Here is a 72,089-nt window from a genome sequence, read left to right as displayed (position 1 = left end):
CCACTATTTTAGTGCTCATCACTGCATTCTCTACCAGAATGTTGGTTGGCTGCTATGTTTTCATTTCTAAAGCCCTTTTGCAAAAAGTTCCACTGTACCTAACATCTTTTGCAAACTTAGGACATACGAGTCACCGTCCCCCGGTCTTAGGGATGATTAACTCTGGAAATTCCGTTGGTCTCTACCCAGTTAGGTAAATCAGCTTTAAGTTTTTTTGCACCTTCTTTGTGGAACAAATTTCAAAATGTTCTTAAATGTGATGTTCTGGTGCCTCTAGGGCAATTCAGAAAACTGATTGAGGACCGTATTACTGATGAATATGTTTGTTCTGGTGCCTCTAGGACAATTCAGAAAACTGATTGAGGACCGTATTACTGATGAATATGTTTGTTCTGGTGCCTCTAGGACAATTCAGAAAACTGATTGAGGACTGTATTACTGATGAATATGTTTGTTCGGGTGCCTCTAGGACAATTCAGAAAACTGATTGAGGACCGTATTACTGATGAATATGTTTGTTCTGGTGCCTCTAGGACAATTCAGAAAACTGATTGAGGACCGTATTACTGATGAATATGTTTGTTCTGGTGCCTCTAGGACAATTCAGAAAACTGATTGAGGACCGTATTACTGATGAATATGTTTGTTCGGGTGCCTCTAGGACAATTCAGAAAACTGATTGAGGACCGTATTACTGATGAATATGTTTGTTCGGGTGCCTCTAGGACAATTCAGAAAACTGATTGAGGACCGTATTACTGATGAATATGTTTGTTCTGGTGCCTCTAGGACAATTCAGAAAACTGATTGAGGACCGTATTACTGATGAATATGTTTGTTCTGGTGCCTCTAGGACAATTCAGAAAACTGATTGAGGACTTTATTACTGATGAATATGTTTGTTCTGGTGCCTCTAGGACAATTCAGAAAACTGATTGAGGACCGTATTACTGATGAATATGTTTGTTCTGGTGCCTCTAGGACAATTCAGAAAACTGATTGAGGACTTTATTACTGATGAATATGTTTGTTTTTTATGAACGTGTTTTTCTTTCTTCTTGCATTTTGTGTTGATATTGATGTGTGTATTTTCTGTAATTAATATAAATCAGGGCTCATCTGTAAATCAAATAAAAATATGATGTACGTGTATGAGTAGTGTACTGTAACGTAGCATAGCAAGTGTAACCTAATGTAGTGTAACCTAATGTAGTGTAACCTAATGTAGTGTAGCGTAATGTAGTGTAACCTAATTTAGTGAAGCCTAATGTAGTGAAGCCTAATGTAGTGTTGCGTAATGTAGTGTATCCTAATGTAGTGTTGCGTAATGTAGTGTAACCTAATGTAGTGTAACCTAATGTAGTGTTGCGTAATGTAGTGTAACCTAATGTAGTGTAACCTCATGTAGTATAGCGTAATGTAGTGTAATCTAATGTAGTGTAGCATAATGTAGTGTAATCTATTGTAGTGTAAACTAATGTAGTGTAGCGTAATGTAGTGTAGCCTAATGTAGTGTACTGTAGTGTAATATAGTGTAATGTAGTGTAGTGGAACATAATGTCGGGGAACATAATGTAGTGAAGCCTAATGTTGTGTAGCGTAATGTAGTGTAACCTAATGTAGTGTAGCCTAATGTAGTGTAGCCTAATGTAGTGTAGCCTAATGTAGTGTAACATAATGTAGTCAAGCGTAATGTAGTGTAACCTAATGTAGTGTAGCCTAATGTAGTGTAACATAATGTAGTCGAGCGTAATGTAGTGTAACCTAATGTAATGTAGCTTAATGTAGTGTAATCTAATCTAGTGCAGTGCAGCGTAATGTAGTGTAGCCTAATGTAGTGTACTGTAGTGTAATATAGTGTAGTGTAATGTAGTGTAGCATAATGTAGTGTAATGTAGCCAAATGTAGTGTACTGTAGTGTAATATAGTGTAGTGTAATGTAGTGTAGTGTAATGTTGTGTAGTGTAATGTAGTGTAACATAATGTAGTCAAGCGTAATGTAGTGTAACCTAATGTAATGTAGCCTAATGTAGTGTAATCTAATCTAGTGCAGTGCAGCGTAATGTAGTGTAGCCTAATGTAGTGTACTGTAGTGTAATATAGTGTAATGTAGTGTAGCATAATGTAATATAGTGTAGTGTAATGTAGCCAAATGTAGTGTACTGTAGTGTAATATAGTGTAGTGTAATGTGGCATAATGTAGTGTAGTGTAGTGTAATATAGTGTAGTGTAATGTAGCATAATGTAGTGTAGTGTAATATAGTGTAGTGTAATGTAGCATAATGTAGTGTAGTATAGTGTAGTGTAGTGTAGTGTAGTGTAATGTAATGTAGCCAAATGTAGTGTACTGTAACGTAACGCAGCAAAGTGTAGACTAATGCAGTGTAGCGTAATGTAGTGTAGCGCAATGTAGTGTAGCCTAATGTAGTGTAATGTAGCCTTATGTAGTGTAGCGTAATGTAGTGTAGTGCAATGTAGTGCAGCGAATGTAGCATAGCATTGAGTAGTTGAGTGTAGGTTGTAAAGAAGAAGCAGGGCTCATCATTAGGGTGGCAGCTGCTCAGGCCAGATTCTCCACCGTGCATCTCACCCACAGGGAGCGAGAGAGAGAGAGACAGCATCTGTCTGCCTTTCCCCACAGACACAACCCTCCTGCTGCTGTATGAGCCCTACCAGCCAGGCCAATTCAGCCTGAAATGGTAACAAGGTCACCTCTACCATCACCCCGGCCACCGCCCCCTCACCCATGTACTCCCCCTCTCCAACCCCTTCAAGTCTATTGCTGTTACCTGAATCTGGTATTGCTATGTAGAGCAGCAAGAGTTAAGGAGGAAATAAGTCAAATGTTGAGTGATTTCATTTATCATGAGCAGTTTGTATTTTGGAACTAGTCTACAGTAAGAATAGGCCTATTGTTGCGTATCTCAAAGTATTGAAGACGTTGGTGACAAACAAACATACATTTTTTACAGGTGCATATCAAATTATTTTTACTTGACACAAATCTTTAAAAAAATATTTTAATAAAGTATTTTTATTTTTTTATTCTGCACATTACATTATGTCACTTCCTCGCTCTGACTCTAACAGATTGATGGGGTGTTTTGTCTTTGATACTCAGCTCTTCACTGTGTCTGTGTTCCGTGTTCTGTGCAGTTCTGTTACTCTGAAGCAGACAGCATCAGAGATGAGAAGCGCATCTCTCTCTCTCCTCTGAGTCTCTTCTGAGTCCCCATCTGTGAATGTCACAGTGGCACCAGCCACCAGCCTGCATGGCATTCAGACAGAGGAGATAGAGAGACAGCTGGACTCAGGAACCAAACTCTTTCATGTTAGCTGCTGCTCAAGTAGGGATAGAGTCATACACGTCTAAAACATTTCCCATTTTCAACAGTGAAGAATTGCTTTGTAAATAAATGAAAAGAGCCATCATGTTTTTTGAAGGAAAATCCCAGTGAATAGTGTGGTGGATGTGAAATATTTACACAATATTCAACGGTCAAGAATAAGTATTAGTTGGGGGCCATACTGTAGCCAGTGTGCACAGAAGCATACAGTGTGGGCTGGAAGGCACGGTGCAGCACAAATAGGCCCGCGGTGGGCAGAGGGGATGACGGAAAGAGGGAAAAAAGAGATAAGGAGGGGAGGATGGCGGATGAAGGGACCAGTGAGGCTGCATGGCTCCATCTGGAGCCTGGCTGGTAATTACGGTTAAGAGAAGCACCCTCAGCCTGGTACCATCTGCCAGGGGGGCGGCTGGCAGAGGCTGGGTGAAGCTAGGGGCAGGCAGGTAGAGACTGTGGGAGACTGGGGGAGGCTGGGGAAGCTGGGGGCAGGCAGGTAGAGACTGGGGGAGACTGGGGGAGGCTGGCGAAAACTAGGGGGAGAATGGGGGAGACTGGGGAGGATGGGAGAGACTGGGGGAGATTAGAGGAGACTGGGAGAGACTAGAGGGAGAGTAGGAGAGATTAGGGGCAGACTGTGAGAGACAAGGGGTAGACTAGGGAGACTAGGGGAAGACTAGGGGGAGGCTAGGAGAGTCTAGGGGGAGACTGGGAGAGACTAGGGGGAGGTGAGTGGAGACTAGGAGAGTCTAGTGGAGACTAGGGGGACTAGAAGAGACTAGGGGAGACTAGGAGAGACTATGGGAGACTGGGGGATACAAAGGGGAGATTAGGGGTGGAATAGGGGAGACTAGGGGGGGACTGGGGGGAATAGGGGAGACTGGGGGAGAATGGGGGAGTCTGGTGTAAAATAGGGGGAGACTAGGGGGAGACTAGGGGGACTGGGGGAGAATAGGGGGAGTCTGGGGGAGAATAGGGGGAGTCTAGGGGAGAATAGGGCGAGACTGGGGGACTGGGGGGATAGGGGGAGACTGGGGGAGACTAGGGGGGGGACTGGGGGGGATAGGGGGAGACTGGAGGAGAATAGGGGGAGTCTGGGGGAGAATAGGGGGAGACTAGGGGGGACTGGGGGGGATAGGGGGAGACTAGAGGGGGACTGGGGGGGATAGGGGAGACTGGGGGAGAATAGGGGGAGTCTGGGGGAGAATAGAGGGAGTCTAGGGGGAGACTGGGGGAGAATAGGGGGAGACTGGGAGAGACTGGGGGAGGCTGTATCGTGTCACTAGGGCTCTGAGGAGAGCGAAGCCATGGCTCTGACAGAATGACCAGCACCTGCCTCCATCAGCAGTCTGAATGGTGGCTGCCACACAGTGAGGAGGTAAGAGTGGTTGACTGCAACACTGAACACTATACACTGAGTCATTCAAAATAACAAAATGTATGAATAAAGAAGAGACCTGCTTCCCAGAGAGCTTTTCAACACAGGTTAGACTGCCTATCTGTTTGGTTATACATGATTGACAAAAAGGACAATAAGGATACAGGCTAGCTTTACATGCATTTGTTAAGCCTAATTGACATCTTATGTATGTATACAACGCAAGAATACAATTAGCTACGCAAAACCTCAATCCAGCGTGCTTGCACCAAATATATAATTGCGGCGCTGCACGTTGCAGGATCGCCATTTTGCATAGGTTATTTTTGTTACTACGTTGCAAAAGTCATTGGATAATTTAAGGTCATTTAATTGACAAAATATCATTTAATCAGTATTACATAACTACATCTAAAGGCTGACATGGTACTAAAGAACCACTTCCACATCAGTTATCAAAGTCTTTACTTATGTATTGTTTTGTATGTGTTTAGTGTTGTTTAGTGTGGTTTACTGTTGTTTAGTGTTGTTTACTGTTGTTTAGTATGTGTTTAGTGTGGTTTAGTGTTGTTTAGTGTTGTTTACTGTTGTTTAGTATGTGTTTAGTGTGGTTTAGTGTTGTTTAGTATGTGTTTAGTGTTGTTTTGTATGTGTTTAGTGTGGTTTAGTGTTGTTTAGTGTTGTTTAGTGTTGTTTAGTATGTGTTTAGTGTTGTTTAGTGTTGTTTACTGTTGTTTTTAGTTTGTGTGTTTAGTGTTGTTTAGTGTTGTTTACTGTTGTTTAGTATGTGTTTAGTGTTGTTTAGTGTTGTTTGTGTTGTTTAGTGTTGTTTAGTATGTGTTTAGTGTGGTTTAGTGTTGTTTAGTGTTGTTTAGTATTGTGTGTTTAGTGTTGTTTACTGTTGTTTAGTATGTGTTTAGTGTGGTTTAGTGTTGTTTAGTGTTGTGTTGTTTTATGTGTTTAGTGTGGTTTAGTGTTGTTTAGTGTTGTTTTTTGTGTTTAGTGTGGTTTAGTGTTGTTTAGTGTTGTTTATGTGTTTGTGTTGTTTACTGTTGTTTAGTATGTGTTTAGTGTTGTTTAGTTTATGTGTGTTTAGTGTGGTTTAGTGTTGTTTAGTATGTGTTTAGTGTTGTTTAGTGTGGTTTAGTGTTGTTTAGTGTTGTTTAGTATGTGTTTAGTGTTGTTTAGTGTTGTTTACTGTTGTTTAGTATGTGTTTAGTGTGGTTTAGTGTTGTTTAGTGTTGTTTACTGTTGTTTAGTATGTGTTTAGTGTGGTTTAGTGTTGTTTAGTATGTGTTTAGTGTTGTTTTGTATGTGTTTAGTGTGGTTTAGTGTTGTTTAGTGTTGTTTAGTATGTGTTTAGTGTTGTTTAGTGTTGTTTACTGTTGTTTAGTATGTGTTTAGTGTGTTGTTTAGTGTTGTTTACTGTTGTTTAGTATGTGTTTAGTGTGGTTTAGTGTTGTTTGTTGTTTAGTGTTGTTTTTAGTTTATGTGTTTAGTGTTGTTTAGTGTTGTTTAGTATGTGTTTAGTATGTGTGTTGTTTTGTATGTGTTTAGTGTGGTAGTGTTTAGTTTGTTGTTTAGTTTGTTGTTTAGTGTTGTTTAGTGTTGTTTACTGTTGTTTTTGTTTATGTGTTTAGTGTTGTTTAGTGTTGTTTTACTGTGTTTTGTATGTGTTTAGTTTATGTTGTTTAGTGTTGTTTAGTATGTGTTTAGTGTTGTTTAGTGTTGTTTACTGTTGTTTTGTATGTGTTTAGTGTTGTTTTGTATGTGTTTAGTGTGGTTTAGTGTTGTTTAGTATGTGTTTAGTGTTGTTTAGTGTTGTTTAGTATGTGTTTAGTGTTGTTTTGTATGTGTTTAGTGTGGTTTAGTGTTGTTTAGTGTTGTTTAGTATGTGTTTAGTGTTGTTTATGTGTTGTTTACTGTTGTTTAGTATGTGTTTAGTGTGTTTAGTGTTGTGTTGTTTAGTTTAGTGTTGTTTACTGTTGTTTTGTATGTGTTTAGTGTGGTTTAGTGTTGTTTAGTGTTGTTTAGTATGTGTTTAGTGTTGTTTAGTGTTGTTTACTGTTGTTTAGTATGTGTTTAGTGTTGTTTAGTGTTGTTTACTGTTGTTTTGTATGTGTTTAGTGTTGTTTAGTGTTGTTTAGTATGTGTTTAGTGTTGTTTTGTATGTGTTTAGTGTGGTTTAGTGTTGTTTAGTGTTGTTTAGTATGTGTTTAGTGTTGTTTAGTGTTGTTTACTGTTGTTTAGTATGTGTTTAGTGTTGTTTAGTGTTGTTTACTGTTGTTTTGTATGTGTTTAGTGTGGTTTAGTGTTGTTTAGTGTTGTTTAGTATGTGTTTAGTGTTGTTTAGTGTTGTTTACTGTTGTTTTGTATGTGTTTAGTGTTGTTTTGTATGTGTTTAGTGTGGTTTAGTGTTGTTTAGTATGTGTTTAGTGTTGTTTAGTGTTGTTTAGTATGTGTTTAGTGTTGTTTTGTATGTGTTTAGTGTGGTTTAGTGTTGTTTAGTGTTGTTTAGTATGTGTTTAGTGTGTTGTTTACTGTTGTTTAGTATGTGTTTAGTGTTGTTTAGTTTGTTTACTGTTGTTTTGTATGTGTTTAGTGTGGTTTAGTGTTGTTTAGTGTTGTTTAGTATGTGTTTAGTGTTGTTTAGTGTTGTTTACTGTTGTTTTGTATGTGTTTAGTGTTGTTTTGTATGTGTTTAGTGTGGTTTAGTGTTGTTTAGTATGTGTTTAGTGTTGTTTAGTGTTGTTTAGTATGTGTTTAGTGTTGTTTAGTGTTGTTTAGTATGTGTTTAGTGTTGTTTAGTGTTGTTTACTGTTGTTTAGTATGTGTTTAGTGTTGTTTAGTGTTTTTTAGTATGTGATTAGTGTTGTTTAGTGTTTTTTAGTATGTGATTAGTGTGGTTTAGTGTTGTTTAGTATGTGTTTAGTGTTGTTTAGTATGTGTTTAATATACATTTACATTTACATTTAAGTCATTTAGCAGACGCTCTTATCCAGAGCTACTTACAAATTGGTGCATTCACCTTATGACATCCAGTGGAACAGTCACTTTACAATAGTGCATCTAAAACTTAAGGGGGTGAGAGGGATTACTTATCCTATCCTAAGTATTCCTTAAAGAGGTGGGGTTTCAGGTGTCTCCGGAAGGTGGTGATTGACTCCGCTGTCCTGGCGTCGTGTGTTGTTTAGTGTTGTTTAGTATGTGTTTAGTGTTGTTTAATATGGTTTATTATGTGTTTAGTGTTGTTTAGTATGTGTTTAGTGTTGTGTAGTATGTATTTAGTGTTGTTTAGTATGTGTTAAGTATGTGTTTAGTGTTGTTTAGTATGTGTTTAGTATGTGTTTAGTGTTGTGTAGTATGCATTTACTGTTGTTTAGTATGTGTTAAGTGTGTGTTTAGTATGTGTTTAGTATGTGTTAAGTATGTGTTTAGTGTTGTTTAGTATGTGTTTAGTATGTGTTTAGTGCTTTTTAGTATGTGTTTAGTGTTGTTTAGTATGTATTTAGTGTTGTTTAGTATGTGTTAAGTATGTGTTTAGTATATCTTTAGTGTTGTTTAGTATGTGTTTAGTGTTGTTTAGTATGTGTTAAGTATGTGTTTAGTGTTGTTTAGTGTTGTTTAGTATGCATTTAGTGTTGTTTAGTATGTGTTAAGTATGTGTTTAGTATATCTTTAGTGCTGTTTAGTATGTGTTATGTATGTGTTTAGTATGTGTTTAGTGTTGTTTAGTATGTGTTAAGTATGTGTTTAGTATGTGTTTAGTGTTGTTTAGGGTTGTTTAGTATGTGTGTAGTATGTGTTTAGTGTTGTTAGTATGTGTTCAGTGTTGTTTAGTATGTGTGTAGTATGTGTTTAGTGTTGTTTAGTGTTGTTTAGTATGTGTTTAGTATCGTGTAGTATGCATTTGGTGTTGTTAAGTATGTGTTTAGTATGTGTTTAGTGTTGTTTAGCATGTGTTTAGTGTTGTTTAGTATTGTTTAGTATGTCTTTAGTGTTGTTTAGTATGTGTGTAGTATGTGTTTAGTGTTGTTAGTATGTGTTTAGTATTGTGTAGTATGCATTTAGTGTTGTTAAGTATGTGTTTAGTATGTGTTTAGTGTTGTTTAGTATTGTTTAGTATTGTTTAGTATGTCTTTAGTGTTGTTTAGCCTGTGTTTAGTGTTGTTTAGTGTTAAAAATGTGTTTAGTGTTGTTTAGTATGTGTTTAATATGTGTTTAGTGTTGTTTAGTATGTGTTTGGTGTTGTTTAATATTGTTTATTATGTGTTTAGTGTTGTTTAGTATGTGTTTAGTGTTGTGTAGTATGTATTTAGTGTTGTTTAGTATGTGTTAAGTATGTGTTTAGTATGTGTTTAGTATGTGTTAAGTATGTGTTTAGTGTTGTTTAGTATGTCTTTAGTATGTGTTTAGTGCTTTTTAGTATGTGTTTAGTGTTGTTTAGTATGTGTTTAGTGTTGTTTAGTATGTGTTAAGTATGTGTTTAGTATATGTTTAGTGTTGTTTAGTTTGTGATGTTTAGTATGTGTTGTATTTAGTTGTTGTATTTAGTGTTGTTTAGTATGTATTTAGTGTTGTTTAGTATGTGTTAAGTATGTGTTTAGTATATCTTTAGTGTTGTTTAGTATGTGTTTAGTGTTGTTTAGTGTTGTTTAGTATGTGTTTAGTGTTGTTTAGTATGTGTTAAGTATGTGTTTAGTGTTGTTTAGTGTTGTTTAGTATGTATTTAGTGTTGTTTAGTATGTGTTAAGTATGTGTTTAGTATATCTTTAGTGTTGTTTAGTATGTGTTTAGTGTTGTTTAGTGTTGTTTAGTATGCATTTAGTGTTGTTTAGTATGTGTTAAGTATGTGTTTAGTATATCTTTAGTGTTGTTTAGTATGTGTTATGTATGTGTTTAGTATGTGTTTAGTGTTGTTTAGTATGTGTTAAGTATGTGTTTAGTATGTGTTTAGTGTCGTTTAGGGTTGTTTAGTATGTGTTTAGTGTTGTTTAGTGTTGTTTAGTATGTGTGTAGTATGTGTTTAGTGTTGTTAGTATGTGTTCAGTGTTGTTTAGTATGTGTTTAGTATGTGTGTAGTATGTGTTTAGTGTTGTTAGTATGTGTTCAGTGTTGTTTAGTATGTGTTTAGTATGTGTGTAGTATGTGTTTAGTGTTGTTTAGTGTTGTTTAGCATGTGTTAGTGTTGTTTAGTATTGTTTAGTATTGTTTAGTATGTCTTTAGTGTTGTTTAGTATGTGTGTAGTATGTGTTTAGTGTTGTTAGTATGTGTTTAGTGTTGTTTAGTATGTGTTTAGTGTTGTTTAGTGTTGTTTAGTATTGTTTAGTATGTCTTTAGTGTTGTTTAGTATGTGTGTAGTATGTGTTTAGTGTTGTTAGTATGTGTTTAGTATTGTGTAGTATGCATTTAGTGTTGTTAAGTATGTGTTTAGTATGTGTTTAGTATTGTTTAGTGTGTCTTTAGTGTTGTTTAGTATGTGTTTAGTGTTGTTTAGTATGTTTTTATTATAGTTTAGTGTGTGTTTAGTATTGTTTAGTATGTGTTTAGTATTGTGTAGTATGCATTTAGTGTTGTTTAGTATGTGTTTAGTGTTGTTTAGTATGTGTTTAGTATTGTTTAGTATGTGTTTAGTGTTGTTTAGTATGTGTTTAGTATTGTTTAGTATGTGTTTAGTGTTGTTTAGTATTGTTTAGTATGTGTTTAGTATTGTTTAGTATGTGTTTAGTGTTGTTTAGTATGTGTTTAGTATTGTTTAGTATGTGTTTAGTATTGTGTAGTATGCATTTAGTGTTGTTTAGTATGTGTTTAGTATGTGTTTAGTATTGTTTAGTGTGTCTTTAGTGTTGTTTAGTATGTGTTTAGTATTGTGTAGTATGCATTTAGTGTTGTTTAGTATGTGTTTAGTATGTGTTTAGTATTGTTTAGTGTGTCTTTAGTGTTGTTTAGTATGTGTTTAGTATTGTGTAGTATGCATTTAGTGTTGTTTAGTATGTGTTTAGTATGTGTTTAGTATTGTTTTAGTGTGTTTAGTGTGTCTTTAGTGTTGTTTAGTATGTGTTTAGTATTGTGTAGTATGCATTTAGTGTTGTTTAGTATGTGTTTAGTATGTGTTTAGTATTGTTTAGTGTGTCTTTAGTGTTGTTTAGTATGTGTTTAGTGTTGTTTAGTGTGTGTTTAGTATTGTTTAGTATGTTTTTATTATAGTTTAGTGTGTGTTTAGTATTGTTTAGTATGTTTTTATTATAGTTTAGTGTGTGTTTAGTATTGTTTAGTATGTTTTTATTATAGTTTAGTGTGTGTTTAGTATTGTTTAGTATGTTTTTATTATAGTTTAGTGTGTGTTTAGTGTTGTTTAGTATGTTTTTATTATAGTTTAGTGTGTGTTTAGTGTTGTTTAGTATGTTTTTATTATAGTTTAGTGTGTGTTTAGTGTTGTTTAGTATGTTTTTATTATAGTTTAGTGTGTGTTTAGTGTTGTTTAGTATGTTTTTATTATAGTTTAGTGTGTGTTTAGTGTTGTTTAGTATGTTTTTATTATAGTTTAGTATGTGTTTAGTGTTGTTTAGTATGTTTTTATTACAGTTTAGTGTGTGTTTAGTGTGTTTAGTATAGTTTAGTATAGTTTAGTGTGTGTTTAGTGTTGTTTATTGTTATAGTATGCATTTAGTGTTGTTTAGTATGTTTTTATTACAGTTTAGTATGTGTTTAGTATTGTTTAGTAGTGTGTGTTTTTAGTTTGTTAGTTTAGTATGTGTTTAGTATTGTTTAGTATGTGTTTAGTGTTGTTTAGTAGGTATCATTCTGTCACAGCTATTTATTCCTTAAGACCAAACACTGCCTCCATCTCTGCCCACCCAGGTTTTCTAATCCGTCTGGTTCAACAGATTGGCAGAATACAAAATGTAGTGAGGGGCTCCGTAATGGAGATAAAATGCTCTGCTTTGATCCATGTTCACTTTGTAACCCCCCCTTCCCCTCTCGCACATGTGCTTGTCAGAGTCTATGACAGTCAATGGCCAAATTGTACCTCTGGCTGCTTGAACTCAGGCCAAGCCAGGGAGGGTTGTAATGGTAGGCTGACCAGAGGCTCCCGCAGCTCACCTGGGGATATGATGTCCCTCAGTTCCAGCTCTCTGCTCTCTGCTCACTCCTGCTGTTCTGCTGTGAATGGTGTGAAGGTTTTGGTTGGAGGATATTCTGCACATGGATGAAAGAATAAAAGGGAGATATATTCTCTGAGTGGGATTTTAGTGAAAAACAGAAAGTAAACAAGAAACGTTATACAGTCACAAAGTTAATGTACCATGTGAGCAATTGGGCACATTGTTAGATGCAGTGGTTACATAACGGAATCCAAACTAAGGATGCCCTCTTGTGGCTGTAAAACAGTATTTCAGCTCCCTACTCCCAACTTCCACCCTCAATATTTCACTCAGTAGATTGAAACCAAGAGGCAGTAAACACACCACTCCTTTGTACCAGCATTGTCTTCAACATCTCTAGTTAGATAAAACATGGGATCTAGCCTCTGATCGTGAGTTCTGTCGTTCTGTGTGCACCGGAGTGAACATCGTAGCGCTGCTGTGTTCCTGTGTGGTGTGTAGTTCAGTTCCGGACAGATGGCCGAGGTAGTTGGTGGAGAAGCACATGAATTGATTAGGTTTGGTGTTGAACTGTTGCCGTGGGAGGCAGCTGCCCACCTGCCCCTGCGGGTCCCCGTGCCAGACCATGCGTGGTCCAGGGACACAGAACTAGATGCTCGGATTAGACCACACACAGCAGATGTTGAGGTCCCGCCACCCCGTCTTGGGCTGGGGGAGCCTGTTCGTGTCAAGAGGTCCAGAGTGTGTTAGGTCTGCTCTTCAAATGATTCACTGTAGAGGGGCAGAGGATGGCGGTATGTCTGTGTACTGAGTTTTCAATGTGGTTATTTCTCAGGGATAAACAGTAATAGTTTACTTATTAGAGTGGTGACATTGTGGTTTTCATAAAGCAGGTATTAAAACATCTATGTTACCATAACGTTTGAATAATATAGTCTAACTGTACATTACTTGTAGTCCCACTGTATATTGTGCTACTCCACTGTATTGGTGATAGTACAGAGTACTGCATTGAAACATCTGATCTTCCTTTCCCTCTGCAGTTCTTTCTTTTCATTTCAACAACTTTCTACTAGTGATGTGCAAGACGCCTTGCACAAGATTGATGTATAACAAATTGATTGATGATGTGCTTGATTCTTTATTGCTGCATTTTTCTGTTCCTCTGACTGGAGAATCTTTAACACATATTTGTTACTTTACAATTATCTCTGGTACCATCCCCAGGGTCCGAAAGGAGGCCCATATACTCCCCCTGCTATTCTGTTTATATTCTATCCTGATTGACTAGTCACTTTCACCCCTACCTACATATTATACCTGGTACCCCTGCACATTGACTCATTACCGGTACTCCTTTTATATAACCTTGTTAATGTTATTTTATTACTATTTACCTTTTTTATTTAGCAATTTAATATTATTTTTAAAAAACTCTGCATTGTTGGAAAATGGCTCGTAAATAAGCATTTCACAGTAAAGTCAACACCTGATGCATTCAGCAAGTGACAGGTAAAATTGGATTTAATTTGATTCCATTTACTCAAAGCACATAACCAAGAATACCTGCTACCAGAACAAGCTAAATGTGCTTTTTATTTAAAGTATGTGGTGTTACAAACAAATGCACAGTACGTAAACATCTGAACAAGAACTTAAATGGATATTTGGGGATTTTGGCAATGCTAACTAGCGTTAGCGCAATGACTAGAAGTCTATGGTATCTGCTAGCATGCATGGTGTTAAGGCTAGTTAGCAATTGCGCTAGCGCTAGATAGCAACATCTTTCAAACTGCACACATAGACATAAAAATACTATTCCCGAGTTTATCTGACTCTGGGGAAGTAGATGAAGGGCCTCATTGCCAAAATCCCAAAGTATCCATTTAACATAATAGAACTCATGTGCAGAAATGCTACAGTAAAAAACATGTTCTTCATACAGTTTAAATATAATTAGTTGAGTGCAATGCAATATTCTTTAAACATAAAACCCCCTAAATACAACAAAATGAAGAAGTTAAAATGTAAGTGAACACACATTACAAGTGGTCCTGACCTAGACATCTTAAAGGATAATTTTGGCTACATTCGACTCCAAAAACTTGATCACCAATTATAAATAAGCCTATTAGCCTGATCCCGCCCCCTAACACACACACCTCCTCATTTCTTAGATAAGTCTCCTGCTGTATTGACCCAATTGCTGCTATAAAACTGGACCAGGATGTGTTGAGCCCATATTTGGAGTCTGACTCAATTGGTCAGGTTTTGTGACAGAATACAGTGAAATGATCAATTAAGCAATACATTTAAAAATTCTAAATCATATCATGGAAATACATCCATATTAATCTAGTCCACTTGCTGGCTCTCGCTCTGTCATAGCACTTGAACCTGGGGGTGAGATTATATCTGTATACAAAAAACTATGTGATAGAATACTTGAACACTTTTAAAACCCAGAATGTACACCATTGTCATTGTGTCACAGAATTATTTTAAGTAAATCTACTATTCTGATATTTTTCTATCCACAAAAATACAACACGCAAGCAAAGAAGTCTTTCTCAACATAATTTGTGTGGAGCGTAACAGGAGAATGCTAGTAGTACATGTGACAAATTGTAGGATAAATAACAGTAGTGTTCAGAATTGTACAATATCAAATGAGAGCATTTTGGTGAAAAGGGAGTGTGAATCAATCACACTCATATCAAAGTAGATTTGAAAGACATTTTGTGGCACCTTGGCTACCTCAACACAAGTGCTAATTTAAGATGGTTAGTTTAACTCATTAAAGGGTAAAGGGGTTTCATGGCTAGTAAATATAACAGAAGTAGGTTGAGCTGCTACAGAATGGGTTATTCAGTGGACATTAGCACTTGCGACCAGGGTTAGGGTCAATTTCTTTTCATTCAGTAAATTGAAATTCCAATTCCAAATATTTCTCATAAAGAAGCAATGAGGAAAATTGAAATTGGAATTTCATTTATCTTCCTGAATTGATTTAACTGAAATGAAATCGACTCCAACCCTGCTTGCTACATCTGGGCGGCCTGTATGCTGTTTATTCCACTGTGTCGATAGAAATACTGAAAGATCAATGTTACACCATTCACTCTCGATTCTAGCAAATTATTCTATGGTAAATAAGTTGCAAAGGAAGTTTGCACATTTACACATATTTTTCTTCGGGAGAACGGGCAGTAAATTCAAGATGGTGGTAAAATTGACTCCTTATAATCTGAGGAGATTATATAACATCCTCAAGCATATAGTAGACATGCATCCTGTAGGTTATGTTGAACAATAGTCTCATATTTTATCTGACAAATCTTTCCCAGCAAGTCTATAATAGAAAACAAAACGTTCAAAATATATTTGAGGGACGTTGTGAATCCTCAGAGATTTACATGATACAAACGGATAATCTGAAATGGTTTTCTCTGATGAGATCCTTGATATTGTTTGTGTTCTTATACAAAGCTCAAGAGCTGAAGGGGGAGAACCGGTTGGTAAGTAAATATTCCCTAAATAGTGCAATACTTTTAACCAGAGCCTTATGGGTCCTGGTACAGAAATAATGCACTATATAGGGAATACGTTGTCACTTGGGACACAGTATCTACCCTTCTAGGAGACACTTCCACATTCCGTGGCTGATGGCCAAGGCTGCTCCCTCCAAATATACCTACATTATATTTGCAGTCCCCCAAACAAGCACCAAGACAGTTGTACAAATAACCTTAACCTTGAACCTGACACACATAGACAGAGCTATAACCACCAATCCCAGATTGACCTCTGAAGCAACAACCAACCCAGCCCAACACTGACTGGTGGTTCTGTCCTCCTCGCCTCTGCAGGCCCAGTCCTTCTTAACACATCACATCAAAACTACACTGTTTAGAGTGTCCCCACAACCCAATTTGCTGGCTCCGCCCAAAGTCAATGTTCCTCTTCCACTTGCACTGTGCTGCCCCAGCGACAAACCCATCAATCCCTAAGAGTCCTCTGGGCTGGTGTGCCGGATTAAAACGCTGTAAGGAGTGGATGACTAACCAAACACCAAACACCCTGTCCATCAACAGGCCTGGTGCCCCTGTCTGTCAGGTGAGCTGACCTGACCCTGTGTCCAGGGCAGGGTTGGTTAGGTAGGCAGAGGATCGTCATCTCCTTTACTGCATTTACATTTGCAGCACAGAACAAAGGGTGTGGCTAGGAGGAGGAAGGGAGAAGCCACCAGTAGGAGCAGACCGAAGCCAGCAAATATCCCCACCACCTGGAGAGAGAAAGAGAGGGAGAGTGATAGAGAGCCAGTAGCGAGAGAGAGAGAGAGAGAGAGAGAGAGAGAGAGAGAGAGAGAGAGAGAGAGAGCCAGTAGCGAGAGAGAGAGAGAGAGTAGCGAGAGAGAGAGAGAGCCAGTAGCGAGAGAGCGAGAGAGCGAGAGAGAGAGTGAGAGAGAGAGAGAGAGAGAGAGAGAGAGAGAGAGAGAGAGAGAGAGAGAGAGAGAGAGAGAGAGAGAGAGAGAGAGAGAGAGAGAGAGAGAGAGAGAGAGAGAGCCAGTAGCGAGAGAGCGAGAGAGAGAGAGAGAGAGAGAGAGAGAGCGAGAGCCAGAGCGAGAGAGCGAGAGAGAGAGAGAGAGAGAGTAGAGAGAGAGAGAGAGAGCCAGTAGAGAGAGAGTGAGAGAGAGAGCCAGTAGCGAGAGAGCGAGAGAGAGAGAGAGAGAGAGAGAGAGTGAGAGAGAGAGCCAGTAGCGAGAGAGCGAGCGAGAGAGAGAGAGTGATAGAGAGCCACCAGCGAGAGAGAGAGAGAGCGAGAAAGAGAGCGAGAGTGAGAGAGAGAGCCAGTAGCGAGAGCACGAGAGAGAGAGAGAGAGAGAGAGAGAGAGAGAGAGAGCCAGTAGCGAGAGAGCGAGCGAGAGAGAGAGAGTGATAGAGAGCCACCAGCGAGAGAGTGAGAAAGAGAGAAAGAGAGCGAAAGAGAGCGAGAGAGAGAGAGCCAGTAGCGAGAGCGAGCGAGAGAGAGAGAGTGATAGAGAGCCACTAGCGAGAGAGAGAGAGAGCGAGAAAGAGAGCGAGAGTGAGAGAGAGAGCCAGTAGCGAGAGCACGAGAGAGAGAGAGAGAGAGAGAGAGAGAGAGAGAGAGAGAGAGAGAGAGAGAGAGAGAGAGAGAGAGAGAGAGAGAGAGAGAGAGAGTGATAGAGAGCCAGTAGCGAGAGAGCGAGAGAGAGAGAGAGAGAGAGAGAGAGAGAGAGAGAGAGAGAGAGAGAGAGAGAGAGAGAGAGAGAGACAGAGAGCGAGAGAGAGAGAGAGAGAGTGAGAGAGAGAGCCAGTAGCGAGAGAGCGAGAGAGAGAGAGAGAGAGAGAGAGAGAGTGAGACAGTAGCGAGAGAGCGAGAGAGAGAGAGAGAGAGAGTGATAGAGAGCCACTAGCGAGAGAGCGAGAGAGCGAGAGAGAGAGTGAGACAGTAGCGAGAGAGCGAGAGAGAGAGTGAGACAGTAGCGAGAGAGCGAGAGAGAGAGAGAGAGAGAGAGTGATAGAGAGCCACTAGCGAGAGAGCGAGAGAGAGAAAGAGAGCGAGAGTGAGAGAGAGAGCCAGTAGCGAGAGAGCAAGAGAGAGAGAGAGAGAGAGAGAGAGAGAGAGAGAGTGATAGAGAGCCACTAGCGAGAGAAAGAGAGCGAGAAAGAGAGCGAGAGTGAGAGAGAGAGCCAGTAGCGAGAGAGCGAGAGAGAGAAAGAGAGCGAGAGTGAGAGCCAGTAGCGAGAGAGCGAGAGAGAGAAAGAGAGCGAGAGTGAGAGCCAGTAGCGAGAGAGCGAGAGAGAGAGAGTGATAGAGAGCCACTAGCAAGAGAGAGAGCGAGAAAGAGAGCGAAAGAGAGAGAGAGAGCGATAGAGAGACACTAGCGAGAGAGAGAGTGAGAGAGAGCGAGAGAGAGAGCGAGAGAGAAAGAGCAAGAGCGAGAAAGAGAGAGAGCGCAAGTGGAAGTGAATGATTTTACAACATACACACATTAACAATCAACCAAATGTATCTAAGCCCTTTTAACGTCACCAGTTGTAATTCATGAGGTGCTTGTTTTAACCCAGACATCACATAGACACTGGAGGGATGTAATGTACAGTAAGTAGTACAATGATGCATCAACACAACATTATTAAATCTTTCACTTGCCCATGAAGTAGTACACTGAATATCCACAAGGTGGCAGTAGTTCCTCAAATATAAATCTACATTGTTACAGACAGGATTGGCAAACATACAGTGTTTCTGATAGTGGAGGCTTCTTAGGAGAGGACGGCTCATAATAATGGCTGGAACGGAGTGAATGGAATGACATCAAACACATGGACACCATGTGTTGAATGTATTTTATATCATTCCACCGATTCCGCTACAGCCAATACCACAAGCCCCCCAACTAAGGTGCCACCAACCTCCTGTGGTTTCTGACAGTGAATATACAGATATATACATCACTTATAGTGTCCTTGATGATAAACAGGCAACATGCTGTTATAAAAATCATTGTGTTCGTAGTGTTAAGTGTTGGGTCTAATGGGATAAGAGCTTTCAACAACACCTTTTAAATATTAATGAAGCAGTTAGGTGTTAAACCTACATAAGACCTACAGAGGAACTAGTGTGGCCAGACACATTCAAACACATTTTTTAATTTTTTTTTTTACAATTGTTGTCCAAATGTTGTCTTAGACCTCCTCCAAGACCTCCTTCCACAGTGACAGGTGGATAGTATGAAAACAAGGACCAGTAACTGGACAGGCAGGTGGGGGAATGGTCTACATACAGTTGAAGTCGGAAGCTTACATTCACCTTAGCCAAATACACTTAAAATTGTCTTAGGTCAGTTAGGATCATCAATTTGTTTTAAGAATGTGAAATGTCAGAATATTAGTAGTAGCATTTCCTTTAAATTGTTTAACGTGGGTCTAACATTTCGGGTAGTCTTCCACAAGCTTCCCACAATAAGTTGGGTGAATTTTGGCCCATTCCTCCTGTCAGGGCTGGTGTAACTGAGTCAGGTTTGTAGGCCTCCTTGCTCGCACACACTTTTTCAGTTCTGCCCACAAATTTTCTATAGGATTGAGGTCAGGGCTTTGTGATGGCCACTCCAATACCTTGACTTTGTTGTTAAGCCATTTTGCTGTTAAGCCATTTTGCCACAACTTTGGAAGTATGCTTGGGGTCATTGTCCATTTGGAAGAGACATTTGCTACCAAGTTTTAACTTCCTGACTGATGTCTTGAGATGTTGCTTCAATATATCCACATAATGTTCCATCCTCATGATGCCATCTATTTTGTGAAGTACACCAGTCCCTCCTGCAGCAAAGCACCCCCACAAAATGATGCAGTCACCCCCTCAGTTAGCCTATCAGAAGCTTCTAAAGCCATGACATAATTTTCTGGAAGTTTCCAAGCTGTTTAAAAGGACAGTCAACTTAGTGTATGTACATTTCTGACCCACTGGAATTGTGATACAGTGATATTAAGTGAAATAATCTGTCTGTAAACAATTGTTGGAAGAATGTATGTAAACCTCTGACTTCAACTGTAGATACTGCTGTCACAGCTAACCTGTGTGACTGACTGGGTTCGAACCCGGAACTCCAGCATGCCAGACGATTGTTAGCTCGCTGAGCTAAATCCAACTAATGCCTCGTTTTTACAATACAGTACCTGTGTCCGGTGCCAGATCACTGAAGCTCTGGAGTGGCCCAGTTTGTTTCTGCATGGCCCTTTATCGTAGTGGATCAGGAGGAAGTCGTCCTGGAGAGAGAGAAAGAATCACTATCAGGGTTAAAGCCTGGATGAAATGTTTTAAAAGGCAGGGTTAAATGTGGGGGCAGGCCCACTAGAATGATGGACACTGGCCCAGATCATATGTACGTTTTGATAAGACACACTAAGATTAGACTAGTTTTGATATTTTCTGTTCAAATTGTTATCTATTGAATTATACATTCAGAATTCACCGATAAATTGACCCACATGGAAATCTAAAATCAAAGAAACCGTAAATGACATGGTAATTGCCTAAATATAATTATTTCCATGACAGAATGAGAAAATGAAGCTGAAAGCGTTTGGACATCAGAGCAATGTTGATGGAATCCTATTTGAGTCAGAAACAGATACTCGTGATAAAAAAACTTAACTATAATATTGGCACAAGATGAAGGGAGTGTTAGAAAATAATGAACAGAATTACAATTAATTACAATTTTTGTTTAATCCAGTATAAACTGAAAGAGACAAAATTCACAAATTCTACAGCACAATGGCTTAGGTGTAAAACTAACAATGACTGAATTGTCACGACTTCCGCCGAAGTTGGCTCCCCTGCCTGTTCGGGCGGTGCTCGGCGGTCGGTCCTCGTCACCGGCCTACTAGCCACCGTTCTCCATCGGATCGGAACGGCTATGGATCAGGTGATGGAGAGAATGGACCGATGGAAGAGAAGTGGTCTCCTCTCTCCACCTTCGGCTCCCCCAGCTCAGGACTCCCCATCTCCCGACTCCAGCACCCTCCGTCTTACGCTCCCGAGGGTCTATGATGGAGCGGCGGCAGGGTGCCAGGGGTTCTTACTCCAGCTGGAACTGTACCTGGCCACCGTCAGACCCACTCCCTCGGGAGCGGAGAGGGTGAATGTCCTCATCTCCTGCATCACGGGTCGTGCTCTGGAGTGAGCGAACGCAGTCTGGAATGGCCCAGACTCAGCGCGGGAGCACTACCCAGAGTTTTCCCGCCGTTTCCGCGCCATGTTTGACCACCCTCCAGAAGGCCGAGCGGTGGGAGAACGACTATTCCATCTCAGGCAGGAGAGGAGGCGCGCCCAGGATTACGTGTTGGAGTTCCAGACCTTGGCAGCAGGATCTGGGTGGAACGACAGGGCCCTTATCGACCACTACAGGTGTAGTCTCCGGGAGGACGTTTGCAGGGAGCTAGCATGTCGGACACCGCTCTTTCCCTGGATGAGCTGATTGACATGTCCATCCGACTGGACAATCTGCTGGCTGCCCGCGGGCGTTCGGAGAGGGTCCTGTGTGTTCCACCACCCAGCACCTCCACTCCGGCTTCGATGGAGTTGGGAGGGGCTGCGCAGAGGGGTACCGGTGGAGGAGGCTCCTCCTGCACCAGCTGTGGTCGGAGAGGACACACGGCCGATCGGTGCTGGGGGGGTCCGTCTGGGAGTCGAGATGGCAGGCGGAACACTTCTCGATCACCCCAGGTGAGTCAGCACCAAACTCACCCAGAACCCCCTGTTGGTCACATGTTTGTCTTGATTTTTTCTTCCTTAAAATTTTCCCCTCTTCCCAGCATAGGGCGCTAGTCGATTCAGGCGCAGCTGGGAACTTTATGGATCGCGGACTCGTTATTAAATAAGGTGTTCCGCTTGTGCCGATAGATTCTCCCTTTCCCGTGCACTCCCTAGATAGCCGGCCATTAGGGTCAGGGGTGGTTAGGGAGACCACGGTTCCACTGGACATGGTAACGCAGGGGAATCATAGGGAGCGTATCAGTCTCTATATTATTGATTCGCCTGCGTTTCCAGTGGTTCTAGGGATTCCCTGGCTGGCCCGGCACAATCCTAACAGGCAGGGGGTTCTCCAGGAGTTTCCATCGGTGCCACGTTGGTGGAGAGTCCAGACCAGGGTCCCACGGTGTGCATTCCCCCCGAGTATGCCGATTTGGCAATCGCTTTCAGTAAAAACGAAATTACCCCCACATCGACCGGGAAGGGATTGTGCGATAGATCTCCAGGTAAACGCTGCGCTTCCCAAGAGTCACGTGTACCCATTGTCCCAAGAGGAGACGTTGGCTATGGAGACATATGTCACGGAGTTTCTGGGACAGGGGTACATTCGGTCCTCCATCTCACCCGTCTCCCCGAGTTTCTTTTTTGTGAAGAAAAAGGAGGGAGGTTTGCGTACGTGTATTGATTATAGAGGTCTAAATGGCATCACAGTGGGGTTCAGCTACCCACTACCTCTCATTGCTATGGCAGTGGAATCATTTCAGGGAGCGCAGTTCTTCACAAAATTGGATCTCAGGAGCGCGTATAGTCTGGTGCGTATTCGGAATGGAGACGAGTTGAAAACCTTATTTAGTACCACATCGGGCCACTATGAGTACTGCGTCATGCCGTATGGGTTAAAGAATGCTCCAGCCGTTTTCCAATCCTTTGTAGACGAGATTCTCAAGGACCTGCACAGGCAGGGAGTGGTTGTTTATATCGATGACATTCTGATCTACTCAGCCACTCACGCCGCGCATGTGTCTCTGGTACGCAAGGTGCTTGGTAGACTGCTGGAGCATGACCTATACGTCAAGGCTAAGAAGTGTGTGTTCTCCAAACGATCCGTCTCCTTTCTGGGTTATCGCACTTCCATCTCGGGGGTGGAGATGGAGGGTGACCGCAGTAAGGCCATGCGTAATTGGCCGACTCCGACCACGGTAAAAGAGGTGCAGCGGTTTTTTGGGTTTTGCCAACTACTACCGGAGGTTTTGGCCAGATAGCGGCTCCAATTACCTCACTGCTGAAGGGGGGCCCGGTGCGGTTGCGGTGGTCAGCAGAGAGGCGGACGGAGCTTTCAACAGGTTGAAGGCGCTGTTGACGGATGCATCCGTGTTGGCGCATCCGGACCCCTCTCTAACATTCATAGTGGAGGTGGACGCGTCCGAGGCTGGGGTGGGTGCCGTGCTATCACAGCGCTCGGGTACGCCACCAAAACTCCGCCCCTGCGCTTTCTTCTCGAGGAAGCTCAGCCCAGCGGAGCGTAACTATGATGTGGGGGACCGGGAGTTGCTAGCGGTGGTCAGGGCTCTGAAGGTGTGGAGACACTGGCTTGAGGGGGCTAAGCACCCTTTTCTCATCTGGACCGACCACCAGAATCTGGAGTATATTCGGGCAGCTAGGAGACTTAACCCACGTCAGGGAAGGTGGGCCATATTTTTCACCCGATTCCGGTTCACGTTATCGTATAGACCGGGCTCCCAGAACCTGAAGGTGGACGCAATGTCCCACCTTTACGACACGGAGGATAGGTCCACTGAACCTACTCCCATCCTTCCCGCCTCAAGGCTGATAGCACCAGTGGTATGGGAGGTGGACTCGGACATCGAACGGGCGTTACGGACTGAACCCGCGCCTCCTCAGTGTCCGGTGATTCGGTGGGCTCACGTCCTACCCTCCTCGGGTCACCCTGGGGTGGGGAGGACAATGGGGAGCCTTCGGGGGAGGTATTGGTGGCCTACCTTGGTTAGGGACGTTAAGGTTTATGTCTCCTCCTGTTCGGTATGCACCCAGAGTAAGGCTCCTAGGCACCTTCCTAGAGGGAAGTTACAACCCCTCCCCCTTTCACAACGGCCATGGTCACATCTATCGGTACATTTCCTGACCGATCTTCCCCCGTCTCAGGGGAACACCACGGTTCTGGTGATTGTGGATCGGTTCTCTAAGTCCTGCCGTCTCCTCCCGTTGCCCGGTATCGCTACAGCCCTACATCTGCATTCCCAGATGCCGTTCTGCACACCACTGTTATAATGCACTGTTTATATGCCTGTTTGTGGCCCGCCTGTTAGCTTGCGGGATTCTTGCCATTCTCTTTCAACCTCTCTCATCAATAAGCTGTTTTTGCCCACAGGACTGCTGCTGACTGGATGTTTTTTGTTTGTTGCACTATTCTCTGTAAACCTTAGACAGTGTTGTGTGTGAAAAGCCCAGGAGGCCGTCCGTTTCTGAGATACTGGAAGCGGCGCACCGGGCACCGACAGTCATACCACGCTCAAAGTCCTTTTTGCCTCGATGCCTATCTGCCAGCTTTATATAGCAAGCCAAGGTCACGTGACTCACTGTAGGAGCAAACTATTTTTGTGAATGGGTTGGTGTGTACCTAATAAACTGTGGCAGTGGCATCACGAGTTTTACAAGCTCTGGTCACTGTGTGCAGGTTCCACACAATCCAATAGAACACTACTAAGTATTAGAGTATTAGACTGTATCTCTATGGCAGGCCCAGGCAGTAGCAGCAGAAGGTTGTGTATGTGTTCAGTGTTTATGGCTTCTACTCACGTCCAGAGACTCCAGACAGTACCAGCAGAAGGCGTGCTTACAGTTCTTGCACATCATCTGAGCACAGCCCTCGTCCCTCTCGATGTACACCTTACACTTGGGACAGCACTTGATGGGTGCATCTTCATCGTCGCTCTTGTAGAAGGAACTGGAAGACAATAATCATCAGGGGACCGGACATATATAGACCTGTACATACCTGTACATACTGCACTGTCAGGGATAATACGAGTGATACTAACAGCTAAACATCAGTCCATCATTGACTCTGTGTTGGGCCTTGTTGTGTTCATATTGTCTGTGAACTCATTGGACACGTTGAAATAGAACCTTGCCATTTTACAATGTTTCAAACTGGTTCCTTCCTACTGAACCCTACCCTGGTTCAGGGTACAGTAGGCAAGTAGTAGTAGTAGTAGTAGTAGTAGCAGTAGCAGTAGTAGTACATGTGTTGCAGTAGTAGTGGAAGGTGTGTCATAGTAGTAGAAGTACGTAGGTGTTTTGTAGTAGTAGTGGTAGGTGTGTTGTAGTAGTAGTAGTGGTAGTAGTAGGTGTTTTGTAGTAGTAATGGTAGTAGTAGTAAATGTGTAGTAGTAGTAGTAGTAGTAGTAGTAGTAGTAGTACTAGTGGTAAAAAAATGTGTAGTAATAGAAGTAGTAGTAGTAGTACTAAATGTGTAGTAGTAGTAGTAGTAGTAGTAAATGTGTTGCAGTAGTGGTATTAGTAGTAGTAATAGTAGTAGTAAATGTGTTGTAGTAGTAGTAGTAGCAGTAATAGTAATAGTAGTAGTAAATGTGTTGTGGTAGTAGTAGTGGTAGTAGTAGTAGTAGAAGTAGTAATAGTAGTAGTAAATGTGTTGTAGTAGAGGTAGTAGTAGTAGTAGTAGTAGTAAATGTGTTGCAGTAGTGGTATTAGTAGTAGTAATAGTAGGAGTAAATATGTTGTACTAGTAGTAGTGGTAGTAATAGTCATAGTAGTAGTAGTAATAGTAGTAGTAGTAGTAATCGTAGTAATAGTAGTAGTAAATGTGTTGTAGTAGTAGTAGTAGCAGAAATAGTAATAGTAGTAATAGTAGTAGTAAATGTGTTGTGATAGTAGTAGTGGTAGTAGTAGTAGTAGAAGTAGTAATAGTAGTAGTAAATGTGTTGTAGTAGAGGTAGTAGTAGTAGTAGTAGTAGTAGTAGTAATAGTAGGAGTAAATATGTTGTACTAGTAGTAGTGGTAGTAATAGTCATAGTAGTAGTAGTAATAGTAGTAGTAGAAGCAGTAATAGTAATAGTAGTAATGATAGTAGTAAATGTGTTGTAGTAGTAGTAGTAGCAGTAATAGTAATAGTAGTAATAGTAGTAATGATAGTAGTAAATGTGTTGTAGTAGTAGTAGTAGCAGTAATAGTAATAGTAGTAATAGTAGTAGTAAATGTGTTGTAGTAGAGGTAGTAGTAGTAGTAGTAGTAGTAGTAGTAGTAGTAGTAGTAGTAGTAGTACTAGTAGTAATAAATGTGTAGTAATAGAAGTAGTAGTAGTAGTACTAAATGTGTAGTAGTAGTAGTAGTAGTAAATGTGTTGCAGTAGTGGTATTAGTAGTAGTAATAGTAGGAGTAAATATGTTGTACTAGTAGTAGTGGTAGTAATAGTCGTAGTAGTAATAGTAGTGGTAGTAGTAGTAGTAATCGTAGTAATAACAGTAGTAAATGTGTTGTAGTAGTAGTAGTAGCAGTAATAGTAATAGTAGTAATAGTAGTAGTAAATGTGTTGTGGTAGTAGTAGTGGTAGTAGTAGTAGTAGTAGAAGTAGTAATAGTAGTAGTAAATGTGTTGTAGTAGAGGTAGTAGTAGTAGTAGTAGTAGTAGTAGTAGTAGTAATAGTAGGAGTAAATATGTTGTACTAGTAGTAGTGGTAGTAATAGTCTTAGTAGTAGTAGTAATAGAAGTGGTAGTAGTAGTAGTATTAATCGTAGTAATAATAGTAGTAAATGTGTTGTAGTAGTAGTAGTAGCAGTAATAGTAATAGTACTAATAGTAGTAGTAAATGTGTTGTAGTAGTAGTAGTAGCAGTAATAGTAATAGTAGTAATAATAGTAGTAAATGTGTTGTAGTAGTAGTAGTAGCAGTAATAGTAATAGTAGTAATAGTAGTAGTAGTCGTAGTAGTAGTAGTAATAGTAGTGGTAGTAGTAGTAGTAATCGTAGTAATAATAGTAGTAAATGTGTTGTAGTAGTAGTAGTAGCAGTAATAGTAATACTAGTAATAGTAGTAATAGTCGTAGTAGTAGTAGTAATAGTAGTGGTAGTAGTAGTAGTAATCGTAGTAATAATAGTAGTAAATGTGTTGTAGTAGTAGTAGTAGCAGTAATAGTAATAGTAGTAATAATAGTAGTAAATGTGTTGTAGTAGTAGCAGTAATAGTAATAGTAGTAATAGTAGTAGTAAATGTGTTGTGATAGTAGTAGTAGTAGTAATAGTAGTAGTAAATGTGTTGTAGTAGAGGTAGTAGTAGTAGTAGTAGTAGTAGTAGTAGTAGTAGTAGTAGTAGTAAATGTGTTGTAGTAGAGGTAGTAGTAGTAGTAGTAGTAGTAGTAAATGTGTTGTGGTAGTAGTAGTGGTAATAGTAGTAGTAGAAGTAGTAATAGTAGCAGTAATAGTAATAGTAATAATAGTAGTAGTAAATGTGTTGTGGTAGTAGTAGTGGTAGTAGTAGAAGTAGTAATAGTAGTAGTAAATGTGTTGTAGTAGAGGTAGTAGTAGTAGTAGTAGTAGTAGTAGTAGTAGTAGTAGTAGTAGTAGCAGTAATAGTAATAATAGTAGTAGTAAATGTGTTGTGGTAGTAGTAGTGGTAGTAGTAGAAGTAGTAATAGTAGTAGTAAATGTGTTGTAGTAGAGGTAGTAGTAGTAGTAGTAGTAGTAGTAGTAGTAATAGTAGGAGTAAATATGTTGTACTAGTAGTAGTGGTAGTAATAGTCATAGTAGTAGTAGTAATAGTAGTAAATGTGTTGTAGTAGTAGTAGTAGCAGTAATAGTAATAGTAGTAATAGTAGTAGTAAATGTGTTGTGGTAGTAGTAGTGGTAGTAGTAGTAGTAGAAGTAGTAATAGTAGTAGTAAATGTGTTGTAGTAGAGGTAGTAGTAGTAGTAGTAATAGTAGTAATAGTAGGAGTAAATATGTTGTACTAGTAGTAGTGGTAGTAATAGTCGTGGTAGTAGTAGTAATAGTAGTGGTAGTAGAAGTAGTAGTAATCGTAGTAATAATAGTAGTAAATGTGTTGTAGTAGTAGTAGTAGCAGTAATAGTAATAGTAGTAATAGTAGTAGTAAATGTGTTGTGGTAGTAGTAGTGGTAGTAGTAGTAGTAGAAGTAGTAATAGTAGTAGTAAATGTGTTGTAGTAGAGGTAGTAGTAGTAGTAGTAGTAGTAGTAGTAGTAGTAGTAGTAGTAGTAGTAGTAGTAGTAGTAGTACTAGTAGTAGTAAATGTGTTGTCGTAGTAGTAGTAGCAGTAATAGTAATAGTAGTAATAGTAGTAGTAAATGTGTTGTAGTAGTAGTAGTGGTAGTAGTAGTAGTAGAAGTAGTAATAGTAGTAGTAAATGTGTTGTAGTAGAGGTAGTAGTAGTAGTAGTAGTAGTAAATGTGTTATAGTAGAGGTAGTAGTAGTAGAAGTAGTAATAGTAGTAGTACATGTGTTGTAGTAGAGGTAGTAGTAGTAGTAGTAGTAGTAAATGTGTTGCAGTAGTGGTATTAGTAGTAGTAATAGTAGTAGTAAATGTGTTGTTGTAGTAGTAGTAGTAAATGTGTTGTAGTATAAGTAGTGGTAGTAGTAGTAGTCGTAGTAGTGGTAGCAGTAGTATGTGTTTTGTAGTAGTAGTTGTAGTAGTACATGCGTTGTAGTACTAGGTGTGTTGTTGTAGTAGTAGTAGTAGTATTAGCTGTATTGTAGTGTATTGCAATGATAGTAGTAGTTAGTAGTAGTATGTGTGTAATAGTAGATGTGTTGTTGTAGTAGTAGTGGTACTAGTAGTAGGTGTGTAGTAGTAGCAGCAGTAGTTGTAGTAAATGTGTTGTAGTAGTAGCGGTAGTAGTAGTAGTAGTAATAGTAGATGTGTTGTAGTAGTAGGTGTATTGTAGTATTAGTGGTAGTAGTAGTAGTAGGTGTATTGTATTAGAAGTTGTAGTAGTAGCTGTATTGTTGTAGTAGTGACAGTAGTAGTAGTACTAGTAGTATATGTGTAGTAGTAGTACCTGCGTTGTTGTAGTAGTAGTATTAGTATTAGTAGTAGTATGTGTGTAGTAGGTGTGTTGTAGTAGTAGTAGGTGTATTGTATTAGTAGTGGTAGTAGTAGCTGTTTTGTTGTAGTAGTGATAGTTGTAGTATGTGTGTAGTAGTACTAGGCATGTTGTAGTATTAGCTGTATTGTAGTAGCTGTAGTAGTAGAGTAGTAGTTGTAGTAGTAGCTGTGTTGTAGTGTTGTAGTTGTGTTTGTAATGGCAGTAGTAGTAATGTTGTAGCCTACCTGGTCTCCCCGGGTAGGAAGGTAATGATGGGCATGTTGTCCTGGCAGGCCTGTCCTTTATGCCAGCTGGCCTGGCAGGCTGAGCAGAACTCCAACCTGCACACCGAGCACTGGACCAGCTGTGGTAGTGCCACTTCCCCCTCCTTCAGTTGGCACACTGCCTGGCATGACGAGGACGGGCACCAGGTTCGACACGGGTCCAGCAGCACCTCTGTGGAAGACACACATGGCCAGGGTCCTATTCATTAAGGACATTGTAACAAAACGTTTTGCAGTGGAAAACTAACATTGTATTGGATGAGTTCAGGTAGTCCTTCCCTGTTTCAGCCCATTTTCCACTGTTATCCTCCTATCACAAATGGACAGATACCACAGAAACAGACTTCATGGTACAGTCAATATGGCCGCCGGTCTACCCATCACGGAACGCATCACGGAACGTTTACTTAAAATGGGGAATCACGTACTATTCATTGTATTTCTATGCCTGGGACCTCATACCTCCACAGGAAACATGTGGGAACGGCACACCCAATAGAGAAACATGTAGAACAAGGCTACCAGCACAGCTTCTGAGGCCATTTCCACTTCTCTATCTTTGGCATCTCAATAGAAGCTATTCTGAAATACAGTATGATTTGATGTCCTGGCTTGATCTCCCTCTCATCACAATTATGCTAATCTTCTTGAACTCTTCTGTGGACAGGAGTAAAAAATAAAAGCCTAACACATCCAGTACAGAACATTTAACAACAACTGCTGTGTGTGTGTGTGTGTGTGTGTGTGTGTGTGTGTGTGTGTGTGTGTGTGTGTGTGTGTGTGTGTGTGTGTGTGTGTGTGTGTGTGTGTGTGTGTGTGTGTGTGTGTGTGTGTGTGTGTGTGTGTGTGTGTGTGTGTGTGTGTGTGTGCATCCACTAAAAAGTTCTCATCTACCATTATCCATGAGCCAGATGTCTTGGGATTGTTTATCTGAAGGGGTTTCCAATTAAATCCTACGCAAATCCAATGAAACTGAATTTGATTAGTTAAGATGGAGAGAAAAAGCTCCCAGCCTTCGGCTCTGTCGGAGAGCCTTATGTCATCTGAACAGAGGCTAAGATAGGTCTAAAAGTAGAGGAGAAAGAAGACACATTACTGAATAAACAGTCCAGTGTCTCCCTTTTCTCCACTCCTACAGCCTGTATGGTCAGTGTCTCCCTTTTCTCTACTCCTGCAGCCTGTATGGTCAGTGTCAGGGTTAAAGGGTCAGTGATCAGGGCTGTGACCTGTCCTGTGTCCACTCTCAGTCTCTTCTCTCTGTGAGTCTTAGATAATGTTTTGAGAGGTTAAGATAGGTCTACAGTGGAGGAGAGCGGGAGGGAGTCACATTGATAACTAGCTCTCTCTACTACCACAGCTTGTGAATGGTCATGAGTCACCTGTCAGGGGTTAGAGGTCAAGGAAGTTGCCTGTACGTACCTCTCTCAAACTGCAGCCTCCTGTACCTCTGCATGCTCCCTGCTGCCACCATGCATTCAATCTGCAAGACAGAGACATACACAGATATGGGTCTCACATCACCCTGCTTGTTGCACTCTTAACCTGTTGAAGACGCATCCAGGTTCAATGGGAATAGAGACAAATAGCTACAGTACTTGGAGATCTCAGTGACAGTGTCTCAAATGGCACCCTATTCCCTACTTATAGGCCCTGATCAACACTAGTGCACTACATAGGGAATAGGGTGCCATTTGGGACGGGCTCAGTGAGTTCAATTGGAAGCCTGGTAGAACTACTTTACTATACCTCATTCTCTAGCAGGTGACCTTGGTTTGGGCAGGCAGAGTCTGGACAGCTAATAGTGGTTTCGAGGCCCTCTTTGATCAGAAGTTCAACATACTGCTGCAGGCACTGCAAGGGAGAAGCAGAGGAATTAAACTTTATTACAAAAATACAATGGATAGTGTGTGTGTCCCAAATTGCACCTCATCTCCAATAAAGTGCACTACTTTTGAGCAGAGCAAGACAGAACAGTACAGGACAGAACAGTACAGGACAGAACAGTACAGGAAAGAACAGGACAGGACAGTACAGGACAGGACAGAACAGAATGGGACAGGGCAGGACAGAACAGAACAGTACAGGAAAGAACAGGACAGGACAGTGTATAATAGGATAGTGCAGAACAGGACAGTACAGAACAGGACAGTGTAGAACAGGATAGTGTAGAACAGGATAGTGCAGAACAGGACAGAACAGAACAGGACAGTGTATAACAGGATAGTACAGAACAGGACAGTGTAGAACAGGATAGTGCAGAACAGGACAGTACAGAACATGACAGTGTATAACAGGATAGTACAGAACAGGACAGTGTATAACAGGATAGTACAGAACAGGACAGTACAGAACAGGACAGTGTATAATAGGATAGTGCAGAACAGGACAGTACAGAACAGGACAGTGTATAATAGGATAGTGCAGAACAGGACAGTACAGAACAGGACAGTGTATAATAGGATAGTACAGAACAGGACAGTACAGAACAGGACAGTGTATAATAGGATAGTGCAGAACAGGACAGTACAGAACAGGACAGTGTATAATAGGATAGTGCAGAACAGGACAGTACAGAACAGGACAGTACAGAACAGGACAGTGTATAATAGGATAGTGCAGAACAGGACAGTACAGAACAGGACAGTGTAGAACAGGATAGTGTAGAACAGGATAGTGCAGAACAGGACAGTACAGAACAGGACAGTGTAGAACAGGATAGTGTAGAACAGGATAGTGCAGAACAGGACAGTACAGAACAGGACAGAACAGAACAGGATAGTGTAGAACAGGATAGTACAGAACAGGACAGTACAGAACAGGACAGTGTATAATAGGATAGTGCAGAACAGGACAGTACAGAACAGGACAGTGTATAATAGGATAGTGCAGAACAGGACAGTACAGAACAGGACAGTGTATAATAGGATAGTGCAGAACAGGATAGTGCAGAACAGGACAGTACAGAACAGGACAGTGTATAATAGGATAGTGCAGAACAGGACAGTACAGAACAGGACAGTGTATAATAGGATAGTGCAGAACAGGATAGTGCAGAACAGGACAGTACAGAACAGGACAGTGTATAATAGGATAGTGCAGAACAGGATAGTACAGAACAGGACAGTACAGAACAGGACAGTGTATAATAGGATAGTGCAGAACAGGACAGTACAGAACAGGACAGTGTATAATAGGATAGTGCAGAACAGGACAGTACAGAACAGGACAGTGTATAATAGGATAGTGCAGAACAGGATAGTGCAGAACAGGACAGTACAGAACAGGACAGTGTAGAACAGGATAGTGTAGAACAGGATAGTGCAGAACAGGACAGAACAGAACAGGACAGTGTAGAACAGGATAGTGCAGAACAGGACAGTACAGAACAGGACAGTGTAGAACAGGATAGTGTAGAACAGGATAGTGCAGAACAGGACAGAACAGAACAGGACAGTGTATAATAGGATAGTGCAGAACAGGACAGGACAGTGTATAATAGGATAGTGCAGAACAGGACAGGACAGTGTATAATAGGATAGTGCAGAACAGGACAGTACAGAACAGGACAGTGTAGAACAGGATAGTGTAGAACAGGATAGTGCAGAACAGGACAGAACAGAACAGGACAGTGTATAATAGGATAGTACAGAACAGAACAGTGTAGAACAGGATAGTGTAGAACAGGATAGTGCAGAACAGGACAGTGTAGAACAGGATAGTGTAGAACAGGATAGTGCAGAACAGGACAGAACAGAACAGGACAGTGTATAATAGGATAGTACAGAACAGGACAGTGTATAACAGGATAGTGCAGAACAGGACAGTACAGAACATGACAGTGTATAATAGGATAGTACAGAACAGGACAGTGTATAACAGGATAGTACAGAACAGGACAGTGTAGAACAGGACAGTGTATAATAGGATAGTGCAGAACAGGACAGTACAGAACAGGACAGTGTATAATAGGATAGTACAGAACAGGACAGTGTATAACAGGATAGTACAGAACAGGACAGTGTATAATAGGATAGTACAGAACAGGACAGTGTATAACAGGATAGTACAGAACAGGACAGTGTAGAACAGGACAGTGTATAATAGGATAGTGCAGAACAGGACAGTACAGAACAGGACAGTGTATAATAGGATAGTACAGAACAGGACAGTGTATAACAGGATAGTACAGAACAGGACAGTGTATAATAGGATAGTACAGAACAGGACAGTGTAGAACAGGACAGTGTATAATAGGATAGTGCAGAACAGGACAGTACAGAACAGGACAGTGTATAATAGGATAGTGCAGAACAGGACAGTACAGAACAGGACAGTGTATAACATGACAGTGTATAATAGGATAGTACAGAACATGACAGTGTATAATAGGATAGTACAGCACAGGACAGTGTATAACAGGATAGTACAGAACAGGACAGTACAGAACAGGACAGTGTATAATAGGATAGTGCAGAACAGGACAGTACAGAACAGGACAGTGTATAATAGGATAGTACAGAACAGGACAGTGTAGAACAGGACAGTGTATAATAGGATAGTGCAAAACAGGACAGTACAGAACAGGACAGTGTATAATAGGATAGTGCAGAACAGGACAGTACAGAACAGGACAGTGTATAATAGGATAGTGCAGAACAGGACAGTACAGAACAGGACAGTGTATAACAGGATAGTACAGAACAGGACAGTACAGAACAGGACAGTGTATAACATGACAGTGTATAATAGGATAGTGCAGAACAGGACAGTTCAGAACAGGACAGTGTATAACAGGACAGTACAGAACAGGACAGTACAGAACAGGACAGTGTATAACAGGATAGTGCAGAACAGGACAGTACAGAACAGAACAGGACAGAACAGAACAGGACAGAACAGAACAGAACAGGACAGGAAAGAACAGAACAGGACAGAACAGGACAGAACAGGACAGAACAGAACAGGACAGAACAGAACAGAACAGAACAGAACAGAACAGGACAGAACAGAACAGGACAGGACAGAACAGAACAGGACAGAACAGGACAGAACAGAACAGAACAGAACAGAACAGGACAGAACAGAACAGAACAGGACAGAACAGAACAGGACAGAACAGTGTAGAACAGAACAGGACAGAACAGAACAGTGTAGAACAGAACAGGACAGAACAGAACAGTGTAGAACAGAACAGGACAGAACAGAACAGAACAGTGTAGAACAGAACAGGACAGAACAGAACAGTGTAGAACAGAACAGGACAGAACAGAACAGAACAGTGTAGAACAGAACAGGACAGAACAGAACAGTGTAGAACAGAACAGGACAGAACAGATCAGTGTAGAACAGAACAGAACAGGACAGAACAGAACAGGACAGAACAGAACAGAACAGGACAGGACAGAACAGGACAGGACAGAACAGTGTAGAACAGAACAGGACAGAACAGAACAGTGTAGAACAGAACAGAACAGAACAGGACAGAACAGAACAGGACAGAACAGAACAGAACAGGACAGAACAGAACAGGACAGAACAGAACAGGACAGAACAGAACAGGACAGAACAGAACAGGACAGAACAGGACAGAACAGGACAGAACAGAACAGTGTAGAACAGGACAGAACAGGACAGAACAGAACAGGACAGAACAGAACAGTGTAGAACAGAACAGGACAGAACAGAACAGGACAGAACAGAACAGTGTAGAACAGAACAGGACAGAACAGGACAGAACAGAACAGGACAGAACAGAACAGTGTAGAACAGAACAGGACAGAACAGAACAGGACAGAACAGAACAGTGTAGAACAGAACAGGACAGGACAGAACAGGACAGGACAGAACAGTGTAGAACAGAACAGGACAGAACAGAACAGGACAGTACAGAACAGAACAGGACAGAACAGAACAGAACAGGACAGTACAGAACAGGACAGAACAGAACAGAACAGGACAGAACAGGACAGAACAGAACAGGACAGAACAGAACAGTGTAGAACAGAACAGGACAGAACAGAACAGGACAGAACAGAACAGTGTAGAACAGAACAGGACAGGACAGAACAGGACAGGACAGAACAGTGTAGAACAGAACAGGACAGAACAGAACAGTGTAGAACAGAACAGGACAGAACAGAACAGTGTAGAACAGAACAGAACAGAACAGGACAGAACAGAACAGGACAGAACAGAACAGTGTAGAACAGGACAGTACAGAACAGGACAGAACAGAACAGGACAGAACAGAACAGTGTAGAACAGGACAGTACAGAACAGGACAGAACAGAACAGGACAGTACAGGACAGGACAGAACAGAACAGGACAGAACAGAACAGGACAGAACAGTGTAGAACAGGACAGTACAGAACAGTGTAGAACAGGACAGTACAGAACAGGACAGAACAGTGTAGAACAAGACAGTACAGAACAGGACAGAACAGAACAGGACAGTGTAGAACAGGACAGTACAGAACAGGACAGAACAGAACAGAACAGGACAGAACAGAACAGGACAGAACAGGACAGAACAGAACAGAACAGGACAGAACAGAACAGAACAGGACAGAACAGAACAGGACAGTACAGAACAGGACAGAACAGAACAGGACAGTACAGAACAGGACAGAACAGAACAGGACAGGACAGGACAGAACAGGACAGAACAGAACAGGACAGTACAGAACAGGACAGAACAGAACAGGACAGAACAGGACAGAACAGGGCAGGACAGTAAAGGACAGGACATGAAAGCACTGTCATGTTTGTCATTTATTGTCATGTCTTGTCCCTGTGCTCCCCATGCTATTCGTTTCCCTCTGCTGGTCTTGTTTGGTTCTTTCCCTCCTTCTATCCCTCTCTCTCCCCCTCCCTCTCTCACTCTCTCGCTCTCTCTTCTCTCTGTCGTTCCGTTCCTGCTCCCAGCTGTTCCTATTCCCCTAATCATCATTTAGTCTTCCCACACCTGTTCCCGATCCTTTCCCCTGATTAGAGTCCCTATTTATTCCTTTGTGATCCGTTCCTGTTCCTTCGGTTCCTTGTATTGTATTCACCATGCCGTGATTGCGTTTCGCCCTGTCCTGTCGTGTTTTTGCCGTGATTGTGTATCACCCTGTCCTGTCGTGTTTTGTGCCTTCATCAGATGCTGCGTGTGAGCAGGTGTCTCAGTCGACTACGGCCTGCGCCTACCCGAAGCGACCTGCAGTCTGTGGCCGCTTCTCCAGTTGTTTCTCCTCTACAAGTCTAGAGGAATTCTGTTATTCCGTTTTGGACTTTAATAAACTCTGTTTCTGTTAAGTCGCTTTTGGGTCCTCTTTTACCTGCATGACAGAAGGAACCGACCAAGGAATGGACCCAGCGACTTCAGACGCTCGTTACACTGCCGTCGAGATCCAAGGAGCCATGCTCGGCAGACACGAGCAGGAATTGTCTGCTGCTCGCCATGCCGTGGAAAACCTGGCTGCTCAGGTTTCCGACCTCTCTGGACAGTTCCAGAGTCTACGTCTCGTGCCACCTGTTACTTCCTGGCCTGCCGAGCCTCCAGAACCTAGGGTTAATAACCCACCTTGCTACTCCGGGCAGCCCACTGAGTGCCGCTCCTTTCTCACGCAGTGTGAGATTGTGTTCTCTCTCCAACCCAACACATACTCTAGAGAGAGAGCTCGGGTTGCTTACGTCATTTCACTCCTTACTGGCCGGGCTCGAGAATGGGGCACAGCTATCTGGGAGGCAAGGGCTGTTTGCTCTAACGATTTCCAGAACTTTAAAGAGGAGATGATTCGGGTTTTTGACCGTTCAGTTTTGGTGGGGAGGCTTCTAGGGCCCTGGCTTCCTTATGCCAAGGTGAACGGTCCATAACGGATTATTCCATTGAGTTTCGCACTCTTGCTGCCTCTAGTGAGTGGAACGAGCCGGCGCTGCTCGCTCGTTTTCTGGAGGGACTCCACGCAGTGGTTAAGGATGAGATTCTCTCCCGGGAGGTTCCTTCAGATGTGGACTCTTTGATTGCTCTCGCCATCCGCATAGAACGACGGGTAGATCTTCGTCACCGGGCTCGTGGAAGAGAGCTCGCATCAACGGTGTTTCCCTGCTCCGCATCGCAACCATCTCCCCCTCTGGCTTTGAGACTGAGCCCATGCAGCTGGGAGGGATTCGCATCTCGAATAAGGAGAGGGAACGGAGGATTACCAACCGCCTGTGCCTCTATTGTGGAGTTGCTGGACATTTTGTTAATTCATGTCCAGTAAAAGCCAGAGCTCATCTGTAAGCGGAGGGCTACAGGTGAGCGCAACTACTCAAGTCTCTCCATCAAAGTCCTGTACTACTTTGTCGGTCCACCTACGCTGGACCGGTTCGGGTGCTACATGTAGTGCCTTGATAGACTCTGGGGCTGAGGGTTGTTTCATGGACGAAGCATGGGTTCGGAAACATGACATTCCTTTCAGAGAGTTAGATAAGCCTACGCCCATGTTCGCCTTAGATGGTAGTCATCTTCCCAGTATCAGATTTGAGACACTACCTTTAACCCTCACAGTATCTGGTAACCACAGTGAGACTATTTCTTTTTTGATTTTCCGTTCACCGTTTACACCTGTTGTTTTGGGTCATCCCTGGCTAGTATGTCATAATCCTTCTATTAATTGGTCTAGTAATTCTATCCTATCCTGGAACGTTTCTTGTCATGTGAAGTGTTTAATGTCTGCCATCCCTCCCGTTTCTTCTGTCCCTACTTCTCAGGAGGAACCTGGCGATTTGACAGGAGTGCCGGAGGAATATCATGATCTGCGCACGGTCTTCAGTCGGTCCCGAGCCAACTCCCTTCCTCCTCACCGGTCGTATGATTGTAGTATTGATCTCCTTCCGGGGACCACTCCTCCTCGAGGTAGACTATACTCTCTGTCGGCTCCCGAACGTAAGGCTCTCGAGGATTATTTGTCTGTGTCTCTTGACGCCGGTACCATAGTGCCTTCTTCCTCTCCGGCCGGGGCGGGGTTCTTTTTGTTAAGAAGAAGGACGGTACTCTGCGCCCCTGCGTGGATTATCGAGGGCTGAATGACATAACGGTTAAGAATCGTTATCCGCTTCCCCTTATGTCATCAGCCTTCGAGATTCTGCAGGGAGCCAGGTGCTTTACTAAGTTGGACCTTCGTAACGCTTACCATCTCGTGCGCATCAGAGAGGGGACAGTGGAAAACGGCGTTTAATACTCCGTTAGGGCATTTTGAGTACCGGGTTCTGCCGTTCGGTCTCGCCAATGCGCCAGCTGTTTTTCAGGCATTAGTTAATGATGTTCTGAGAGACATGCTGAACATTTTTGTTTTTGTCTATCTTGACGATATCCTGATTTTTCTCCGTCACTCGAGATTCATGTTCAGCACGTTCGACGTGTTCTACAGCGCCTTTTAGAGAATTGTCTCTACGTAAAGGCTGAGAAGTGCTCTTTTCATGTCTCCTCCGTTACTTTTCTCGGTTCCGTTATTTCCGCTGAAGGCATTCAGATGGATTCCGCTAAGGTCCAAGCTGTCAGTGATTGGCCCGTTCCAAGGTCACGTGTCGAGTTGCAGCGCTTTTAGGTTTCGCTAATTTCTATCGGCGTTTCATTCGTAATTTCGGTCAAGTTGCTGCCCCTCTCACAGCTCTTACTTCTGTCAAGACGTGTTTTAAGTGGTCCGGTTCCGCCCAGGGAGCTTTTGATCTTCTAAAAGAACGTTTTACGTCCGCTCCTATCCTCGTTACTCCTGACGTCACTAGACAATTCATTGTCGAGGTTGACGCTTCAGAGGTAGGCGTGGGAGCCATTCTATCCCAGCGCTTCCAGTCTGACGATAAGGTTCATCCTTGCGCTTATTTTTCTCATCGCCTGTCGCCATCTGAGCGCAACTATGATGTGGGTAACCGTGAACTGCTCGCCATCCGCTTAGCCCTAGGCGAATGGCGACAGTGGTTGGAGGGGGCGACCGTTCCTTTTGTCGTTTGGACAGACCATAAGAACCTTGAGTACATCCGTTCTGCCAAACGACTTAATGCCCGTCAAGCTCGTTGGGCGTTGTTTTTCGCTCGTTTCGAGTTTGTGATTTCTTACCGTCCGGGTAGCAAGAACACCAAGCCTGATGCCTTATCCCGTCTGTTTAGTTCTTCTGTGGCTTCTACTGATCCCGAGGGGATTCTTCCTTATGGGCGTGTTGTCGGGTTAACAGTCTGGGGAATTGAAAGACAGGTTAAGCAAGCACTCACGCACACTGCGTCGCCGCGCGCTTGTCCTAGTAACCTCCTTTTCGTTCCTGTTTCCACTCGTCTGGCTGTTCTTCAGTGGGCTCACTCTGCCAAGTTAGCGGGTCATCCCGGTGTTCGAGGCACTCTTGCGTCTATTCGCCAGCGCTTTTGGTGGCCGACTCAGGAGCGTGACACGCGCCGTTTCGTGGCTGCTTGTTCGGACTGCGCGCAGACTAAGTCGGGTAACTCTCCCCCTGCCGGTCGTCTCAGACCGCTCCCCATTCCTTCTCGACCATGGTCTCACATTGCCTTAGACTTCATTACCGGTCTGCCTTTGTCTGCGGGGAAGACTGTGATTCTGACGGTTGTCGATAGGTTCTCTAAGGCGGCACATTTCATTCCCCTCGCTAAACTTCCTTCCGCTAAGGAGACGGCACAAATCATTATTGAGAATGTATTCAGAATTCATGGCCTCCCGTTAGACGCCGTTTCAGACAGAGGCCCGCAATTCACGTCACAGTTTTGGAGGGAGTTCTGTCGTTTGATTGGTGCGTCCGTCAGTCTCTCTTCCGGGTTTCATCCCCAGTCTAACGGTCAAGCAGAGAGGGCCAATCAGACGATTGGTCGCATACTACGCAGCCTTTCTTTCAGAAACCCTGCGTCTTGGGCAGAACAGCTCCCCTGGGCAGAATACGCTCATAATTCGCTTCCTTCGTCTGCTACCGGGTTATCTCCGTTTCAGAGTAGTCTGGGTTACCAGCCTCCTCTGTTCTCATCCCAGCTTGCCGAGTCCAGCGTTCCCTCCGCTCAAGCGTTTGTCCAACGTTGTGAGCGCACCTGGAGGAGGGTGAGGTCTGCACTTTGCCGTTACAGGGCACAGACGGTGAGAGCCGCCAATAAACGCAGGATTAAGAGTCCAAGGTATTGTTGCGGCCAGAGAGTGTGGCTTTCCACTCGCAACCTTCCTCTTACGACAGCTTCTCGTAAGTTGACTCCGCGGTTCATTGGTCCGTTCCGTGTCTCCCAGGTCGTCAATCCTGTCGCTGTGCGACTGCTTCTTCCGCGACATCTTCGTCGCGTCCATCCTGTCTTCCATGTCTCCTGTGTTAAGCCCTTTCTTCGCACCCCGTTCGTCTTCCCTCCCCCCTCCCGTCCTTGTCGAGCGCACCTATTTACAAGGTACATAAGATTATGGACATGCGTTCTCGGGGACGGGGTCCCAATACCTAGTGGATTGGGAGGGTTACGGTCCTGAGGAGAGGAGTTGGGTTCCGTCTCGGGACGTGCTGGACCGTTCGCTCATCGATGATTTCCTCCGTTGCCGCCAGGATTCCTCCTCGAGTGCGCCAGGAGGCGCTCGGTGAGTGGGGGTACTGTCATGTTTGTCATTTATTGTCATGTCTTGTCCCTGTGCTCCCCATGCTATTCGTTTCCCTCTGCTGGTCTTGTTTGGTTCTTTCCCTCCTTCTATCCCTCTCTCTCCCCCTCCCTCTCTCACTCTCTCGCTCTCTCTTCTCTCTGTCGTTCCGTTCCTGCTCCCAGCTGTTCCTATTCCCCTAATCATCATTTAGTCTTCCCACACCTGTTCCCGATCCTTTCCCCTGATTAGAGTCCCTATTTATTCCTTTGTGATCCGTTCCTGTTCCTTCGGTTCCTTGTATTGTATTCACCATGCCGTGATTGCGTTTCGCCCTGTCCTGTCGTGTTTTTGCCGTGATTGTGTATCACCCTGTCCTGTCGTGTTTTGTGCCTTCATCAGATGCTGCGTGTGAGCAGGTGTCTCAGTCGACTACGGCCTGCGCCTGAGCGACCTGCAGTCTGTGGCCGCTTCTCCAGTTGTTTCTCCTCTACAAGTCTAGAGGAATTCTGTTATTCCGTTTTGGACTTTAATAAACTCTGTTTCTGTTAAGTCGCTTTTGGGTCCTCTTTTACCTGCATGACAGCACAGGACAGAACAGGTCGGAAAAGGACAGGACAGAACAGGACTAGACTTATCCCAGTTCTCTAGTATCCTCTAGTCTTCCTACATGATGATACAGGCAGGCAGACATTACATAATGTTGACATCGACTCTTAACAAGTTACACTCTCCCTTAGGAGGAACAAGAACAGTTACATCAACACAGTCCAAGCTGCTCCTCCTCATCAGAATAGGTCCTGTGTTTCAAATGGTACCCTATTCATTTTATACTGTACGACTTTTGACCAGAGCTCTGAAGTACGGTACGTTCTGCACTGCTGAGTGCTGTCCTGTTCTCAATCACACTCTTCACTAACTGCAGCTCTACTTAAGTCAGCACACTTGTAGGGGTACTAGGAGAAAGTGCACAATCAGAGTACATGGCTATATCAGGATCCATTAAGACTGGATAGATTTCATCAGGCACCAAGTGGAAGAAAACAGACTTAAACAGGGAGGGAATACCTAGAAGTATCCAATAAAAAAACATTCATTTTCACTTTCCGTCTTATCATTAAGGCACACGGTAACAAAATGTTTTGCAACAGAACACGAAAACGTGTGTTTCCTATTAGACAAGTTCAGGTAGTTCCTCACTGTTTCACTCCGTTTTCTTCTGTTTGATACTTAATTAACACAGCCCAGTCTTAATACAGCCATGGCCTCTATCTGATTCATAATGTAAAAATGCTCTTTCCTCCACACCTCAAAAGAGGTGTGCTACTGACTTAAATAGATATGTGCTTAGTGAAGTGTGTGATTCCATCTGTTTTCTTCTGTTTGGTGCCTAATGAACAGGACCTATTCAGGTGTGTTGGCTGTACCTACTGACCAGGCTGCAGAAGACACATTGGCACTGGCTGATGGTGGTCATCTGCTCACGGGGGGAAGTCCCCAAGGCACAGCTTGCAGGACATCAGGGGGTCCAGGGCCAGGTCCCAGGTGGGACGGTACCGTGCAGACGGGCCCGTCGTCATGACGTCTGACACAGGTGACCTGGAACACAGATGGTTATAAGATCAGTAATACTGTAATAATTATTGCTTCCGGCGCCGACAGAGATGGCCGCCTCGCTTCGCGTTCCTAGGAAACTATGCAGTTTCTTTTTTTTTTACGTGTTATTTCTTATATTAGTACCCCAGGTCATCTTAGGTTTCATTACATACAGTCGAGAAGAATACTGAATATAAGATCAGCGTCAACTCACCATCAGTACGACCAAGAATATGTTTTTCGCGACGCGGATCCTGTGTTCTGCCTTTCAAACTGGACAACGGAATGGATCCCATGCAGCGACCCAAAAAAAACGACTCCGAAAAAGAGGGAAACGAGGCGGTCTTCTGGTCAGACTCCGGAGACGGGCACGTCGTGCACCACTCCCTAGCATTCTTCTCGCCAATGTCCAGTCTCTTGACAACAAGGTTGATGAAATCCGAGCAAGAGTAGCATTCCAGAGGGACATCAGAGACTGTAACGTTCTTTGCTTCACGGAAACATGGCTCACTGGAGAGACGCTATCGGAGGCGGTGCAGCCAGCGGGTTTCTCCATGCATCGTGCCGACAGAAACAAACATCTTTCTGGTAAGAAGAGGGGTGGGGGCGTATGCCTTATGGCTAACGAGACATGGTGTGATGAAAGAAACATACAGGAACTCAAATCCTTCTGTTCACCTGATTTAGAATTCCTCACAATCAAATGTCGACCACATTATCTACCAAGAGAATTCTCTTCGATTATAATCACAGCCGTATATATCCCATATGTCCATATATCCCCCCCCAAGCAGACACATCGATGGCTCTGAACAAACTTTATTTGACTCTTTGCAAACTGGAATCCATTTATCCGGAGGCTGCATTCATTGTAGCTGGGGATTTTAACAAGGCAAATCTGAAAACAAGACTCCCTAAATTTTATCAGCATATCGATTGCGTAACCAGGGGTGGAAAAACCTTGGATCATTGTTACTCTAACTTCCGCGACGCATATAAGGCCCTGCCCCGCCCCCCTTTCGGAAAAGCTGACCACGACTCCATTTTGTTGATCCCTGCCTACAGACAGAAACTAAAACAAGAGGCTCCCACGCTGAGGTCTGTCCAACGCTGGTCCGACCAAGCTGACTCCACACTCCAGAACTGCTTCCATCACGTGGACTGGGATATGTTTCGTATTGCGTCAGATAACAATATTGACGAATACGCTGATTCGGTGTGCGAGTTCATTAGAACGTGCGTTGAAGATGTCGTTCCCATAGCAACGATTAAAACATTCCCTAACCAGAAACCGTGGATTGATGGCAGCATTCGCGTGAAACTGAAAGCGCGAACCACTGCTTTTAATCAGGGCAAGGTGACTGGAAACATGACCGAATACAAACAGTGTAGCTATTCCCTCCGCAAGGCTATCAAACAAGCTAAGCGTCAGTACAGAGACAAAGTATAATCTCAATTCAACAGCTCAGACACAAGAGGCATCTGGCAGGGTCTACAGGCAATCACGGACTACAAGAAGAAATCCAGCCCAGTCACGGACCAGGATGTCTTGCTCCCAGGCAGACTAAATAACTTTTTTGCCCGCTTTAAGGACAATACAGTGCCACTGACACGGCCTACAACGAAAACATGCGGACTCTCCTTCACTGCAGCCGAGGTGAGTAAGAGATTTAAACGTGTTAACCCTCGCAAGGCTGCAGGCCCAGACGGCATCCCCAGCCGCGCCCTTAGAGCATGCGCAGACTAGCTGGCCGGTGTGTTTACGGACATATTCAATCAATCCCTATACCAGTCTGCTGTTCCCACATGCTTCAAGAGGGCCACCATTGTTCCTGTTCCCAAGAAAGCTAAGGTAACTGAGCTAAACGACTACCGCCCCGTAGCACTCACTTCCGTCATCATGAAGTGATTTGAGAGACTAGTCAAGACCATATCACCTCCACCCTACCTGACACCCTAGACCCACTCCAATTTGCTTACCGCCCAAATAGGTCCACAGACGATGCAATCTCAACCACACTGCACACTGCCCTAACCCATCTGGACAAGAGGAATACCTATGTGAGAATGCTGTTCATCGACTACAGCTCGGCATTCAACACCATAGTACCCTCCAAGCTCGTCATCAAGCTCGAAAACCCTGGGTCTCGACCCCGCCCTGTGCAACTGGACCTCCTGACGGGACGCCCCCAGGTGGTGAGGGTAGGCAACAACATCTCCACCCCGCTGATCCTCAACACTGGGGCCCGCACAAGGGTGCGTTCTGAGCCCTCTCCTGTACTCCCTGTTCACCCACGACTGCGTGGCCACGCACGCCTCCAACTCAATCATTAAGTTTGCGGACGACACAACAGTGGTAGGCTTGATTACCGACGGCCTACAGGGAGGATGTGAGGGCCCTCGGAGTGTGGTGTCAGGAAAATAACCTCACACTCAACGTCAACAAAACTAAGGAAACAGCAGAGGGAACACCCCCCCTATTCACATCGATGGAACATTAGTGGAGAGGGTAGCAAGTTTTAAGTTCCTCGGCATACACATCACAGACAAACTGAATTGGTCCACTCACACAGACAGCATTGTGAAGAAGGCGCAGCAGCGCCTCTTCAACCTCAGGAGGCTGAAGAAATTTGGCTTGTCACCAAAAGCACTCAAAAGCACTCACTCATGGTAGAACATCTGTGAGCAAGTTGGCAGGTAGCCTAGTGGTTAGAGTGTTTGGCTAGTAACCGGAAGGTTGCTGGATCAAATCCCTGGGCTGAATCTGTTGTTCTACCCCTGAGCAAGGCAGTTAACCCACTGTTCCCTAGTAAGCTGTCATTGTAATGAACAATTTGTTCTTAACTGACTTGCTTAGTAAAATGTATATATATACTTTTTAAGTCAGCCTAGATTCTTATTATTATTATATATTTATTATTATTATTATATAAATATTATTATCTTTCTATTGTGCTTCTTTGAAAATGAATACTATCAAATGACATCACTGGTTTGATGATTTTCAATTTGATCGTCCATCAACTTTTCATTGAATGAACAGTGTTTCTTCTAAGGTTCATCAAAAGAAGTTCTTCATAACAACAGCTTGTTTAAAAATTCATATAGGTTATTTTGTCATGAATATTCAATCTGTCTAGCACGTTTGAAGGTGTTATGGAGTCATGAAAGTAACACTGTCATCCTTAGTTGCTGGTTTCGAGAGTGAAGTGAGAGTGCAGAGCCCATATCAGTAAGAGCTTTTCCCCTGCCCCTCCACATACGAGTTTACAACTGTTCAGAACAGTACAGCACAGACCAGCCTCTACAGGACACTACAGCTGTTCAGAACAGTACAGCACAGACCAGCCTCTACAGGACACTACAGCTGTTCAGAACAGTACAGCACAGACCAGCCTCTACAGGACACTACAGCTGTTCAGAACAGTACAACACAGACCAGCCTCTACAGGACACTATAGCTGTTCAGAACAGTACAGCACAGACCAGCCTCTACAGGACACTACAGCTGTTCAGAACAGTACAGCACAGACCAGCCTCTACAGGACACTAGAGCTGTTCAGAACAGTACAGCACAGACCAGCCTCTACAGGACACTACAGCTGTTCTGAACAGTACAGCACAGACCAGCCTCTACAGGACACTACAGCTGTTCAGAACAGTACAGCACAGACCAGCCTCTACAGGAAACTACAGCTGTTCAGAACAGTACAGCACAGACCAGCCTCTACAGGACACTACAGCTGTTCAGAACAGTACAGCACAGACCAGCCTCTACAGGACACTACAGCTGTTCAGAACAGTACAGCACAGACCAGCCCTTACAGGACACTACAGCTGTTCAGAACAGAACAGTACAGCACAGACCAGCCTCTACAGGACACTACAGCTGTTCAGAACAGAACAGTACAGCACAGACCAGCCTCTACAGAACACTACAGCTGTTCAGAAAAGTACAGCACAGACCAGCCTCTACAGGACACTACAGCTGTTCAGAACAGTACAACACAGACCAGCCTCTACAGGACACTACAGCTGTTCAGAACAGTACAGCACAGACCAGCCTCTACAGGACACTACAGCTGTTCAGAACAGTACAGCACAGACCAGCCTCTACAGGACACTACAGCTGTTCAGAACAGTACAGCACAGACCAGCCTCTACAGGACACTACAGCTGTTCAGAACAGTACAGCACAGACCAGCCTCTACAGTACACTACAGCTGTTCAGAACAGTACAGCACAGACCAGCCTCTACAGGACACTACAGCTGTTCAGAACAGTACAGCACAGACCAGCCTCTACAGGACAATACAGCTGTTCAGAACAGTACAGCACAGACCAGCCTCTACAGAACACTACAACTGTTCAGAACAGTACAGCACAGACCAGCCTCTACAGAACACTACAACTGTTCAGAACAGTACAACACAGGCCAGCCTCTACAGGACAATACAGCTGTTCGGAACAGTACAGCACAGACCAGCCTCTACAGGACACTACAGCTGTTCAGAACAGTACAGCACAGACCAGCCTCTACAGGACAATACAGTTGTTCAGAACAGTACAGCACAGACCAGCCTCTACAGGACACTACAGCTGTTCAGAACAGTACAGCACAGACCAGCCTCTACAGGACATTACAGCTGTTCAGAACAGTACAACACAGGCCAGCCTCTACAGAACACTACAGCTGTTCAGAACAGTACAGCACAGACCAGCCTCTACAGGACACTACAGCTGTTCAGAACAGTACAGCACAGACCAGCCTCTACAGGACACTACAGCTGTTCAGAACAGTACAGCACAGACCAGCCTCTACAGGACACTACAGCTGTTCAGAACAGTACAGCACAGACCAGCCTCTACAGGACACTACAGCTGTTCAGAACAGTACAACACAGACCAGCCTCTACAGGACACTACAGCTGTTCAGAACAGTACAGCACAGACCAGCCTCTACAGGACACTACAGCTGTTCAGAACAGTACAACACAGACCAGCCTCTACAGGACACTACAGCCGTTCAGAACAGTACACAGCTGTTCAGAACAGTACAGCACAGACCAGCCTCTACAGGACACTAGAGCTGTTCAGAACAGTACAGCACAGACCAGCCTCTACAGGACACTACAGCTGTTCTAAACAGTACAGCACAGACCAGCCTCTACAGGACACTACAGCTGTTCAGAACAGTACAGCACAGACCAGCCTCTACAGGAAACTACAGCTGTTCAGAACAGTACAGCACAGACCAGCCTCTACAGGACACTACAGCTGTTCAGAACAGTACAGCACAGACCAGCCTCTACAGGACACTACAGCTGTTCAGAACAGTACAGCACAGACCAGCCCTTACAGGACACTACAGCTGTTCAGAACAGAACAGTACAGCACAGACCAGCCTCTACAGGACACTACAGCTGTTCAGAACAGAACAGTACAGCACAGACCAGCCTCTACAGAACACTACAGCTGTTCAGAAAAGTACAGCACAGACCAGCCTCTACAGGACACTACAGCTGTTCAGAACAGTACAACACAGACCAGCCTCTACAGGACACTACAGCTGTTCAGAACAGTACAGCACAGACCAGCCTCTACAGGACACTACAGCTGTTCAGAACAGTACAGCACAGACCAGCCTCTACAGGACACTACAGCTGTTCAGAACAGTACAGCACAGACCAGCCTCTACAGGACACTACAGCTGTTCAGAACAGAACAGTACAGCACAGACCAGCCTCTACAGAACACTACAGCTGTTCAGAAAAGTACAGCACAGACCAGCCTCTACAGGACACTACAGCTGTTCAGAACAGTACAACACAGACCAGCCTCTACAGGACACTACAGCTGTTCAGAACAGTACAGCACAGACCAGCCTCTACAGGACACTACAGCTGTTCAGAACAGTACAGCACAGACCAGCCTCTACAGGACACTACAGCTGTTCAGAACAGTACAGCACAGACCAGCCTCTACAGGACACTACAGCTGTTCAGAACAGTACAGCACAGACCAGCCTCTACAGTACACTACAGCTGTTCAGAACAGTACAGCACAGACCAGCCTCTACAGGACACTACAGCTGTTCAGAACAGTACAGCACAGACCAGCCTCTACAGGACAATACAGCTGTTCAGAACAGTACAGCACAGACCAGCCTCTACAGAACACTACAACTGTTCAGAACAGTACAGCACAGACCAGCCTCTACAGAACACTACAACTGTTCAGAACAGTACAACACAGGCCAGCCTCTACAGGACAATACAGCTGTTCGGAACAGTACAGCACAGACCAGCCTCTACAGGACACTACAGCTGTTCAGAACAGTACAGCACAGACCAGCCTCTACAGGACAATACAGTTGTTCAGAACAGTACAGCACAGACCAGCCTCTACAGGACACTACAGCTGTTCAGAACAGTACAGCACAGACCAGCCTCTACAGGACATTACAGCTGTTCAGAACAGTACAACACAGGCCAGCCTCTACAGAACACTACAGCTGTTCAGAACAGTACAGCACAGACCAGCCTCTACAGGACACTACAGCTGTTCAGAACAGTACAGCACAGACCAGCCTCTACAGGACAATACAGCTGTTCAGAACAGTACAGCACAGACCAGCCTCTACAGGACACTACAGCTGTTCAGAACAGTACAGCACAGACCAGCCTCTACAGGACACTACAGCTGTTCAGAACAGTACAACACAGGCCAGCCTCTACAGAACACTACAGCTGTTCAGAACAGTACAGCACAGACCAGCCCTTACAGGACACTACAGCTGTTCAGAACAGAACAGTACAGCACAGACCAGCCTCTACAGGACACTACAGCTGTTCAGAACAGAACAGTACAGCACAGACCAGCCTCTACAGAACACTACAGCTGTTCAGAAAAGTACAGCACAGACCAGCCTCTACAGGACACTACAGCTGTTCAGAACAGTACAACACATACCAGCCTCTACAGGACACTACAGCTGTTCAGAACAGTACAGCACAGACCAGCCTCTACAGGACACTACAGCTGTTCAGAACAGTACAGCACAGACCAGCCTCTACAGGACACTACAGCTGTTCAGAACAGTACAGCACAGACCAGCCTCTACAGGACACTACAGCTGTTCAGAACAGTACAGCACAGACCAGCCTCTACAGTACACTACAGCTGTTCAGAACAGTACAGCACAGACCAGCCTCTACAGGACACTACAGCTGTTCAGAACAGTACAGCACAGACCAGCCTCTACAGAACACTACAACTGTTCAGAACAGTACAGCACAGACCAGTCTCTACAGAACACTACAACTGTTCAGAACAGTACAACACAGGCCAGCCTCTACAGGACAATACAGCTGTTCGGAACAGTACAGCACAGACCAGCCTCTACAGGACACTACAGCTGTTCAGAACAGTACAGCACAGACCAGCCTCTACAGGACAATACAGCTGTTCAGAACAGTACAGCACAGACCAGCCTCTACAGGACACTACAGCTGTTCAGAACAGTACAGCACAGACCAGCCTCTACAGGACACTACAGCTGTTCAGAACAGTACAACACAGGCCAGCCTCTACAGAACACTACAGCTGTTCAGAACAGTACAGCACAGACCAGACTCTACAGGACACTACAGCTGTTCAGAACAGTACAGCACAGACCAGCCTCTACAGGACACTACAGCTGTTCAGAACAGTACAGCACAGACCAGCCTCTACAGGACACTACAGCTGTTCAGAACAGTACAACACAGGCCAGCCTCTACAGAACACTACAGCTGTTCAGAACAGTACTGCACAGACCAGCCTTTACAGGACACTACAGCTGTTCAGAACAGTACAGCACAGACCAGCCTCTACAGGACACTACAGCTGTTCAGAACAGTACAACACAGGCCAGCCTCTACAGAACACTACAGCTGTTCAGAACAGCACAGCACAGACCAGCCTCTACAGAACACTACAGCTGTTCAGAACAGTACAGCACAGACCAGCCTCTACAGGACACTACAACTGTTCATAACAGTACAACACAGACCAGCCTCTACAGGACACTACAGCTGTTCAGAACAGTACAGCACAGACCAGCCTCTACAGGACACTTCAGCTGTTCAGAACAGTACAGCACAGAGCAGCATCTACAGAACACTACAACTGTTCAGAACAGTACAGCACAGACCATCCTCTACAGAACAGTACAGCTGTTTAGAACAGTACAACACAGCCCAGCCTCTACAGAACACTACAGCTGTTCAGAACAGTACAGCACAGACCAGCCTCTACAGAACACTACAACTGTTCAGAACAGTACAGCACAGACCAGCCTCTACAGAACACTACAACTGTTCAGAATAGTACAGCACAGACCAGCCTCTACAGAACATTACAACTGTTCAGAACAGTACAGCACAGACCAGTCTCTACAGAACACTACAGCTGTTCAGAACAGTACAACACAGGCCAGCTTCTACAGGACACTACAGCTGTTCAGAACAGTACAACACAGGCCAGCCTCTACAGGACACTACAGCTGTTCAGAACAGTACAACACAGGACAGCCTCTACAGGACACTACAGCTGTTCAGAACAGTACAACACAGGCCAGCTTCTACAGGACACTACAGCTGTTCAGAACAGTACAACACAGGCCAGCCTCTACAGGACACTACAGCTGTTTAGAACAGTACAACACAGACCAGCCTCTACAGAACACTACAGCTGTTCAGAACAGTACAACACAGACCATACTCTCTCCACTCCATTTGGGTTCCAGAGAGAGGGAGAGAGAGCATCATTTCAGAGACTTCATTTCAACCTAGAGTGAGTGAATGTGAGAAGCGTTATGCAAATATACAACACGTTCCTCTCACTTCACACAGAGTAGAGGGAAGTTGTGAATTGATTGACCAGGCATCATGACTGTGTTAATCCTTTAAACGGCCCTACTCTGTACTGTGTGAGAGGGATGCCCCATGGGGAGGGCCAAGCTACTGTGGAACTGGCACCACAGGAATTTTTGAAAGCAGAGCCAAGTTCAAACCTCAAACCTCAATGGTCTAAAGTGACTATTTATGAACAAAGATGGAAATGAGTGTTGCTTGCCTTCCACAGAGCCATGCGTCACTACTGTAACTAGACTATACAGCTAGTGAGTCCTCTTTTCTACCCTAAGATGATTCATGTGGATTGGTAGTGTGGAGACAGGGTTGGAGACGACAGGGTTGGAGACGACAAGGTTGGAGACGACAGGGTTGGAGACGACAGGGTTGGAGACGACAGAACTGAAGGACCTCCTGGAGGACTGTGTGTGTGTGTGTGTGTGTGTGTGTGTGTGTGTGTGTGTGTGTGTGTGTGTGTGTGTGTGTGTGTGTGTGTGTGTGTGTGTGTGTGTGTGTGTGTGTGTGTGTGTGTGTGTGTGTGTGTGTGTGTGTGGATGACCAGCATCACACAGTTGTACCACAGCCAGACCTCCTTCCCACCCCACCACTCTAATATTAGGAACCTGAGTGAGAGTATGTGACCGTGTCTGAATGTCTGAAACTATAAAAGGAACATGTTGATGACACATGGGCACATGGCGTATCACATCCTCCACAAAGTGTCAATACAACAACATTTTCCTCCAAACACAGTACAGATGAGAAAATACGTGTCATATGGATATCACTCCAGACAACATGTCTCACAGTGGGTTCGCCCCAAATGGCACCCTAGTGCATTTTAGTGAAAAATAGTGCACTTGTGGAGAATCTGGTGCCATTTGGGACTCACACTTAGTGTTTCTACTGTATAATAACCAGACGGTATGAGAAAATATATATCCAGAAATAAGGTAGATATCATCCTAACTGATGTTGTCACATTAATATACAGAAAGCGAGGGAGGGTTCAGAGCGGGTGGGATGGAGAGAGTCTTTCATTTCGTAACAAACCCATTATGACCATAGACTACCAGGCTGTCTCCAGCAGCAATAAAACTGGATATTAAACATATTATGTTCAGCCCATCGCTAATTTCTAAATGATTTCAACATCGCCATAATCACATGAATGAATGCTGTGTGTACAGATGAAGGCTGCCCTGCCATATAACAGTGAGAATGAATGGGACACAACATTTACAATGAATGGGAACATTTAACAGTGAGAATGAATGGGACACAACATTTACAATGAATGGGAACATTTAACAGTGAGAGCCTAAGTCATTAGGTGCATCACAATTTTATACTCCTGAGCGGTGCAATGGTCTAAGGCACTGCCATACCATGCTAGAGGTGTCACTACAGACCCTGGTTCAATCCTGGGTGCTGCACAATTGGCCCAGTGTTGTCTTGGTTACTGGAGGGTTTGGCTGGGGTAGGCTGTCATTGTAAAAAAATAATTTGATCTTAACTGACTTGCCTAGTTAAATAAAGATACAATTTCAACATATTTAGTGCACTGCCTTTGACCAGATCCCTGGGAATACATTAGGGTGCTATTGGGATATGCAAGGCCTAAACTACTGGCAGAGTAAGGGGGAAAACTCTAGTACAGCACCCTACTTAACATTGCCAGGCGAGTTGAAACCAGTGAGCAGAATAGGTCAGTTCAGTTGACTTCTCAGCATGCCTCAGTGCTTGCTCTCTCTGTCTCGGGCTTTCTCTCTGCCGAGTCATTCCATGTCATTTCAGCAAGCCATGAAATAGTTTCTGTAGTTTGAAACATAATTAGCATTCCTGAATTTAAATTTAATTTAATTTGATCTCTCTCTTAAGCTAATTGTGTGCACCCAAATTGGCCCTTTTAATTTGTAAGATAAACATAATATTCTACAAATATAGTACCCCAAAATCGATTTGGACCAAACTTTTTCCTACCATTGAGTAAGACAAGAAGAATCCAATAACAGGGTCAAAAGACACCCACAGAGCCCCCACACCAATCCCACCCCAACAACCAGTATTCAGTAGCAGTTCTCTGACAGATTATGCCTAAGAGGAGGACAAACTGAATTGCATTCATGGAGGACTGGCTTGAATTGTGAGGATGACCATTCCATTTATTTTCAACATGAGCAAAAGTTATTGGTTTTCTACCCAAAGTTGCAAAGAACAATATATATTTATAAACCAAACATGCAACAATTTCAACGATTTTACTGAGTTACAGTACAAATCAGTCAATTAGGCCTTAATCTTGGTCATAGATAGCTTTAAAAAAAAAGGTAGGGGCGTGGATCAGAAAACCAGCCATTATCTGGTGTGACCACCATTTGCCTCGTGCATCTCCTTCACACAGAGTTTATCAGGCTGTTGATTGTGGCCTGAGGAATGTTCTCCCACTCCTCCTCAATGGATGTGCAAAGTTGCTGAATATTGGTGGGAACTGGAACCCGCTGTTGTACACTTTGATCTAGAGTAGGTCTGTCCCTGACAAAAAACAATCATAGTCGACCAAGAGTCGTCTGTTCTATTGACCAATCGATTTGGTCGAAATGTTTAAATGTGAATTCCTTCATATACTGTATAGACACATCCTATGTGTTTGAATCAAATCAACTATATGCACTTAGCTTGTCTGATGCTTAAAGCGAAAGGTTTCCTGACATAATTAAGACACACAAATGACTAGAGGGAGTCCGACCACAATTGATTTGATTGTGCCGTGCTGGGCTCAGGTGTGCTGTGCTGTGTAAAAAGAAGACAGCGAGTGACTGTGTGACTAGCATCCGTTGTTTCTCTCCTCCCTGCTGCAGCGACCAACACAGAACATCAGCAGTGTGTATCGCACTGTCAGTGATGCTGAAGCTGCAAAATAATTACAGCCATTTCTGACTGAATTGTGTAAAGATCTTTGCAACATAGGGCCATGCATTTTATGCTGAAACATGAGGTGATGGCGGCAGATGAATGGCATGTTCTAATCATGGTATCTTTGTGCATTCAAATTGAAATCGCTAAAATGCAATTGTGTTCGTTGTCGGTAGCTTATCCCTGCCCATACAATAACCCCACTGCCACCATGGGGCACTCTGTTCACAATGTTGACATCAGCAAACCACTCGCCCACATGATGCCATACACGCTGTTTGCCATCTGCCTGGTACGGTTGAAACCGGGATTAATCCACAAAGAGCACACTTCTCCAGCGTGTCAGTGGCCATCGACTGTGAGCATTTGCCCACTGAAGTCGATTACGACGCCGAACTGCAGACTCTAGTGAGAACAAAGAGCACGCTTCCCTGAGATGGTTTCTGACAGTTTGTGTAGAAATTCTTCAGTTTTGCAAACCCACAGTTTCATCAGCTTTCTGGGTGGCTGGTCTCAGACGATCCTGCAGGAGAAGAAGACTGATGTGGAGGGGCTGACGTGGTTACCCGGTTGGACATACTGCCAAATTCTTTGAAACATTTTTGGAGGCGGCTTATGGGAGACAAATGAACATTTAATGTAATTCTCCGGGAACAGCTCTGGTGGACATTCCTGCAGTCAGCATGCCAATTGCACACTCCCTCAAAACTTGAGACATCTGTGGCATGTATTTTATTTTATTTCAGCTCATGAAACATGGGACCAACACTTTACACATTGCATTTATATTTGTGTTCAGTATTAAACACAAAACACCAGCAACATGGATAAAAGGGTGTGGTGGCAGTGGCACGAACAGCGGTATCTAGTGGGCAAAACGTTGTACTTTCACACTCATTTATGGTAAATAATGCAAGGGACTTATTAAAAAAACATTCCCAAATTCACAGGGAATACATTAAATAGAATGAAGAAACAATACCCCAAGAAGCAGCTCCATACTACTTGTCAGACATAGAGAACTGATACTGTACACTGGTTAGTGGGGTGAGATTGGCGTGGGGTGGCTATTGATCCTTTTATTGAATTCCTCAGGCCTAATTCATTGTTAGGAAGAATGATGGTCCAAATCGGATATTATGTACTATATTTATTGAAGATTATATAAATCCTATAAATTAAAATACCTTAATAGCAATCAGTTTCTCAGAGATCAAATTATATTTAAACAAAATAATGTTGCAGGAATGCTAACCTTATCTGTTTCTAACTACAGAAATGATTTCAGAACAATATGAGATGGTGGGTGTCGAAATCCTCTTTCTTGTGCTTTTTGAGGTGGCTTGACTACCTTCTCTCCCGAGTTGTCTAAGGCACTGCATTTCAGTGCTAGAGGTGTCACTATGGATACATTGGTTCAAATCCAGGTTGTATCACAACTAGCTGTGATTGGGAGTCTCATAGGGTGGTGCACAATTGGCCCAGTGTCGTCCGGGTTTGGCTGGTGTAGGCTGTCATTGTAAATAAGAATTTGTTCTTAACTGACTTGCCTGGTTATATATATATTTTTAAATCTCTGTCTCTTTACCCTGTGACAGACAGAAAACAGTGAGGTGGGTACTACCTCTCTGACTGACTGGCCATTTGTATAATTGATAGTGACAGCCTGTAATTGCACCCCAGCTATGGGGTGCATGTAAATGTTAGGCCAATTAGGATTGTCTACAGGAGTCAATCTCTTGTTATTGCCTCGTCCAAAGCTTGGAAAGAAACACTTCTATCATCACTTACAAAATATGTGTTTTGACATGCAGAAAGGCAAGCCAATATGCTATAATGGCTATTAGTTGATCACTCATATTTTAGTTGTTTGTTCTCATTCATTTAATGGACGACTGTGAGTCAGAAATGGGGATTGATTCCTCTCTCTGCATGGTAGACCAGACCAGCTTGTTACCAGCCCATCTCCTGCTTTAACCACCCATCTGGACAAGCGGCTCAGAGCAACATCCCTGTGCTGCTAGCCCTAAGAGAACACTGCTGATAAATAGATCAACTAGATAGGCTTCATTCTAGATATGCATAATGCGATAATCTATTTTGATTGTAAATTCTATACTTGACAATACAAAGACTGGATTTATATAATCTGAGGCTGAATCTGTTAGTTAAAAACCACTCTTAAAGAGTGGTACATCCATTTTGGACTTTTAAATTAATTCTAAATTGAAGAAAATAATTGATAAATGCCTCATGAGTTTAATTCCAGCCCCATCCCCTCCCCTGTTTAACAAAAAAGTGGCAAGGTGACAACTTTGTTGTTGTTAGAATCCCAGATTTCCCCTTTAACTCAACAACTGTAGTGGAAAATCAATATTGTAAGCATTTCTCCAGTCAGTCAGGCAGTCAGTCAGTGTTGATCTCCGTCAAAAGCACCTGTCTTCTGAATCTAAATGAACTGACAGCTTTCATTTCAGTCCCGACAAGCATATACTGTAGCTACATAATGTCGGTATCAAGGGCTTACGTAAACTATTTTTATGTATAATCCATCTAGGTTAAACAAAGCAACAGTAAACATAACCTCCCCCACAAAAATGTAATGGCTTATTTGATGGAATAGATGTTTAGTAGTGCTTAGGTTGCTACGAGTGTACTGATAAGTATGATATTTAAAAAAACACTATATCAGTGTTGTGCCTGTTGTTCACACGCGTATCTGCCCTCTCATTGGATAGAATGGCTAGAATGATCTAGAACAGGGGTGTCAAACTCATTCCATGGAGGGCCTAGTGACTGCAGTTTAAAAAAAAGAAGATATTTCAATTAAGTCCTAGACAACCAGGTGTTGGGAGTTCCTTACTAATTAGTGATCTTAATTAATCAATCAAGTACAAGGAAAGAGCGAAAACCCGCAGACACTTGGCCCTCCGTGGAATGAGTTTGAGAGAGAATGAAAAGACTGTTACCCAGGCTAACTGCTATCTATTTTTTACTTTATTTTTTCATTGTTAGAGCAGCCACTATAATGGATAATCTGTGGTAACACAATAACTGAAATGTCTTAGTCACACGCAATATCTCAATTGGCCCAGGAGGGGGCGCTGCATCATTCATGGGAGACTGTTTACTGTTGCCTTGTTTTCCCTTGATGATGATGACCGGGACCTGCTAGTACTAGTTTGGTGCACTGTGCTTAAAATTTTCGGTTAGGGAAATTAAGTATCCCAATGTTGCTTAATGGCTCAGTTGCCCTTGTTTGACCTGTAAACCACAGGTTTCTACAAAGGGTTCCATCTCGGGTATATTTAGGATTCTTGTGTTCAAGTACACAACTGAGGAAAAGTGGATCCATCTCTTTATATCGTTATCTGGAGACTAGAGATTGTTCATTGTTAAAGTTTGAATAAAGTTAAACACCATGGGAGCGATCTCAAGGCCCTTTCGTAGCACACGAAGTGACAAGGTCTTTGTTTTCCTTAGCAGAAGTCCACAGAGATCAGAGAGAATCTCTGGCTTCTGAATCTAACTCTAGCCAGTCAGAAAAGTGAAATGTAGGTCTCCTAAATTAGTGTCTATAATTGGATTAGAGCAAGGAAAAGCACACAGCTTCCAAAGAGGAGAGGAAGGTGTGTGCCTTGTGTCTGGAAGAACAGTCTTTAAGGAAGATAAGCACGTGCGTGAGAGAGAGAGCGAGAGAGAGAAAGAGAGACAGAGCGAGAGAGAGGGAGAAAGAGAGAGAGAGGGAGAAAGAGAGAGAGAAAGAGAGAGAGAGAGAGAGAGAGAGAGAGAGAGAGAGAGAGAGAGCGAGAGAGAGAGAGAGAGAGAGAGAGAGAGAGAGAGAGAGAGAGAGAGAGAGAGAGTAATCCACTTTGCTTGACCAGCAGAAATCAACAAAGGAAAGTAATGGTCTATTCCACAGGGGAAAAGAAGCAGTACTGAGACAATTCTTACAGTAGAACAAGATGATCTCTGAGATCCAACCGCCTGTCTAATGTATGACCATATTATAGACACATATTTCCCTCAGATTACAGACATACAAAGAATTAGAAAATAAATCCAATTTTGATAAACTCCCATATCTATTGGGTGAAATACCAGTGTGCAATCACAACAGCAAGATGTGTGACTTGTTGCCACAAAAAAAGGACAACCAGTGAACAAACACCAATGTAAATTCAACCCACATTTACCCTTATTTATTTTCCCTTTTGTACTTTAATTATTTGCACATCGATACAACACTGTATATATACATTTGAAATGTCTTTATTCTTTTGTGAGTGTAATGTTGACCGTTCATTTTTAAATTGTTTATTTCACTTTTGTTTATTATCTATTTCACTTGCTTTGGCAATGTAAACATATTAATATTAAACATATGCAATATTAAAGAAGTCTCAATGTATTGCTCGCCTGAGGTAGAGTACCTTATGATAAGTTGTTGACCACACTATCTACCAAGAGAGTTCTCATATGTATTATTCGTAGCCATCTATTTACAACCACAAAAGTGAAGCTGGCACAGACAGCTCTCAAACAACACTATAAAGCCATAAGCAAAGAAGAAAATGCTCACCCAGAAGTGGCGCTCCTAGTGGCTGGGGACTTTAATGCAGGCAAACTTAACCTCTCTGCGCACCGAACCCGTTAGTTAGCGGGATGAAATTCGACAACATACGGGGATCGCTACATAAATAGTCAAATTAAACATTCATGAACATACAAGTGTCTCACAAGTTTCGAAAGCCTAGAATCTTGCTAATCCAACTGCGTTGTCAGATTTAAAAAAGGATTTACTGCGAAAGAATACGATGCAATTATCTGAGTATAGAGCCCCATAAAAAACAACTATTTCAACCAGCACAGGCGTAACAAAATCACAAACTGCAATAAAATATATCGTTTACCTTTGACGATCTTCCTCTGTTTTCAATCCCAATGCTCATTGTTACACAATGAATGGTCTTTTGTTTGATCAAATCCATTTTTATAGCCTAACACTTGTGTCATGAATTCCATCTCATTTAATTTTCGACTACACATTCGATGTAAATACACACACCAAACGTGACTTTTCCATTCATGTTTGGTTTCATTGCAATCAACTGGTTTGTAACACAACCAAACCTGATGGATCATTTCGCGGGACATATTGACTGAAAGAAACCGATTTGAAGAAAACAAGTAACGACATCATTGTGTTTCGTTGATTGACTGTATTTTAACCCAATGACCACTGATCGTCTTGAAATCTAGCTGGGTAGATAGCCAATGAGCTGAGGTAAACGGCAATATGTAATGTTTATGTGTTGGAAGACCAACCCATGTAGTAATCTCCGGCGTAAAGAGGGTCATTCACCATTGAAGATTCATACTGGAAGGAGCCACACATGTTACGCACAGCGTTGTTTTGGTAAAGCGCATCTTCAGCTGTTTATATATCAATCAGTATGGCGACTAAGTCAGCGAAAGCAAAATCTAAGTCTAGATATACAGATGTACACACAATTTTAGAAGAAATTGATCGGGAAAGTGAGACAGAGATTGTTAGAGGACGATTCATTTAGCGATTCCCAAATGGAAGGAATATATTTTGAACGGAGAGGACATCATTTTGGACTGGAAGAAATCTTTCTTCCAGTCCATTTTTTTCCCTCACTGTAATAGGCGGTGTCAGAGGAAAGCCCATCAAATTGTCAGAGACTCCAGTCACCCAAGTTATAGACTGTTTTCTCTGCTACCGCACGGCAAGCTTTACCGGAGCGCCAAGTCTAGGACCAAAAGGCTCTTCAACAGCTTCTACCCCCAAGCCATTAGACTGCTGAACAATTCATAAAAATCGCCACTGGACAATTTACATTGACTCCCCCCCTTGTACACTGCTGCTACTCGCTGTTTGTTTGTTACCTATGCATAGCCACTTTGCCCCCACCTACATGTACAGATTACATCAACTAGCCTGTACCCCTACACACTGACTCGGTAGCGGTGCCCCCTGTATAAAGCCTCATTATTGTCTGACCTACACCAGGCAGAATGAACACATCTGACCTACACCAGTCAGAATGAACACATCTGACCCACACCAGGCAGAATGAACACATCTGACCTACACCTGAGCTACACCAGTCAGAATGAACACATCTGACCTACACCAGGCAGAATGAACACATCTGACCTACACCAGTCAGAATGAACACATCTGACCCACACCAGGCAGAATGAACACATCTGACCCACACCAGGCAGAATGAACACATCTGACCCACACCAGGCAGAATGAACACATCTGACCCACACCAGGCAGAATGAACACATCTGACCTACACCAGGCAGAATGAACACATCTGACCCACACCAGGCAGAATGAACACATCTGACCTACACCAGGCAGAATGAACACATCTGACCCACACCAGGCAGAATGAACACATCTGACCCACACCAGGCAGAATGAACACATCTGACCCACACCAGGCAGAATGAACACATCTGACCTACACCAGCTAGCTACCGCTCTAACCCTTTGCAACAACATCCCTTGAGAAAGGCAGCAGCTGAAATGTCAGGGACAGATGAACTATATTTAATCCAATAAATGTAAAGACTAACAAAATGTATGATAAGTATTTCATATTTGTTGTGTGTGCACCCTCTTTCTGCATCAGGAGTGTCAAACAAATGTTGCCTACGGACCGCATTCACTCTTCACCGAGGTCTGGAGGCCCACACTGAAAATGTGTTTTATTTCCTCGCTGTCAAAATGAGCAAAAAATAGCCCTGTATCCATTGTTTTTGGAATTTTTGACGCTCCCTGACAATTCAGCTTTCGTTTCGATGATTCTTAGCAACATGGAAAGAGTGAAGAGACTACTGTATAAAAATGTAGGTCCAATATAATTTCTACACAGTCTCGATTTGGTTTTAGTCATTTCAATGTTGACTGAGGTTGCTTTTCCACCCACAGGCTTTGAGTTTGACACGTGCTCTACATTAACCCTCTTCAACAGGGAAAGACTGGGAACTCAGTGGAATAACCAAGAAAGACTAGAGGAGAACTCTGTCTCCTAGTAACAGTCCAGTTATATATAATATATGCCATTTAGGAAACACTATTATCCAAAGAGACTTACAGTCATTAATTTAACATAAGGTCGGTCACTGGAATCAAACCCACTATCCTGGTGTTGCAAGCATCATGTTCTACCAGCTGAGCTACAGAGGACCGAAGTCAACTAGCGAAATAACCAATACCCATCTCTATGTCTCGTGGCTGTCCAAGGTGGAGTCTTACTAGCCTACAGTAAGACTCCATGGACTTATTGCTGAGTACAGACTAAGTGCACAATGTAAGCTACATAGATACAAATACCAGAGGCAATTCATGAGAGATAATTTGAATTATAAAAGGTGTTCTCATCTCTTCTCTTGAGTCTGCGGGCAAATTGACTTTGCGGATGCTCTTTTGCCTTTTCAGAGACCAACCCAAGTACAGTCAAGTGAGATCTCTCCCCTTGTGAATCACTAAAACACTGCAGAGCGTGAGTCATTTCTCCTCAATCAAGAAAAAAGTTCAGCTAAAGTTCAAACCTTTTGTACAGTAATACAACACATCTCCTCTAGTGGCTCTTACATAAAGGGAACAGAAACCTCAGACTGTGGTATTTCACTTGATAAGGCCAATGGTGAGACGTCCAGCACCAAGAAAATAACAAAACTAGTTCAGGTTAATGAAACAGCAAACTAGAATAAAATTCTGTGATCAGGTAGTCAGTTAATAGTTCCTCTCTAGCTTGTACCTGGCTTCTGAGAGAGATAGAAAAATAGAGCGAATGCAAGAAAGAGGAAAGATAGAGAGACACTGAAAGAGAGAGTCGTCAATATAGAGAGAGGGATAAAAAATATTGTTATTTGGTCCTAAACAGAATACCTGACCACTGTGACTGACCCAAAGCCAGTGTCTGCACAAAGACTAGGGTTTTTGGTTAAATAGTCAGTTAGATGGGTATATTAATTAGGCCAGGGAGGGTCCATTTTGTGTTGGTTGTCCTTCACATTATCAGGGTACACTATGTATAGGCTTTTGTCACAGTCTAATTGGTACTTTAGTTGAGTTTATCATGGCTAATAATGTGGACAGAGTGCCCGTGTGAGTGCTTCAGAGTGCCCGTCTGAAGCACGTTTAGAGCAGTGCACTAAAGAGCAGATGGCACAGATTGCTGAGCACTACAATATTGAATTAGATCGTAAGCAATTGAAAAACAATATGAAGGCCAATCTAAAAGCCAAACTAGTTGAGGAAGGAATCCTAACTGTTCGAGAGCCACAGTTTGTTACTCCAGTTGTGTCACTGGTTTAAGTTTTGAGCAACGAGTTAATGCTGCAACTTGAAAAATAGCAGATTAAACAAACTGAGTTGGCAAAATGACAGATGGAACAGTATAAACTAGACCTAATCAGAGAGGGTAAACTATCCAACTAAGGACGTAAGAAATGTGCATTTACTTCCTAAGTTTAATGAAAAGGACCAAGAAACATGTTTCTCTCCCTTTGAGCGAGTAGCATATCTAGAGATTGATGCAAATCGTACTTTACTGCTACACTGTGTGTTAACTGGTGAAGCTCAAGAGGCCTGTTCAGGGTTAAGTATAGCAGATTCAGGTCTATGAAACGGTGAGAAATGAGTTGTTAAAAGCCTACGAATTGATCCCTGAGGCTTATAAGCAGCGTTTTCAAATTGGAAGAGAGGTGACAAGCAAACCTACGTAAAATGTGCGCGTAATTTAGTTTCTCAGTTTAATCGTTGGTGCTCTGTCACAGAGGTAGATACATTTGAGCAACTGTCTGATCTGGTGGTACTTGATCAGTTTAAGAATTCAGTTCCAGAGCGTGTCACAACTTATATTAGTGAGCACAAGGTGAAAAGTCTGTGTGGCAGCAGTTCAATCAGATGAGTATGTCTTGACCCATAAAAGCTTTTTTGTGGATCCTGGTCATCATTCTGAAACTGCCCGTACTAGAGTACTGCTACCCTCACCAAACGTTTTCAAGGTTTGGAGCAGATCAATGCTTTAAGGTTGATTGTGGCATATGAAGTAGAATTGATCTAAACAGAGTATGGATGTCATGTTTGTCATTTATTATCATGTCTTGTCCCTGTGCTCCCCATTCTATTCGTTTCCCTCTGCTGGTCTTATTAGGTTCTTTCCCTCTTTCTATCCCTCTCTCTCCCCCTCCCTCTCTCACTCTCTCGCTCTCTCTTCTCTCTATCGTTCCGTTCCTGCTCCCAGCTGTTCCTATTCCCCTAATCATCATTTAGTCTTCCCACACCTGTTCCCGACCCTTTCCCCTGATTGGAGTCCCTATTTATTCCTTTGTGTTCCGTTCTTGTCCTGTCGGTTCCTTGTTTAGAATTCACCGTGCTGTGATTGTGTATCGCCCTGTCCTGTCGTGTTTTTTGCCTTCATCAGATGCTGCGTGTGAGCAGGTGTCTCTGTCAACTACGGCCTGCGCCTACGACCTGCAGTCTGTGGCCGCTTCTCCTGTTATTCCCCTCTACAGACTAGAGGATTTCTGTTATTCCCTGTTTGGACTTAAATAAACTCTGTTTCTGTTAAGTCGCTTTTGGGTCCTCTTTCACCTGCATGACAATGGAACTACTGTCAAGGTAAGGCACACTGCAAAAATGAATGTCCTGTCCTTAAAGCAAAAGCAACTATGCTGACTATGCTGCATACATTTCTGAGGGATATATCTTCCTGGTAGGACGGGATGAGAAAGTGCAAGTCAAAATCTTGCGAGACACAGGCTCTGTGGAATCATTTGTTTGTGAGTCAGATACAGGTGATTCTATACTCATTTGTGGGATGGGGTTGTTTGTTTTTCCTGTGCCTGGGCATACATTGAAACTTGACTCAGATCTTGTGAAAGGTTTGTGTTGGTGCATCCTCATCTACCAGTTCAGGGTATTGGTCTCATTCTTGGTAACCAGTTAGCTGCTGTAGAGGTCTGGGTTGGGGTGCCACCACCTTGTGGTTACACAGCAAACCCCTGTTCTCCCTGCTCCTGAGGAGTCAGACCTCTGTTCTCCCTGCTCTTGAGGAGTCAGACCCCTGTTCTCCCTGCTCTCGAGGAGTCAGACCCCTGTTCTTCCTGCTCCTGAGGAGTCAGACCCCTGTTCTCCCTGCTCCCGAGGAGTCAGACCCCTGTTCTCCCTGCTCCTGAGGAGTCAGGCCCCTGTTCTCCCTGCTCTTGAGGAGTCAGACCCCTGTTCTCCCTGCTCCTGAGGAGTCAGACCCCTGTTCTCCCTGCTCCTGAGGAGTCAGACCCCTGTTCTCCCTGCTCTTGAGGAGTCAGACCCCTGTTCTCCCTGCTCTTGAGGAGTCAGACCCCTGTTCTCCCTGCTCTTGAGGAGTCAGACCCCTGTTCTCCCTGCTCTTGAGGAGTCAGGCCCCTGTTCTCCCTGCTCTTGAGGAGTCAGACCCCTGTTCTCCCTGCTCTTGAGGAGCCAGGCCCCTGTTCTCCCTGCTCTTGAGGAGTCAGACCCCTGTTCTCCCTGCTAGTGAGGAGTAAGAACTCTCCAGATAGTCCTGTTATCTAACCAGCTTGTGCAGTGACACGTGCCATGAGCCGTGAGGTGTCAGTAACTGAATATAATTCTGTCTGTTACAGAACCGTTTGACCAGCCTTTGCCTGAATATCTCCATCTGTTTCTTGTGATGATTTGTTGAAGGAACAGCAGGATGACCCATCTTTGAAGGAACTGTTTGCCAGAAGTTGTCAGGAGAGTACAGGATTTAGTCCAAATTATTTGTTTTTTGGACATGCGGCACGTGGCCCTCTGGCTGTGTTGCAGGACAGCTGCGGAACAATAGAGCCACCACTAAATGTGCTTGATTATGTCAATGGTTTTCGTAATAGACTGACCTCTACTAGTGAAATTGAAAGAGAGAGAGAGAAATTGCACAAGTAAAGATGAAGAAAACAGGTTTTAGCTCTGTTACCTATTGTAGGTTCTCTTTTTCAGGCTAATTTCACGGGTCCTTTCACGGTGGTGCGCAAAGTGTTTGAATAGAACTTTAGTTTGCATTATACACCTGCAACATTCCAGCACTTCATGAACCGTGTTGTCTCTGGTCTGGGTGGATGTGCATGCTGGCTTCCACCACCTTTTGTTTTTTTGGTCTGTTCTCACCATACAACATTTTTGTATTTATTATTTAGTTTAAATGTATTCCTTTTTACATTTAAGTAATGTGTGGTCTCCCCTTTTGTTGTGGCCACTGGAGCTGCTTCTTGTGTTTAGCAGTGGAACCCGGTGTGGTTGTCTGCTGCAATAGAACCATCCGTGACAAGGACCGGGAGTTCTGCATTCCCAGGTGCCGTTCTGCACACCACTGTTGTAATACACTGTTATTTGCAGGTTTCTTGCCATTCTCCTTTGACCTTTCATCAACGAGCTGTTTTCGCCCACAGGACTGCTGCTGACTGGATGTTTTTTGTTTTTGCACTAAGTAACTGTTTGAAAAGCCCAGGAGGCAGGTCGTTTTGAGATACTGGAACCGCCACACCTGGCACCGATGATTATACCACGTCCGTCACTTAGGTCACTTGTTTTGCCCATTCTAACGTTCAATCGAACAGTAACTGAATGCCTCGATGCCTGCTTAATATAGCAAGCCACGGTCACGTGACTCACTGTCTGTAGGAGCGAATCATTTTTGTGAACAGGGTGGTGTACCTAATAAACTATGTTTCTCATGCCAATAAAGCCTTTTGAATTGAAGAAATTATAGAGGGACATATAGGGACAGATGAACAAAAAGAGAATGCAAGGGAGATAGAGAAATATGGAGAGAGACTTATGGGGAGAGAGAAAGAGCGAGCGAGAGGAAAAGATGGAGTGAGAGAGAAAGAGACAGACAGAGAAAAAAAGAGTGCGAGAGAGAGAGAGGTTACATTGATTACATCACCTGCCCTCACTACACCAGGAACAGCACTGCTCCATCTGCTTAGCCTTGGTACAATACACACTACTACTGTACTGCATGCCAGGGAGAGGGGGAAATAGAGAGGGAGGAGAGAGCAAGCTGAAACATTAAATTGAGAACACAATACTAGAGGAAACGAGAAAGGGAGTGGAGGGAAAAGGGAGAGGTACAGTTAAGAAACACAGTACAGTATGTGTTTATAATACATGGACGTGAGCCAGTGAGTTAGTAGTGAGTGACAGGCTGGCCCCAGGATGAGAGGAGAGGCAGTGGTATAGGGCTATGTCCCAAATGGCACCCTATTCCCTATTTAGTGCACTACTTTTGACCAATACCAATAGGGTGCCATTCTGGACACACAGAAAATTTGTTCAGTTCACAAGAGGAAATATGACTGTTCCTCCCTTTGTGCTCAGTACTCAGCCTATATTTCTAAACAAACATGCTCTTCTCATCTAAAATGTATTCTTCTCCAGTACTGTTTACAATGAAGTGATAACATTCGAAAGGGATTCATTCCTATTCTATCCTTTCCAAGATTATAGCCCAGCCCCAAACATAGTCTGAATCCCAAATGGCACCCTATATTCCCTGAATCCCAAATGGCACCCTATATTCCCTGAATTCCAAATGGCACCCTATATTCCCTATATAGTGCACTACTTTTGACCAGAACCCTATTGCCAAAAGTTGTGCACTAAATAGTGAATAGGATGCAATTTGGGACGCCCACGTAGCCTTCTACTGAGTCCTGGACCCGGGAGCCAAGGAAAGGAAGTGACAGCAGCCTGAGGAAACCGCAGCATTTCCTGTTGTTGGCACGAGACACAACTGGCACCCTTCCTGCTGAATCCTAAAGGCCCCATTCACACAGGCAGGATATAGGCATGCTGGGGTTGGGGGTGCATGCACTGGTGAGGCTACTAGGAGAGCTGAAAGACAAGTTCACTTAAATTCACAGTATTTAGAGATTGGAATTGGGAAGGGGATAGGGAAATGCCTTAATATAACCCTATACAGCATACCCCTTTCAGGAATCAATAACAGTGGTGTAGCATTAGTCTATACAGTAAACACAAACATATGCATGTACAGTATATACATGAGTACATGCATGTCTATGATCAATAGATACTTCATATACTACTGCCACATTAGTGATGAGCCTCTATAAGATGGAATGTCATTTCATGTGAATGACATGATCCACTTAGCTAGCTGGACACAAACACAGATTAGATGAATGCTTGGTTGGGGATCAAGGGGGATTAGTGATCACCAGATTAGATGAATGCTTGGTTGGGGATCAAGGGGGATTAGTGATCACCAGATTAGATGAATGCTTGGTTGGGGATCAAGGGAGATTAGTGATCACCAGATTAGATGAATGCTTGGTTGGGGATCAAGGGGGATTAGTGATCACCAGATTAGATGAATGCTTGGTTGGGGATCAAGGGGGATTAGTGATCACCAGATTAGATGAATGCTTGGTTGGGGATCAAGGGGGATTAGTGATCACCAGATTAGATGAATGCTTGGTTGGGGATCAAGGGGGATTAGTGATCACCAGATTAGATGAATGCTTGGTTGGGGATCAAGGGGGATTAGTGATCACCAGATTAGATGAATGCTTGGTTGGGGATCAAGGGGGATTAGTGATCACCAGATTAGACGAATGCTTGGTTGGGGATCAAGGGGGATTAGTGATCACATACAATCCCCAACAATTTGTGTTTTCTCAAGGTGCCTAATCAAATCAGAAGAATATGGGATATGTACTGTAGCGGTGTTTGTTATGGTGAAGCAAGCAGGTGACTCAAAGTCTTCCTGTCTGGTTACTGCTAGAGATGGAAGAGGCCACACACCATGGAATGAAAATGTATATTTGAACTAAATCCCTTTTATGGCCATTGGATAATGAGGACACAGTGCTTTATGGCCCAACAAAGGTTTTTAAACACTCTGACTATAAAGGGATGCAATGTTTTCACTACCTTTACATGGAGAATGGTTTAGTGTATTTCATCACTGAATGCAGATTGAACAGTGAGCTAAGCCTTTGCTATAAGTGCATATAAATGTAGCCTACTGTCAGACAAAAGTTTTCTGGGTGCAAATGAGCTAAAGCTGAACTTGACATGAATCACAAATTCAACAGCTGGCGTGGGCTGGGTGGATTTCTCACTTTCCGCTGGATTACTTCACAGTCAGTCACACAGACATCTTTAAGATGCTTAGAGGACTTACTTTGCAAACACTTACCATGTTTACTTGTAAAGTCTGACACCATGGTTACGTTCCAAATGGCACACTATTCCCTACATAGTGCACTACTTTTATCAAATACAAATACAAATTAGGGACTAAGCCCATCACATTCCACCTGCAGGCATGACGTGACTGAAATGACTTCCAGTCTACCAGAGGACACAAGGTTCACTAACAGAACAACAGAGTAAAAGCAGAATAGAACACAAATTAAATCTCTTAACATTTCCTGGATTACCACATATATCAGCATTCACCATCACCACACATACAATCAATGCTTCTGAACTGATCATACATTGATCAGACAGAAATCTTTATGAAGACTTACCCTTGAAGTACCATCACAGCTATGGAGTAGACCCGGTCCTAGTAAGAACGGACACTTCTGATCTCAGATGCAGAATTCAGATAACTAACAGAGATAGGAGCTAGAAGACCCTGTTCTAATTTTGGCACCCAGAACCAAATAATGTTCACATCACGAGAGATTAGTTCCTAAACCATTCATATGAATGTACCACATCAAAAGCTAACAGTGCTGTCCATCTAACCACACCAACCGTATGGCTTTCTACTGAATGAGTGGTCTCCTGCCAGCTCTGGGATTTTTATCTACGGGTCTGTCCTGACAGGGCAGTGCACTGGGCAGAGAAAGCAGGTTGCTGCTGTCTGCAGACAGACAAACCTCTCTGTGTGTGGCTGTGGCTAGCTTGGCCTGGGCAGAGTGTACTGTGTGGCTATGCTGTGGGCAGGAAGACTGGGAGCCAGCTGCCTGGCAGGCACATAGTGTTCTGGATTCAGCACTGGAACCCTGGCCTGGCCTACAGGCCCGTCTCACTACTCATGAAAGAAACATTCTTCAGCTCCATTTACACTAATCCAGCTGCACCTTGCCCTCTCCTTCCATCTCAACCCAGAATGGTTCTCCTTAGCTCTGGTCCAGGGCACTAGGAGCCTTCAGCGCCAGCAAGCCGTACATGACGGCCTGGACCAGAGCTAGGTTCTGGACCAGAGCTAGGTTCTGGACCAGAGCTAGGTTCTGGACCAGAGCTAGGTTCTGGACCTGTGTGGTCGTTGTTAGAGGGATTCAGAGAGAGGGGGCACACAGTAGTTGTATGTTCAAACCCAATGGGAGCTGTGGATAGGTACGGTGAACATGAGGTAAAAATGCATCTGCTTGCTTTATAGGTATCATGTAGTTTTTTCAGACAATTCAGGATCTAAATACTGTGCAAAGAGAGACATAATATATATTTTGAAACGGTTACAATATTTGGGTCATTGCTGCTACTGAAGTAACAATCCTATATCAAAGACTTGGTTGGACAGCTGTACCTTCAGTATACCTTCAGTCAGACTAGGCTGGTGGGTCAAGAGGCTTTTCTGTGTCTGCAGACTACTAGGCCTGTCAAGCAGCTACTAGGCCTGTCAAGCAGCTACTAGGCCTGTCAAGCAGCTACTAGGCCTGTCAAGCAGCTACTAGGCCTGTCAAGCAGCTACTAGGCCTGTCAAGCAGCAGCTACTAGGCCTGTCTGATCACAGTGAGCTTCTGAAGGAGCCTTCTAACTCAGAAGTTCTGCTATGTGTGCCCACTGGGCCATACAATGTAAGGGGCTGTGTTACCTCACTGGCTGGTGGGACATGATGTAACGATATAATGACGAATCACGATGTGCGTCCTAAATGGAACCTTATTCCCTAAATAGTGCACTATTTTACCTCAAACTTCCTAAGTGTTCAATTAAGTGTGGCTCACTCCACAATGAGGCTAATTTGAGGAATGTATCTCCTCTTGTAAAGATCCACTGGTTGTGAGTGACTGGACTGGTAAGAATGACAAATAGCCATAGGGAAAATAATCACCATGTTCTAGCCCAGGGCTCTCCAACTTCCTGCTCCCAAAGAGCTTCCATCCTGTAGGTTTTCGCTCCAACCCAAATCTAACATACCTAAATTGTTTTATTTATAGTTTACTAGGCAAGTCAATGACAGCCTAGTGAGTTAAATACCTGTTCAGGGGCAGAACGACAGATTTGTACCTTGTCAGCCCGGGGGTTTGAACCTGCAACCTTACTAGTCCAACGCTCTAACCACTAGGCTACCCTGCCTCCCCCTAATAATCTAATAATTAGCTGGTTGATAAGATGAGTTAGGTTAGTTACAATTGAGATTGGAGTGAAAACCTCCAGGAATGTAGCTCCCAAATGGCACCCTATTCACTATAGTGCAGTACACTACTGTTGACTAGGGCCCATAGGGCTCTGTTCAAAAGTAGTACACTACTATGTAGGAAATACAGTGATATTTGGGACACATCCTTACTTTCTTTCAGACTGGTTCTCATCATATAAGGCCAGAACAAGCCAAAGCCCACGGCACTAAGCCTGTACATTTACAAAACATGAATCACCACCTGCAGAGGGTTATACAAGCAATGCCCACTACTGTACGTCAGCAGAACTATTTGGTTGACATGATCCTACATAGGCTCGTTAGGCTTGCCAATTCATATTCACAACAACGTGATTTTTATTTGATTTGGCCTGATCTTCAATTGCTGACTGATATTATGGTTAACAAAGAGTATTTGACAAAAAATAGGGAAAAGAGAACATTGCCTTTGAAGAAACAAGGGTGTTGTTCAAGAACAGTTTGACACAATTAAATAGGTGGGTTCACTGTGCTGCCATGGAGGTGATGTCCTATGAGTCCCCCCAAAAAAGTATCTATTGCAGGGGTATTCAACCGAGGGTCAAGGTACTGCAGGGGTATTCAACCGGGGATCAAGGTACTGCAGGGGTATTCAACCTGGAGTCAAGCTACTGCAGGGGTATTCAACCGGGGGTCAAGGTACTGCAGGGGTTCTACAATATTTTAAAGTGATCATTTATTTATTTGTTCAATGTGTTTATGAATATCGCCAGTAACAACGGAATAAACACATTTTGACAGGTGTATAAAATTGAGCACAGCCATGCAATCTCCACATTGGCAGCAGAATGGCCTTACTGAGGAGCTCAGTGACTTTCAACATGGCACTGTTATAGAATGCCACCTTTCCAACAAGTCAGTTTGTCAAATTCTGCTCTGCGAGAGCTGCCCTGGTCAACTGTAAGTGCTGTTATTGTGAAGTGGAAACATTTAGGAGCAACAACATCTCAGCCGTGAAGTGGTAGGAACACAAGCTCACAGAACGGGACCGCCAAGTGCTGAAGCATGTACAAATCATCTGTCCTCAGTTGCAACACTCACTATCGAGTTTGAAACTGGAAGCAACATCAGTACAATAACTGTTTGTTGGGAGCTTCATGACATAGGTTCCCATGGCCGAGCAGCTGTACCTAGAGCCTAAGAACACCATGTGCAATGCCAAGTGTTGGCTGGAGTGGTGTAAAGGTCGTCGCCATTGGACTCTGGAGCAGTGGAATCACACTTCACGATCTGGTAGTCCTATGGACAAATCTGGGTTTGGCTGCCAGGAGAACGCTACCTGCCCGAATGCATAGTGCCAACTGCCAATTTGGTGAAGGAGGAATAATGGTCTGGGGCTGTTTTTCATGGTTCGTGCTAGGCCTCTTAGTTCCAGTGAAGGGAAATCTTAAAGCTACAGCATACAATGACATTCTAGACGATTCTGTGCTTCCAACTTTGTGGCAACAGTTTGGGGAAGGCCCTTTCCTGTTTCAGCATGACAATGCCCATGTGCACAACGCGAGGTCCATACAGAATGGTGTGTTGAGATTGGTGTGGGAGAACTTGACTGGCCTGCACAGAGCCCTGACTTCAACCCCATCGAACACCTTTGGGATGAATTGGAACGCTGACTGCGAGCCAGGCCTAATCGCCCAACATCAGTGCCGGCCTCACTAACGCTCTTGTGGCTGAATGGATGCATGTCTCCACAGCAATGTTCCAACATCTAGTGGAAAGCCTTCCCAGAAGAGTGGAGGCTGTTATAGCAGCAATGTTCCAACATCTAGTGGAAAGCCTTCCCAGAAGAGTGGAGGCTGTTATAGCAGCAATGTTCCAACATCTAGTGGAAAGCCTTCCCAGAAGAGTGGAGGCTGTTATAGCAGCAATGTTCCAACATCTAGTGGAAAGCCTTCCCAGAAGAGTGGAGGCTGTTATAGCAGCAATGTTCCAACATCTAGTGGAAAGCCTTCCCAGAAGAGTGGAGGCTGTTATAGCAGCAATGTTCCAACATCTAGTGGAAAGCCTTCCCAGAAGAGTGGAGGCTGTTATAGCAGCAATGTTCCAACATCTAGTGGAAAGCCTTCCCAGAAGAGTGGAGGCTGTTATAGCAGCAATGTTCCAACATCTAGTGGAAAGCCTTCCCAGAAGAGTGGAGGCTGTTATAGCAGCAATGTTCCAACATCT

At 43.4% G+C, this 72,089-nt stretch overlaps 1 pseudogene; it reads right to left on the bottom strand.

Annotated features, from left to right (window-relative positions):
* Positions 1 to 13,407: 13,407 nt before the first annotated feature.
* Positions 13,408 to 41,619, bottom strand: LOC123990603 (annotated as a pseudogene).
* Positions 41,620 to 72,089: the final 30,470 nt, after the last annotated feature.

This window comes from Oncorhynchus gorbuscha, linkage group LG12 (assembly GCF_021184085.1).
Source record: "Oncorhynchus gorbuscha isolate QuinsamMale2020 ecotype Even-year linkage group LG12, OgorEven_v1.0, whole genome shotgun sequence".
NCBI lineage: Eukaryota > Metazoa > Chordata > Actinopteri > Salmoniformes > Salmonidae > Oncorhynchus > Oncorhynchus gorbuscha.
The sequence above is the reverse complement of the archived record's forward strand: the minus strand, read 5'-3'. Positions and strand labels throughout refer to the sequence as shown.